We start from the raw sequence: 72,089 nt of genomic DNA, 5'->3' as shown, positions 1-72,089 counted from the left end.
TGTTACTTAGTGGAGGGGTGGTGGTACTGTGTTACTCAGTGGAGGGGTGGTGGTACTATGTTACTAAGTGGAGGGGTGGTGGTACTATGTTACTATATGGAGGAGTGGTGGTTCCTAGTTACTATGTGGAGGGGTGGTGGTACTGTTTTACTATGTGGAGGGGTAGTGGTACCTAGTTACTATGTGGAGGGGTAGTGGTACTGTGTTACTAAGTGGAGGGGTGGTGGTACTGTGTTACTAAGTGGAGGGGTGGTGGTACTATGTTACTAAGTGGAGGGGTGGTGGTACTATGTTAATATGTGGAGGGGTGGTGGTACCTAGTTACAATGTGGAGGAGAATTGGTACTATGTTACTAAGTGGAGGGGTGGTGGTACTATGTTACTAAGTGGAGTGGTGGTTGTACTGTGTTACTAAGTTGAGGGGTGGTGCTACTGTGTTACTATGTGGAGGGGTGGTGGTACCTAGTTACTATGTGGAGGGGTAGTGGTACTATGTTACTATGTGGAGGGGTGGTGGTACTATGTTACTATGTGGAGGGGTGGTTGTACTGTGTTAATATGTGGAGGGGTGGTGGTACTGTGTTACTAAGTGGAGGGGTGGTGGTACTATGTTACTATGTGGAGGGGTGGTGGTACCTAGTTACAATGTGGAGGGGTGGTGGTACTGTGTTACTATGTGGAGGGGTGGTGGTACTATGTTACTAAGTGGAGTGGTGGTGGTACTGAATTACTAAGTGGAGGGGTGGTTGTACTATGTTACTAAGTTGAGGGGTGGTGCTACTGTGTTACTATGTGGAGGGGTGGTGGTACCTAGTTACTATGTGGAGGGGTAGTGGTACTGTGTTAATAAGTGGAGGGGTGGTGGTACTGTGTTACTAAGTGGAGGGGTGGTGGTACTATGTTACTATGTGGAGGGGTGGTGGTACCTAGTTACAATGTGGAGGGGTGGTGGTACTGTGTTACTATGTGGAGGGGTGTTGGTACTATGTTACTAAGTGGAGTGGTGGTGGTACTGAATTACTAAGTGGAGGGGTGGTTGTACTGCGTTACTAAGTTGAAGGGTGGTGCTACTATGTTACTATGTGGAGGGGTGGTGGTACCTATTTACTATGTGGAGGGGTGGTGGTACTGTGTTACTATGTGGAGGGGTGGTGGTACTATGTTACTAAGTGGAGTGGTGGTGGTACTGAATTACTAAGTGGAGGGGTATTTGTACTATGTTACTAAGTTGAGGGGTGGTGCTACTGTGTTACTATGTGGAGGGGTGGTGGTACCTAGTTACTATGTGGAGGGGTAGTGGTACTGTGTTACTAAGTGGAGGGGTGGTGGTACTGTGTTATTATGTGGAGGGGTGGTGGTACTGTGTTACTAAGTGGAGGGGTGGTGGTACTATGTTACTAAGTGGAGTGGTGGTGGTACTATGTTCCTATGTGGAGGGGTAGTGGTACCTATTTACTATGTGGAGGGGTGGTGGTACTGTGTTACTATGTGGAGGGGTGGTGGTACTGTGTTACTAAGTGGAGGGGTGGTGGTACTATGTTACTAAGTGGAGGGGTGGTGGTACTATGTTAATATGTGGAGGGGTGGTGGTACCTAGTTACTATGTGGAGGTATAGTGGTACTATGTTACTATGTGGAGTGGTGGTGGTACCTAGTTACTATGTGGAGGGGTAGTGGTACTGTGCTACTATGTGGAGGGGTGGTGGTACTGTGTTACTAAGTGGAGGGGTGGTGGTACTATGTTACTATGTGGAGGGGTGGTGGTACCTAGTTACTATGTGGAGGGGGGGTGGTAGTGTGTTACTATGTGGAGGGGTAGTGGTACCTATTTACTATGTGGAGGGGTGGTGGTACTGTGTTACTATGTGGAGGGGTGGTGGTACTGTGTTACTAAGTGGAGGGGTGGTGGTACTATGTTACTAAGTGAAGGGGTGGTGGTACTATGTTACTATGTGGAGGGGTGGTGGTACTATGTTACTATGTGGAGGGGTGGTGGTACTATGTTACTAAGTGGAGGGGTAGTGGTACTGTGTTACTTAGTGGAGGGGTGGTGGTACTGTGTTACTCAGTGGAGGGGTGGTGGTACTATGTTACTAAGTGGAGGGGTGGTGGTACTGTGTTACTAAGTGGAGGGGTGGTGGTACTATGTTACTAAGTGGAGTGGTGGTGGTACTATGTTCCTATGTGGAGGGGTAGTGGTACCTATTTACTATGTGGAGGGGTGGTGGTACTGTGTTACTATGTGGAGGGGTGGTGGTACTGTGTTACTAAGTGGAGGGGTGGTGGTACTATGTTACTAAGTGGAGGGGTGGTGGTACTATGTTAATATGTGGAGGGGTGGTGGTACCTAGTTACTATGTGGAGGTATAGTGGTACTATGTTACTATGTGGAGTGGTGGTGGTACCTAGTTACTATGTGGAGGGGTAGTGGTACTGTGCTACTATGTGGAGGGGTGGTGGTACTGTGTTACTAAGTGGAGGGGTGGTGGTACTATGTTACTATGTGGAGGGGTGGTGGTACCTAGTTACTATGTGGAGGGGGGGTGGTAGTGTGTTACTATGTGGAGGGGTAGTGGTACCTATTTACTATGTGGAGGGGTGGTGGTACTGTGTTACTATGTGGAGGGGTGGTGGTACTGTGTTACTAAGTGGAGGGGTGGTGGTACTATGTTACTAAGTGAAGGGGTGGTGGTACTATGTTACTATGTGGAGGGGTGGTGGTACTATGTTACTATGTGGAGGGGTGGTGGTACTATGTTACTAAGTGGAGGGGTAGTGGTACTGTGTTACTTAGTGGAGGGGTGGTGGTACTGTGTTACTCAGTGGAGGGGTGGTGGTACTATGTTACTAAGTGGAGGGGTGGTGGTACTATGTTACTATATGGAGGAGTGGTGGTTCCTAGTTACTATGTGGAGGGGTGGTGGTACTGTTTTACTATGTGGAGGGGTAGTGGTACCTAGTTACTATGTGGAGGGGTAGTGGTACTGTGTTACTAAGTGGAGGGGTGGTGGTACTGTGTTACTAAGTGGAGGGGTGGTGGTACTATGTTACTAAGTGGAGGGGTGGTGGTACTATGTTAATATGTGGAGGGGTGGTGGTACCTAGTTACAATGTGGAGGAGAATTGGTACTATGTTACTAAGTGGAGGGGTGGTGGTACTGTGTTACTAAGTGGAGTGGTGGTTGTACTGTGTTACTAAGTTGAGGGGTGGTGCTACTGTGTTACTATGTGGAGGGGTGGTGGTACCTAGTTACTATGTGGAGGGGTAGTGGTACTATGTTACTATGTGGAGGGGTGGTGGTACTATGTTACTATGTGGAGGAGTGGTGGTACTATGTTACTATATGGAGGGGTGGTGGTACCTAGTTACTATCTGGAGGGGTGGTGGTAATGTGTTACTATGTGGAGGGTAGTGGTACCTAGTTACTATGTGGAGGGGTGGTTGTACCTAGTTACTATGTGGAGGGGTAGTGGTACTGTGTTAATAAGTGGAGGGGTGGTGGTACTGTGTTACTAAGTGGAGGGGTGGTGGTACTATGTTACTATGTGGAGGGGTGGTGGTACCTAGTTACAATGTGGAGGGGTGGTGGTACTGTGTTACTATGTGGAGGGGTGTTGGTACTATGTTACTAAGTGGAGTGGTGGTGGTACTGAATTACTAAGTGGAGGGGTGGTTGTACTGCGTTACTAAGTTGAAGGGTGGTGCTACTATGTTACTATGTGGAGGGGTGGTGGTACCTATTTACTATGTGGAGGGGTGGTGGTCTTACTGTGTTACTATGTGGAGGGGTGGTGGTACTATGTTACTAAGTGGAGTGGTGGTGGTACTGAATTACTAAGTGGAGGGGTATTTGTACTATGTTACTAAGTTGAGGGGTGGTGCTTCTGTGTTACTATGTGGAGGGGTGGTGGTACCTAGTTACTATGTGGAGGGGTAGTGGTACTGTGTTACTAAGTGGAGGGGTGGTGGTACTGTGTTATTATGTGGAGGGGTGGTGGTACTGTGTTACTAAGTGGAGGGGTGGTGGTACTATGTTACTAAGTGGAGTGGTGGTGGTACTATGTTCCTATGTGGAGGAGTAGTGGTACCTATTTACTATGTGGAGGGGTGGTGGTACTGTGTTACTATGTGGAGGGGTGGTGGTACTGTGTTACTAAGTGGAGGGGTGGTGGTACTATGTTACTAAGTGGAGGGGTGGTGGTACTATGTTAATATGTGGAGGGGTGGTGGTACCTAGTTACTATGTGGAGGTATAGTGGTACTATGTTACTATGTGGAGTGGTGGTGGTACCTAGTTACTATGTGGAGGGGTAGTGGTACTGTGCTACTATGTGGAGGGGTGGTGGTACTGTGTTACTAAGTGGAGGGGTGGTGGTACTATGTTACTATGTGGAGGGGTGGTGGTACCTAGTTACTATGTGGAGGGGGGGTGGTAGTGTGTTACTATGTGGAGGGGTAGTGGTACCTATTTACTATGTGGAGGGGTGGTGGTACTGTGTTACTATGTGGAGGGGTGGTGGTACTGTGTTACTAAGTGGAGGGGTGGTGGTACTATGTTACTAAGTGAAGGGGTGGTGGTACTATGTTACTATGTGGAGGGGTGGTGGTACTATGTTACTATGTGGAGGGGTGGTGGTACTATGTTACTAAGTGGAGGGGTAGTGGTACTGTGTTACTTAGTGGAGGGGTGGTGGTACTGTGTTACTCAGTGGAGGGGTGGTGGTACTATGTTACTAAGTGGAGGGGTGGTGGTACTATGTTACTATATGGAGGAGTGGTGGTTCCTAGTTACTATGTGGAGGGGTGGTGGTACTGTTTTACTATGTGGAGGGGTAGTGGTACCTAGTTACTATGTGGAGGGGTAGTGGTACTGTGTTACTAAGTGGAGGGGTGGTGGTACTGTGTTACTAAGTGGAGGGGTGGTGGTACTATGTTACTAAGTGGAGGGGTGGTGGTACTATGTTAATATGTGGAGGGGTGGTGGTACCTAGTTACAATGTGGAGGAGAATTGGTACTATGTTACTAAGTGGAGGGGTGGTGGTACTATGTTACTAAGTGGAGTGGTGGTTGTACTGTGTTACTAAGTTGAGGGGTGGTGCTACTGTGTTACTATGTGGAGGGGTGGTGGTACCTAGTTACTATGTGGAGGGGTAGTGGTACTATGTTACTATGTGGAGGGGTGGTGGTACTATGTTACTATGTGGAGGAGTGGTGGTACTATGTTACTATATGGAGGGGTGGTGGTACCTAGTTACTATCTGGAGGGGTGGTGGTAATGTGTTACTATGTGGAGGGTAGTGGTACCTAGTTACTATGTGGAGGGGTGGTTGTACTGTGTTAATATGTGGAGGGGTGGTGGTACTGTGTTACTAAGTGGAGGGGTGGTGGTACTATGTTACTATGTGGAGGGGTGGTGGTACCTAGTTACAATGTGGAGGGGTGGTGGTACTGTGTTACTATGTGGAGGGGTGGTGGTACTATGTTACTAAGTGGAGTGGTGGTGGTACTGAATTACTAAGTGGAGGGGTGGTTGTACTGTGTTACTAAGTTGAGGGGTGGTGCTACTATGTTACTATGTGGAGGGGTGGTGGTACCTATTTACTATGTGGAGGGGTGGTGGTACTGTGTTACTATGTGGAGGGGTGGTGGTACTATGTTACTAAGTGGAGTGGTGGTGGTACTGAATTACTAAGTGGAGGGGTGGTTGTACTATGTTACTAAGTTGAGGGGTGGTGCTACTGTGTTACTATGTGGAGGGGTGGTGGTACCTAGTTACTATGTGGAGGGGTAGTGGTACTGTGTTAATAAGTGGAGGGGTGGTGGTACTGTGTTATTATGTGGAGGGGTGGTGGTACTGTGTTACTAAGTGGAGGGGTAGTGGTACTATGTTACTATGTGGAGGGGTAGTGGGACTATGTTACTATGTGGAGGGGTAGTGGTACTATGTTACTAAGTGGAGGGGTGGTGGTACTATGTTACTAAGTGGAGGGGTGGTGGTACTATGTTACTATGTGTAGGGGTGGTGGTATTATGTTACTATGTGGAGGGGTGGTGGTACTATGTTACTAAGTGGAGGGGTAGTGGTACTGTGTTACTTAGTGGAGGGGTGGTGGTACTGTGTTACTCAGTGGAGGGGTGGTGGTACTATGTTACTAAGTGGAGGGGTAGTGGTACTGTGTTACTTAGTGGAGGGGTGGTGGTACTGTGTTACTCAGTGGAGGGGTGGTGGTACTATGTTACTAAGTGGAGGGGTGGTGGTACTATGTTACTATGTGGAGGGGTAGTGGTACCTAGTTACTATGTGGAGGGGTGGTGGTACTGTGTTAATATGTGGAGGGGTGGTGGTACAGTGTTACTAAGTGGAGGGGTGGTGGTACTATGTTACTATGTGGAGGGGTGGTGGTACCTAGTTACAATGTGGAGGGGTGGTGGTACTGTGTTACTATGTGGAGGGGTGGTGGTACTATGTTACTAAGTGGAGAGGTGGTGGTACTGAATTACTAAGTGGAGGGGTGGTTGTACTGTGTTACTAAGTTGAGGGGTGGTGCTACTATGTTACTATGTGGAGGGGTGGTGGTACCTATTTACTATGTGGAGGGGTGGTGGTACTGTGTTACTATGTGGAGGGGTGGTGGTACTATGTTACTAAGTGGAGTGGTGGTGGTACTGAATTACTAAGTGGAGGGGTGGTTGTACTATGTTACTAAGTTGAGGGGTGGTGCTACTGTGTTACTATGTGGAGGGGTGGTGGTACCTAGTTACTATGTGGAGGGGTAGTGGTACTATGTTACTATGTGGAGGGGTGGTGGTACTATGTTACTATGTGGAGGAGTGGTGGTACTATGTTACTATATGGAGGGGTGGTGGTACCTAGTTACTATCTGGAGGGGTGGTGGTAATGTGTTACTATGTGGAGGGGTAGTGGTACCTAGTTACTATGTGGAGGGGTGGTTGTACTGTGTTAATATGTGGAGGGGTGGTGGTACTGTGTTACTAAGTGGAGGGGTGGTGGTACTGTGTTACTATGTGGAGGGGTGGTGGTACTATGTTACTAAGTGGAGTGGTGGTGGTACTGAATTACTAAGTGGAGGGGTGGTTGTACTGTGTTACTAAGTTGAGGGGTGGTGCTACTATGTTACTATGTGGAGGGGTGGTGGTACCTATTTACTATGTGGAGGGGTGGTGGTACTGTGGAGGGGTGGTGGTACTATGTTACTAAGTGGAGTGGTGGTGGTACTGAATTACTAAGTGGAGGGGTGGTTGTACTATGTTACTATGTGGAGGGGTAGTGGTACTGTGTTAATAAGTGGAGGGGTGGTGGTACTGTGTTATTATGTGGAGGGGTGGTGGTACTGTGTTACTAAGTGGAGGGGTAGTGGTACTATGTTACTATGTGGAGGGGTAGTGGGACTATGTTACTATGTGGAGGGGTAGTGGTACTATGTTACTAAGTGGAGGGGTGGTGGTACTATGTTACTAAGTGGAGGGGTGGTGGTACTATGTTACTATGTGTAGGGGTGGTGGTATTATGTTACTATGTGGAGGGGTGGTGGTACTATGTTACTAAGTGGAGGGGTAGTGGTACTGTGTTACTTAGTGGAGGGGTGGTGGTACTGTGTTACTCAGTGGAGGGGTGGTGGTACTATGTTACTAAGTGGAGGGGTGGTGGTACTATGTTACTATGTGGAGGGGTAGTGGTACCTAGTTACTATGTGGAGGGGTGGTGGTACTGTGTTAATATGTGGAGGGGTGGTGGTACTGTGTTACTAAGTGGAGGGGTGGTGGTACTATGTTACTATGTGGAGGGGTGGTGGTACCTAGTTACAATGTGGAGGGGTGGTGGTACTGTGTTACTATGTGGAGGGGTGGTGGTACTATGTTACTAAGTGGAGTGGTGGTGGTACTGAATTACTAAGTGGAGGGGTGGTTGTACTGTGTTACTAAGTTGAGGGGTGGTGCTACTATGTTACTATGTGGAGGGGTGGTGGTACCTATTTACTATGTGGAGGGGTGGTGGTACTGTGTTACTATGTGGAGGGGTGGTGGTACTATGTTACTAAGTGGAGTGGTGGTGGTACTGAATTACTAAGTGGAGGGGTGGTTGTACTATGTTACTAAGTTGAGGGGTGGTGCTACTGTGTTACTATGTGGAGGGGTGGTGGTACCTAGTTACTATGTGGAGGGGTAGTGGTACTGTGTTACTAAGTGGAGGGGTGGTGGTACTGTGTTATTATGTGGAGGGGTGGTGGTACTATGTTACTATGTGGAGGGGTAGTGGTACTATGTTACTAAGTGGAGGGGTGGTGGCACTATGTTACTAAGTGGAGTGGTAGTGGTACCTAGTTACTATGTGGAGGGGTGGTGGTACTGTGTTAATATGTGGAGGGGTGGTGGTACTGTGTTACTAAGTGGAGGGGTGGTGGTACTATGTTACTATGTGGAGGGGTGGTGGTACCTAGTTACAATGTGGAGGGGTGGTGGTACTGTGTTACTATGTGGAGGGGTGGTGGTACTGAATTACTAAGTGGAGGGGTGGTTGTACTGTGTTACTAAGTTGAGGGGTGGTGCTACTATGTTAATATGTGGAGGGGTGGTGGTACTGTGTTACTATGTGGAGGGGTAGTGGTACCTAGTTACTATGTGGAGGGGTGGTGGTACTATGTTACTATGTGGAAGGGTAGTGGTACTGTGTTACTAAGTGGAGGGGTGGTGGTACTATGTTAATATGTGGAGGGGTGGTGGTACTGTGTTACTATGTGGAGGGGTAGTGGTACCTAGTCACTATTTGGAGGGGTGGTGGTAATGTGTTACTATGTGGAGGGGTAGTGGTACTGTGTTACTAAGTGGAAGGGTGGTGGTACTGTGTTACTATGTGGAGGGGTGTTGGTACTGTGTTACTAAGTGGAGGGGTGGTGGTACTATGTTACTAAGTGGAAGGGTGGTGGTACTATGTTACTATGTGGAGGGGTGGTGGTACCTAGTTACTATCTGGAGGGGTGGTGGTACTCTGTTACTATGTGGAGGGGTAGTGGTACCTAGTTACTATGTGGAGGGGTGGTGGTACTGTGTTACTATGTGGAGGGGTGGTGGTACTGTGTTACTATGTGGAGGGGTTGTGGTACTATGTTACTAAGTGGATGGGAAGTGGTACTATGTTACTATGTGGAGGGGTGGTGGTACTGTGTTACTAAGTGGAGGGGTGGTGGTACTGTGTTACTAAGTGGAGGGGTGGTGGTACTATGTTACTAAGAGGAGGGGTGGTGGTACTATGTTAATATGTGGAGGGGTGGTGGTACTGTGTTACTATGTGGAGGGGTAGTGGTACCTAGTTACTATGTGGAGGGGTGGTGGTACTATGTTACTATGTGGAAGGGTAGTGGTACTGTGTTACTAAGTGGAGGGGTGGTGGTACTGTGTTACTATGTGGAGGGGTGGTGGTACTGTGTTACTAAGTGGAGGGGTGGTGGTACTATGTTACTAAGTGGAGGGGTGGTGGTACTATGTTACTATGTGGAGGGGTAGTGGTACCTAGTTACTATGTGGAGGGGTGGTGGTACTGTGTTACTATGTGGAGGGATGGTGGTACTGTGTTACTAAGTGGAGGGGTGGTGGTACTATGTTACTAGGTGGAGGGGTGGTGGTACCTAGTTACTATGTGGAGGGGTGGTGGTACTGTGTTACTATGTGGAGGGGTGGTGGTACTGTGTTACTAAGTGGAGGGGTGGTGGTACTATGTTACTAAGTGGAGGGGTGGTGGTACTATGTTACTATGTGGAGGGGTGGTGGTACCTAGTTACTATGTGGAGGGGGGTGGTACTGTTTTACTATGTGGAGGGGTAGTGTTACCTATTTACTATGTGGAGGGGTGGTGGTACTGTGTTACTATGTGGAGGGATGGTGGTACTGTGTTACTAAGTGGAGGGGTGGTGGTACTATGTTACTAAGTGGAGGGGTGGTGGTACTATGTTAATATGTGGAGGGGTGGTGGTACCTAGTTACTATGTGGAGGAGTAGTGGCACTATGTTACTAAGTAGAGGGGTGGTGGTACTATGTTACTAAGTGGAGTGGTGGTGGTACTGATTTTCTAAATGGAGGGGTGGTTGTACTGTGTTACTAAGTTGAGGGGTGGTGCTACTGTGTTACTATGTGGAGGGGTGGTGGTACCTAGTTACTATGTGGAGGGGTAGTGGTACTGTGTTACTATGTGGAGGGGTGGTGGTACTATGTTACTATCTGGAGGAGTGGTCGTACTATGTTACTATATGGAGGGGTGGTGGTACCTAGTTACTATGTGGAGGGGTGGTGGTACTGTGTTAGTATGTGGAGGGGTGGTGGTACTGTGTTACTAAGTGGAGGGGTGGTGGTACTATGTTACTATGTGGAGGGGTGGTGGTACCTAGTTACAATGTGGAGGGGTGGTGGTACTGTGTTACTATGTGGAGGGGTGTTGGTACTATGTTACTAAGTGGAGTGGTGGTGGTACTGAATTACTAAGTGGAGGGGTGGTTGTACTGCGTTACTAAGTTGAAGGGTGGTGCTACTATGTTACTATGTGGAGGGGTGGTGGTACCTATTTACTATGTGGAGGGGTGGTGGTACTGTGTTACTATGTGGAGGGGTGGTGGTACTATGTTACTAAGTGGAGTGGTGGTGGTACTGAATTACTAAGTGGAGAGGTATTTGTACTATGTTACTAAGTTGAGGGGTGGTGCTACTGTGTTACTATGTGGAGGGGTGGTGGTACCTAGTTACTATGTGGAGGGGTAGTGGTACTGTGTTACTAAGTGGAGGGGTGGTGGTACTGTGTTATTATGTGGAGGGGTGGTGGTACTGTGTTACTAAGTGGAGGGGTGGTGGTACTATGTTACTAAGTGGAGTGGTGGTGGTACTATGTTCCTATGTGGAGGGGTAGTGGTACCTATTTACTATGTGGAGGGGTGGTGGTACTGTGTTACTATGTGGAGGGGTGGTGGTACTGTGTTACTAAGTGGAGGGGTGGTGGTACTATGTTACTAAGTGGAGGGGTGGTGGTACTATGTTAATATGTGGAGGGGTGGTGGTACCTAGTTACTATGTGGAGGTATAGTGGTACTATGTTAATATGTGGAGTGGTGGTGGTACCTAGTTACTATGTGGAGGGGTAGTGGTACTGTGCTACTATGTGGAGGGGTGGTGGTACTGTGTTACTAAGTGGAGGGGTGGTGGTACTATGTTACTATGTGGAGGGGTGGTGGTACCTAGTTACTATGTGGAGGGGGGGTGGTAGTGTGTTACTAAGTGGAGGGGTGGTGGTACTATGTTACTAAGTGGAGTGGTGGTGGTACTATGTTCCTATGTGGAGGGGTAGTGGTACCTATTTACTATGTGGAGGGGTGGTGGTACTGTGTTACTATGTGGAGGGGTGGTGGTACTGTGTTACTAAGTGGAGGGGTGGTGGTACTATGTTACTAAGTGGAGGGGTGGTGGTACTATGTTAATATGTGGAGGGGTGGTGGTACCTAGTTACTATGTGGAGGTATAGTGGTACTATGTTAATATGTGGAGTGGTGGTGGTACCTAGTTACTATGTGGAGGGGTAGTGGTACTGTGCTACTATGTGGAGGGGTGGTGGTACTGTGTTACTAAGTGGAGGGGTGGTGGTACTATGTTACTATGTGGAGGGGTGGTGGTACCTAGTTACTATGTGGAGGGGGGGTGGTAGTGTGTTACTATGTGGAGGGGTAGTGGTACCTATTTACTATGTGGAGGGGTGGTGGTACTGTGTTACTATGTGGAGGGGTGGTGGTACTGTGTTACTAAGTGGAGGGGTGGTGGTACTATGTTACTAAGTGAAGGGGTGGTGGTACTATGTTACTATGTGGAGGGGTGGTGGTACTATGTTACTATGTGGAGGGGTGGTGGTACTATGTTACTAAGTGGAGGGGTAGTGGTACTGTGTTACTTAGTGGAGGGGTGGTGGTACTGTGTTACTCAGTGGAGGGGTGGTGGTACTATGTTACTAAGTGGAGGGGTGGTGGTACTATGTTACTATATGGAGGAGTGGTGGTTCCTAGTTACTATGTGGAGGGGTGGTGGTACTGTTTTACTATGTGGAGGGGTAGTGGTACCTAGTTACTATGTGGAGGGGTAGTGGTACTGTGTTACTAAGTGGAGGGGTGGTGGTACTGTGTTACTAAGTGGAGGGGTGGTGGTACTATGTTACTAAGTGGAGGGGTGGTGGTACTATGTTAATATGTGGAGGGGTGGTGGTACCTAGTTACAATGTGGAGGAGAATTGGTACTATGTTACTAAGTGGAGGGGTGGTGGTACTATGTTACTAAGTGGAGTGGTGGTTGTACTGTGTTACTAAGTTGAGGGGTGGTGCTACTGTGTTACTATGTGGAGGGGTGGTGGTACCTAGTTACTATGTGGAGGGGTAGTGGTACTATGTTACTATGTGGAGGGGTGGTGGTACTATGTTACTATGTGGAGGAGTGGTGGTACTATGTTACTATATGGAGGGGTGGTGGTACCTAGTTACTATCTGGAGGGGTGGTGGTAATGTGTTACTATGTGGAGGGGTAGTGGTACCTAGTTACTATGTGGAGGGGTGGTTGTACTGTGTTAATATGTGGAGGGGTGGTGGTACTGTGTTACTAAGTGGAGGGGTGGTGGTACTATGTTACTATGTGGAGGGGTGGTGGTACCTAGTTACAATGTGGAGGGGTGGTGGTACTGTGTTACTATGTGGAGGGGTGGTGGTACTATGTTACTAAGTGGAGTGGTGGTGGTACTGAATTACTAAGTGGAGGGGTGGTTGTACTGTGTTACTAAGTTGAAGGGTGGTGCTACTATGTTACTATGTGGAGGGGTGGTGGTACCTATTTACTATGTGGAGGGGTGGTGGTACTGTGTTACTATGTGGAGGGGTGGTGGTACTATGTTACTAAGTGGAGTGGTGGTGGTACTGAATTACTAAGTGGAGGGGTGGTTGTACTATGTTACTAAGTTGAGGGGTGGTGCTACTGTGTTACTATGTGGAGGGGTGGTGGTACCTAGTTACTATGTGGAGGGGTAGTGGTACTGTGTTAATAAGTGGAGGGGTGGTGGTACTGTGTTATTATGTGGAGGGGTGGTGGTACTGTGTTACTAAGTGGAGGGGTAGTGGTACTATGTTACTATGTGGAGGGGTAGTGGGACTATGTTACTATGTGGAGGGGTAGTGGTACTATGTTACTAAGTGGAGGGGTGGTGGTACTATGTTACTAAGTGGAGGGGTGGTGGTACTATGTTACTATGTGTAGGGGTGGTGGTATTATGTTACTATGTGGAGGGGTGGTGGTACTATGTTACTAAGTGGAGGGGTAGTGGTACTGTGTTACTTAGTGGAGGGGTGGTGGTACTGTGTTACTCAGTGGAGGGGTGGTGGTACTATGTTACTAAGTGGAGGGGTGGTGGTACTATGTTACTATGTGGAGGGGTAGTGGTACCTAGTTACTATGTGGAGGGGTGGTGGTACTGTGTTAATATGTGGAGGGGTGGTGGTACTGTGTTACTAAGTGGAGGGGTGGTGGTACTATGTTACTATGTGGAGGGGTGGTGGTACCTAGTTACAATGTGGAGGGGTGGTGGTACTGTGTTACTATGTGGAGGGGTGGTGGTACTATGTTACTAAGTGGAGTGGTGGTGGTACTGAATTACTAAGTGGAGGGGTGGTTGTACTGTGTTACTAAGTTGAGGGGTGGTGCTACTATGTTACTATGTGGAGGGGTGGTGGTACCTATTTACTATGTGGAGGGGTGGTGGTACTGTGTTACTATGTGGAGGGGTGGTGGTACTATGTTACTAAGTGGAGTGGTGGTGGTACTGAATTACTAAGTGGAGGGGTGGTTGTACTATGTTACTAAGTTGAGGGGTGGTGCTACTGTGTTACTATGTGGAGGGGTGGTGGTACCTAGTTACTATGTGGAGGGGTAGTGGTACTGTGTTACTAAGTGGAGGGGTGGTGGTACTGTGTTATTATGTGGAGGGGTGGTGGTACTGTGTTACTAAGTGGAGGGGTAGTGGTACTATGTTACTATGTGGAGGGGTAGTGGTACTATGTTACTAAGTGGAGGGGTGGTGGCACTATGTTACTAAGTGGAGTGGTAGTGGTACCTAGTTACTATGTGGAGGGGTGGTGGTACTGTGTTAATATGTGGAGGGGTGGTGGTACTGTGTTACTAAGTGGAGGGGTGGTGGTACTATGTTACTATGTGGAGGGGTGGTGGTACCTAGTTACAATGTGGAGGGGTGGTGGTACTGTTTTACTATGTGGAGGGGTAGTGGTACCTAGTTACTATGTGGAGGGGTAGTGGTACTGTGTTACTAAGTGGAGGGGTGGTGGTACTGTGTTACTAAGTGGAGGGGTGGTGGTACTATGTTACTAAGTGGAGGGGTGGTGGTACTATGTTAATATGTGGAGGGGTGGTGGTACCTAGTTACAATGTGGAGGAGAATTGGTACTATGTTACTAAGTGGAGGGGTGGTGGTACTATGTTACTAAGTGGAGTGGTGGTTGTACTGTGTTACTAAGTTGAGGGGTGGTGCTACTGTGTTACTATGTGGAGGGGTGGTGGTACCTAGTTACTATGTGGAGGGGTAGTGGTACTATGTTACTATGTGGAGGGGTGGTGGTACTGAATTACTAAGTGGAGGGGTGTGTAACGGCTTTCTACTATCTCCTCTTCTGATGAAGAGGTAGAACAAGGATCGGACCAAAATGCAGCGTGTAGATTGCGATCCATGTTTTAATGAACAAATGTAAAACACGAATCAATACAAATACTACAAAATAAAGAACGTAATGAACGTAACGAAAACCTAAACAGCCTATCTGGTGAAAACACATAGACAGGAACAATCACCCACAAACACACAGTGAAACCCAGGCTACCTAAATATGGTTCCCAATCAGAGACAATGACGAACACCTGCCTCTGATTGAGAACCATATCAGGCCGAACATAGAACTGGACAAACTAGACATGTAACATAGAATGCCCACTCAGATCACACCCTGACCAACCAAAACATAGAAAATACAAAGTAAACTATGGTCAGGGCGTGACAGTACCCCCCCCCCAAGGTGCGGACTCCGGCCGCAAAACCTGAACCTATAGGGGAGGGTCTGGGTGGGCATCTGTCCGCGGTGGCGGCTCTGGCGCTGGACGTGGACCCCACTCCATGACAGTTTTAATCCCCCTCCTAAACGTCCCTAAATAGGTTACCCACCACAATGATAACATGGGACAGAGGGACAGCTCGGGACAGAGGTAACTCGGGACAGATGGGTAGCTCAGCACTGAGAGGAAGCTCAGCACTGAGAAGAAGCTCAGCACTGAGAGGAAGCCCAGGCAGGTAGTAGAAACTACCAGAACCTGGCTGGCTGGCGGTTTCAGCAGATCCTGGTCGACTGGCGGTTTCAGCAGATCCTGGTCGACTGGCGGATCTGGGAGAATCTGGTCGACTGGCGGATCTGGGAGAATCTGGTCGACTGGCGGATCTGGGAGAATCTGGTCGACTGGCGGATCTGGGAGAATCTGGTCGACTGGCGGATCTGAGAGAGTCTGGACGACTGGCAGATCTGAGAGAGTCTGGACGACTGGCAGATCTGGAAGAGTCTGGTCGACTGGCAGATCTGGAAGAGTCTGGTCGACTGGCAGATCTGGAAGAGTCTGGTCGACTGGCAGATCTGGAAGAGTCTGGTCGACTGGCAGATCTGGAAGAGTCTGGTCGACTGGCAGATCTGGAAGAGTCTGGACGACTGGCAGATCTGGAAGAGTCTGGACGACTGGCAGATCTGGAAGAGTCTGGACGACTGGCAGATCTGGAAGAGTCTGGACGACTGGCAGATCTGGAAGAGTCTGGTCGACTGGCAGATCTGGAAGAGTCTGGTCGACTGGCAGATCTGGAAGAGTCTGGTCGACTGGCAGATCTGGAAGAGTCTGGACGACTGGCAGATCTGGAAGAGTCTGGACGACTGGCAGATCTGGAAGAGTCTGGTCGACTGGCAGCTCTGGCTGCTCCATGCTGACTGGCTGCTCCATGATGACTGGTAGCTCTGGCTGCTCCATGCTGACTGGCTGCTCCATGCTGACTGGCAGCTCTGGCTGCTCCATGCTGACTGACTGCTCCATGCTGACTGGCAGCTCTGGCTGCTCCATGCTGACTGGCTGCTCTGGCTGCTCCATGCTGACTGGCTGCTCCATGCTGACTGGCTGCTCCATGCTGACTGGCGGCCCTGGCTGCTCCATGCTGACTGGCGGCCCTGGCTGCTCCATGCTGACTGGCGGCCCTGGCTGCTCCATGCTGACTGGCGGCCCTGGCTGCTCCATGCTAACTGGCAGCTCTGGCGGCTCCTTGCAGACTGGCAGCTCTGGCGGCTCCTTGCAGACTGGCAGCTTTGGCGGCATCCTGCAGACAGGCAGCTCTGGCGGCTCCTTGCAGACTGGCAGCTCCATGCAGACTGGCAGCTCTTTGCAGACTGGCAGCTCCTTGCAGACTGGCAGCTCCTTGCAGACTGGCAGCTCCTTGCAGACTGGCAGCTCCTTGCTAACTGGCAGCTCTATGCTAACTGGCAGCTCTATGCTAACTGGCAGCTCTATGCTAACTGGCAGCTCTATGTTAACTGGCAGTTCTGAGCAGGCGGGAGACTCCGGCAGCGCTGTAGAGAAGGAAGGCTCTAACAGCGCTAAACAGGCGGGAGACTCCGACAGCGCTGGAGAGGAGGAAGGCTCTGCCAGCGCTGGACAGGCGAGGCGCACTGTAGGCCTGATGCGTGGTACTGGCACTGGTGGTACTGGGCCAAGGACACGCACAGGAAGCCTGGTGCGGGGAGCTGCTACCGGAGGGCTGGGGTGTGGAGGTGGTACTGGAAAAACCGGACCGTGCAGGCGCACTGGAGCTCTTGAGCACCGAGCCTGCCCAACCTTACCTGGTTGAATGCTCACGGTCGCCCTGCCAGTGCGGCGAGGTGGAATAGCCCGCACTGGGCTATGCAGGCGAACCGGAGACACCGAGCGCAAGGCTGGTGCCATGTAAGCCGGCCCAAGGAGACGCACTGGGGACCAGCTGCGTAGAGCCGGCTTTATGGCATTAGGCTCGACGCTCAATCTAGCCCGGCAGACACGCGGAGCTGGAATATACCGCACCGGGCTATGCACCCGCACTGGAGACACCGTGCGCACCACTGCATAACACGGTGCCTGTCCGGTCTCTCTAGCCCCCCGGTAAGCACAGGGAGTCTGCTCAGGTCTCCTACCTGGCATAGCCCTACTCCCTGTTAGCCCCCCCCCAAGAAATTTTTGGGGCTGCCTCTCAGGCTTCCATCCGCGTCGCCGTGCTGCCTTCTCATACCAGCGCCTCTCTGCTTTCACCGCCTCCATTCTACGGTAACCCTCCTCGCACTGCTCCAGCGAATCCCAGGCGGGCTCCGGCACTCTCCCTGGGTCGGCCGCCCACCTGTCGATCTCCTCCCAAGTAGTATACTCCATACTGTACTCCTCCTTGGGCTGTTCCTGTTGTTTCTTCTCCCGCTGCACCTTAGTGCGGTTACACTCCCCTGGTTTAGCCCAGGGTCCTCTCCCGTCGAGGATTTCCTCCCATGTCCAGAAATCCTTATTGCGCTTCTCCTCGCGCTGCTCCTGCCTGTTGACACGCTGCTTGGTCCGTTGGTGGTGGGTGATTCTGTAACGGCTTTCTACTATCTCCTCTTCTGATGAAGAGGTAGAACAAGGATCGGACCAAAATGCAGCGTGTAGATTGCGATCCATGTTTTAATGAACAAATGTAAAACACGAATCAATACAAATACTACAAAATAAAGAACGTAATGAACGTAACGAAAACCTAAACAGCCTATCTGGTGAAAACACATAGACAGGAACAATCACCCACAAACACACAGTGAAACCCAGGCTACCTAAATATGGTTCCCAATCAGAGACAATGACGAACACCTGCCTCTGATTGAGAACCATATCAGGCCGAACATAGAACTGGACAAACTAGACATGTAACATAGAATGCCCACTCAGATCACACCCTGACCAACCAAAACATAGAAAATACAAAGTAAACTATGGTCAGGGCGTGACAGGGTGGTTGTACTGTGTTACTAAGTTGAGGGGTGGTGCTACTATGTTACTATGTGGAGGGGTGGTGGTACCTATTTACTATGTGGAGGGGTGGTGGTACTGTGTTACTATGTGGAGAGGTGGTGGTACTATGTTACTAAGTGGAGTGGTGGTGGTACTGAATTACTAAGTGGAGGGGTGGTTGTACTATGTTACTAAGTTGAGGGGTGGTGCTACTGTGTTACTATGTGGAGGGGTGGTGGTACCTAGTTACTATGTGGAGGGGTAGTGGTACTGTGTTACTAAGTGGAGGGGTGGTGGTACTGTGTTATTATGTGGAGGGGTGGTGGTACTGTGTTACTAAGTGGAGGGGTAGTGGTACTATGTTACTATGTGGAGGGGTAGTGGTACTATGTTACTAAGTGGAGGGGTGGTGGCACTATGTTACTAAGTGGAGTGGTAGTGGTACCTAGTTACTATGTGGAGGGGTGGTGGTACTGTGTTAATATGTGGAGGGGTGGTGGTACTGTGTTACTAAGTGGAGGGGTGGTTGTACTATGTTACTATGTGGAGGGGTGGTGGTACCTAGTTACAATGTGGAGGGGTGGTGGTACTGTTTTACTATGTGGAGGGGTAGTGGTACCTAGTTACTATGTGGAGGGGTAGTGGTACTGTGTTACTAAGTGGAGGGGTGGTGGTACTGTGTTACTAAGTGGAGGGGTGGTGGTACTATGTTACTAAGTGGAGGGGTGGTGGTACTATGTTAATATGTGGAGGGGTGGTGGTACCTAGTTACAATGTGGAGGAGAATTGGTACTATGTTACTAAGTGGAGGGGTGGTGGTACTATGTTACTAAGTGGAGTGGTGGTTGTACTGTGTTACTAAGTTGAGGGGTGGTGCTACTGTGTTACTATGTGGAGGGGTGGTGGTACCTAGTTACTATGTGGAGGGGTAGTGGTACTATGTTACTATGTGGAGGGGTGGTGGTACTATGTTACTATGTGGAGGAGTGGTGGTACTATGTTACTATATGGAGGGGTGGTGGTACCTAGTTACTATCTGGAGGGGTGGTGGTAATGTGTTACTATGTGGAGGGGTAGTGGTACCTAGTTACTATGTGGAGGGGTGGTTGTACTGTGTTAATATGTGGAGGGGTGGTGGTACTGTGTTACTAAGTGGAGGGGTGGTGGTACTATGTTACTATGTGGAGGGGTGGTGGTACCTAGTTACAATGTGGAGGGGTGGTGGTACTGTGTTACTATGTGGAGGGGTGGTGGTACTATGTTACTAAGTGGAGTGGTGGTGGTACTGAATTACTAAGTGGAGGGGTGGTTGTACTGTGTTACTAAGTTGAGGGGTGGTGCTACTATGTTACTATGTGGAGGGGTGGTGGTACCTATTTACTATGTGGAGGGGTGGTGGTACTGTGTTACTATGTGGAGGGGTGGTGGTACTATGTTACTAAGTGGAGTGGTGGTGGTACTGAATTACTAAGTGGAGGGGTGGTTGTACTATGTTACTAAGTTGAGGGGTGGTGCTACTGTGTTACTATGTGGAGGGGTGGTGGTACCTAGTTACTATGTGGAGGGGTAGTGGTACTGTGTTAATAAGTGGAGGGGTGGTGGTACTGTGTTATTATGTGGAGGGGTGGTGGTACTGTGTTACTAAGTGGAGGGGTAGTGGTACTATGTTACTATGTGGAGGGGTAGTGGGACTATGTTACTATGTGGAGGGGTAGTGGTACTATGTTACTAAGTGGAGGGGTGGTGGTACTATGTTACTAAGTGGAGGGGTGGTGGTACTATGTTACTATGTGTAGGGGTGGTGGTATTATGTTACTATGTGGAGGGGTGGTGGTACTATGTTACTAAGTGGAGGGGTAGTGGTACTGTGTTACTTAGTGGAGGGGTGGTGGTACTGTGTTACTCAGTGGAGGGGTGGTGGTACTATGTTACTAAGTGGAGGGGTGGTGGTACTATGTTACTATGTGGAGGGGTAGTGGTACCTAGTTACTATGTGGAGGGGTGGTGGTACTGTGTTAATATGTGGTGGGGTGGTGGTACTGTGTTATTATGTGGAGGGGTGGTGGTACTGTGTTACTAAGTGGAGGGGTAGTGGTACTATGTTACTATGTGGAGGGGTAGTGGGACTATGTTACTATGTGGAGGGGTGGTGATACTATGTTACTATGTGGAGGGGTGGTGGTACCTAGTTACAATGTGGAGGGGTGGTGGTACTGTGTTACTATGTGGAGGGGTGGTGGTACTATGTTACTAAGTGGAGTGGTGGTGGTACTGAATTACTAAGTGGAGGGGTGGTTGTACTGTGTTACTAAGTTGAGGGGTGGTGCTACTATGTTACTATGTGGAGGGGTGGTGGTACCTATTTACTATGTGGAGGGGTGGTGGTACTGTGTTACTATGTGGAGGGGTGGTGGTACTATGTTACTAAGTGGAGTGGTGGTGGTACTGAATTACTAAGTGGAGGGGTGGTTGTACTATGTTACTAAGTTGAGGGGTGGTGCTACTGTGTTACTATGTGGAGGGGTGGTGGTACCTAGTTACTATGTGGAGGGGTAGTGGTACTGTGTTACTAAGTGGAGGGGTGGTGGTACTGTGTTATTATGTGGAGGGGTGGTGGTACTGTGTTACTAAGTGGAGGGGTAGTGGTACTATGTTACTATGTGGAGGGGTAGTGGTACTATGTTACTAAGTGGAGGGGTGGTGGCACTATGTTACTAAGTGGAGTGGTAGTGGTACCTAGTTACTATGTGGAGGGGTGGTGGTACTGTGTTAATATGTGGAGGGGTGGTGGTACTGTGTTACTAAGTGGAGGGGTGGTGGTACTATGTTACTATGTGGAGGGGTGGTGGTACCTAGTTACAATGTGGAGGGGTGGTGGTACTGTGTTACTATGTGGAGGGGTGGTGGTACTATGTTACTAAGTGGAGTGGTGGTGGCACTGAATTACTAAGTGGAGGGGTGGTTGTACTATGTTACTAAGTTGAGGGGTGGTGCTACTGTGTTACTATGTGGAGTGGTGGTGGTACCTAGTTACTATGTGGAGGGGTAGTGGTACTGTGTTACTAAGTGGAGGGGTGGTGGTACTGTGTTATTATGTGGAGGGGTGGTGGTACTGTGTTACTAAGTGGAGGGGTAGTGGTACTATGTTACTATGTGGAGGGGTAGTGGTACCTATTTACTATGTGGAGAGGTGGTGGTACTGTGTTACTATGTGGAGGGGTGGTGGTACTGTGTTACTAAGTGGAGGGGTGGTGGTACTATGTTACTAAGTGGAGGGGTGGTGGCACTATGTTACTAAGTGGAGTGGTGGTGGTACTATGTTACTATGTGGAGGGGTGGTGGTACTATGTTACTATGTGGAGGGGTGGTGGTATTATGTTACTAAGTGGAGGGGTGGTGGTACTGTGTTACTTAGTGGAGGGGTGGTGGTACTGTGTTACTCAGTGGAGGGGTAGTGGTACCTATTTACTATGTGGAGAGGTGGTGGTACTGTGTTACTATGTGGAGGGGTGGTGGTACTGTGTTACTAAGTGGAGGGGTGGTGGTACTATGTTACTAAGTGGAGGGGTGGTGGTACTATGTTAATATGTGGAGGGGTGGTGGTACCTAGTTACTATGTGGAGGTATAGTGGTACTATGTTACTATGTGGAGGGGTGGTGGTACCTAGTTACTATGTGGAGGGGTAGTGGTACTGTGCTACTATGTGGAGGGGTGGTGGTACTGTGTTACTAAGTGGAGGGGTGGTGGTACTATGTTACTAAGTGGAGGGGTTGTGGTACCTAGTTACTATGTGGAGGGGGGGTGGTACTGTGTTACTATGTGGAGGGGTAGTGGTACCTATTTACTATGTGGAGGGGTGGTGGTACTGTGTTACTATGTGGAGGGGTGGTGGTACCTAGTTACTATGTGGAGGGGTAGTGGTACTGTGTTACTAAGTGGAGGGGTGGTGGTACTGTGTTATTATGTGGAGGGGTGGTGGTACTGTGTTATTATGTGGAGGGGTGGTGGTACTGTGTTACTATGTGGAGGGGTAGTGGTACTATGTTACTAAGTGGAGGGGTGGTGGTACTATGTTACTAAGTGGAGGGGTGGTGGTACTATGTTACTATGTGGAGGGGTGGTGGTACTATGTTACTATGTGTAGGGGTGGTGGTATTATGTTACTATGTGGAGGGGTGGTGGTACTATGTTACTAAGTGGAGGGGTAGTGGTACTGTGTTACTTAGTGGAGGGGTGGTGGTACTGTGTTACTCAGTGGAGGGGTGGTGGTACTATGTTACTAAGTGGAGGGGTGGTGGTACTATGTTACTATGTGGAGGGGTAGTGGTACCTAGTTACTATGTGGAGGGGTGGTGGTACTGTGTTAATATGTGGTGGGGTGGTGGTACTGTGTTATTATGTGGAGGGGTGGTGGTACTGTGTTACTAAGTGGAGGGGTAGTGGTACTATGTTACTATGTGGAGGGGTAGTGGGACTATGTTACTATGTGGAGGGGTGGTGTTACTATGTTACTATGTGGAGGGGTGGTGGTACCTAGTTACAATGTGGAGGGGTGGTGGTACTGTGTTACTATGTGGAGGGGTGGTGGTACTATGTTACTAAGTGGAGTGGTGGTGGTACTGAATTACTAAGTGGAGGGGTGGTTGTACTGTGTTACTAAGTTGAGGGGTGGTGCTACTATGTTACTATGTGGAGGGGTGGTGGTACCTATTTACTATGTGGAGGGGTGGTGGTACTGTGTTACTATGTGGAGGGGTGGTGGTACTATGTTACTAAGTGGAGTGGTGGTGGTACTGAATTACTAAGTGGAGGGGTGGTTGTACTATGTTACTAAGTTGAGGGGTGGTGCTACTGTGTTACTATGTGGAGGGGTGGTGGTACCTAGTTACTATGTGGAGGGGTAGTGGTACTGTGTTACTAAGTGGAGGGGTGGTGGTACTGTGTTATTATGTGGAGGGGTGGTGGTACTGTGTTACTAAGTGGAGGGGTAGTGGTACTATGTTACTATGTGGAGGGGTAGTGGTACTATGTTACTAAGTGGAGGGGTGGTGGCACTATGTTACTAAGTGGAGTGGTAGTGGTACCTAGTTACTATGTGGAGGGGTGGTGGTACTGTGTTAATATGTGGAGGGGTGGTGGTACTGTGTTACTAAGTGGAGGGGTGGTGGTACTGTGTTATTATGTGGAGGGGTGGTGGTACTGTGTTATTATGTGGAGGGGTGGTGGTACTGTGTTACTATGTGGAGGGGTAGTGGTACTATGTTACTATGTGGAGGGGTAGTGGTACTATGTTACTAAGTGGAGGGGTGGTGGTACTATGTTACTAAGTGGAGGGGTGGTGGTACTATGTTACTATGTGGAGGGGTGGTGGTACTATGTTACTATGTGGAGGGGTGGTGGTACTATGTTACTAAGTGGAGGGGTAGTGGTACTGTGTTACTTAGTGGAGGCGTGGTGGTACTGTGTTACTCAGTGGAGGGGTGGTGGTACTATGTTACTAAGTGGAGGGGTGGTGGTACTATGTTACTATGTGGAGGAGTGGTGGTACCTAGTTACTATGTGGAGGGGTGGTGGTATTGTGTTAATATGTGGAGGGGTAGTGGTACTGTGTTACTAAGTGGAGGGGTGGTGGTACTATGTTACTATGTGGAGGGGTGGTGGTACTATGTTACTAAGTGGAGGGGTGGTGGTTCTGTGTTACTATGTGGAGGGGTGGTGGTATTGTGTTACTATGTGGAGAGGTAGTGGTACCTGGTTACTATGTGGAGGGGGGGTGGTACTGTGTTACTATGTGGAGGGGTAGTGGTACCTATTTACTATGGGGAGGGGTGGTGGTACTGTGTTACTATGTGGAGGGGTGGTGGTACTGTGTTACTAAGTGGAGGGGTAGTGGTACTATGTTAATATGTGGAGGGGTGGTGGTACCTAGTTACTATGTGGAGGAGTAGTGGTACTATGTTACAATGTGGAGGGGTGGTGGTACTATGTTACTAAGTGGAGTGGTGGTGGTACTGATTTACTAAGTGGAGGGGTGGTTGTACTGTGTTACTAAGTTGAGGGGTGGTGCTACTGTGTTACTAAGTGGAGGGGTGGTGGTACTGATTTACTAAGTGGAGGGGTGGTTGTACTTTGTTACTAAGTTGAGGGGTGGTGCTACTGTGTTACTATGTGGAGTGGTGGTGGTACCTAGTTACTATGTGGAGGGGTAGTGGTACTGTGTTACTAAGTGGAGGGGTGGTGGTACTGTGTTATTATGTGGAGGGGTGGTGGTACTGTGTTATTATGTGGAGGGGTGGTGGTACTGTGTTACTATGTGGAGGGGTAGTGGTACTATGTTACTATGTGGAGGGGTAGTGGTACTATGTTACTAATTGGAGGGGTGGTGGTACTATGTTACTAAGTGGAGGGGTGGTGGTACTATGTTACTATGTGGAGGGGTGGTGGTACTATGTTACTATGTGGAGGGGTGGTGGTACTATGTTACTAAGTGGAGGGGTAGTGGTACTGTGTTACTTAGTGGAGGGGTGGTGGTACTGTGTTACTCAGTGGAGGGGTGGTGGTACTATGTTACTAAGTGGAGGGGTGGTGGTACTATGTTACTATATGGAGGAATGGTGGTTCCTAGTTACTATGTGGAGGGGTGGTGGTACTGTTTTACTATGTGGAGGGGTAGTGGTACCTAGTTACTATGTGGAGGGGTAGTGGTACTGTGTTACTAAGTGGAGGGGTGGTGGTACTGTGTTACTAAGTGAAGGGGTGGTGGTACTGTGTTACTAAGTGGAGGGGTGGTGGTACTATGTTACTAAGTGGAGGGGTGGTGGTACTATGTTACTATGTGGAGGGGTGGTGGTATTGTGTTACTATGTGGAGAGGTAGTGGTACCTAGTTACTATGTGGAGGGGGGGTGGTACTGTGTTACTATGTGGAGGGGTAGTGGTACCTATTTACTAAGTGGAGGGGTGGTGGTACTGTGTTACTAAGTGGAGGGGTGGTGGTACTGTGTTACTAAGTGGAGGGGTGGTGGTACTATGTTACTAAGTGGAGGGGTGGTGGTACTATGTTACTAAGTGGAGGGGTGGTAGTACTGTGTTACTATGTGGAGGGGTGGTGGTATTGTGTTACTATGTGGAGAGGTAGTGGTACCTAGTTACTATGTGGAGGGGGGGTGGTACTGTGTTACTATGTGGAGGGGTAGTGGTACCTATTTACTATGTGGAGGGGTGGTGGTACTGTGTTATTATGTGGAGGGGTGGTGGTACTGTGTTATTATGTGGAGGGGTGGTGGTACTGTGTTACTAAGTGGAGGGGTGGTTTTACTGTGTTACTAAGTTGAGGGGTGGTGCTACTGTGTTACTATGTGGAGTGGTGGTGGTACCTAGTTAATATGTGGAGGGGTAGTGGTACTGTGTTACTAAGTGGAGGGGTGGTGGTACTGTGTTATTATGTGGAGGGGTGGTGGTACTGTGTTATTATGTGGAGGGGTGGTTGTACTGTGTTACTATGTGGAGGGGTAGTGGTACTATGTTACTATGTGGAGGGGTAGTGGTACTATGTTACTAAGTGGAGGGGTGGTGGTACTATGTTACTAAGTGGAGGGGTGGTGGTACTATGTTACTATGTGCAGGGGTGGTGGTACTATGTTACTATGTGGAGGGGTGGTGGTACTATGTTACTATGTGGAGGGGTGGTGGCACAATGTTACTAAGTGGAGGGGTGGTGGTTCTGTGTTACTATGTGGAGGGGTGGTGGTATTGTGTTACTATGTGGAGAGGTAGTGGTACCTAGTTACTATGTGGAGGGGGGGGGTACTGTGTTACTATGTGGAGGGGTGGTGGTACTATGTTACTAAGTGGAGGGGTGGTGGTACTATGTTACTAAGTGGAGGGGTGGTGGTACTATGTTACTAAGTGGAGGGGTGGTGGTACTATGTTAATATGTGGAGGGGTGGTGGTACCTAGTTACTATGTGGAGGAGTAGTGGTACCATGTTACTAAGTGGAGTGGTGGTGGTACTGATTTACTAAGTGGAGGGGTGGTTGTACTGTGTTACTAAGTTGAGGGGTGGTGCTACTGTGTTACTATGTGGAGTGGTGGTGGTACCTAGTTACTAGGTGGAGGGGTAGTGGTACTGTGTTACTAAGTGGAGGGGTGGTGGTACTGTGTTATTATGTGGAGGGGTGGTGGTACTGTGTTACTATGTGGAGGGGATGTGGTACTGTGTTACTAAGTGGAGGGGTAGTGGTACTATGTTACTATGTGGAGGGGTAGTGGTACTATGTTACTAAGTGGAGGGGTGGTGGTACTATGTTACTAAGTGGAGGGGTGGTGGTACTATGTTGCTATGTGGAGGGGTGGTGGTACTATGTTACTATGTGGAGGGGTGGTGGTACTATGTTACTAAGTGGAGGGGTAGTGGTACTGTGTTACTTTGTGGAGGGGTGGTGGTACTGTGTTACTCAGTGGAGGGGTGGTGGTACTATGTTACTAAGTGGAGGGGTGGTGGTACTATGTTACTATATGGAGGAGTGGTGGTTCCTAGTTACTATGTGGAGGGGTGGTGGTACTGTTTTACTATGTGGAGGGGTAGTGGTACCTAGTTACTATGTGGAGGGGTAGTGGTACTGTGTTACTAAGTGGAGGGGTGGTGGTACTGTGTTACTAAGTGGAGGGGTGGTGGTACTGTGTTACTAAGTGGAGGGGTGGTGGTACTATGTTACTAAGTGGAGGGGTGGTGGTACTATGTTACTATGTGGAGGGGTGGTGGTATTGTGTTACTATGTGGAGAGGTAGTGGTACCTAGTTACTATGTGGAGGGGGGGTGGTACTGTGTTACTATGTGGAGGGGTAGTGGTACCTATTTACTAAGTGGAGGGGTGGTGGTACTGTGTTACTAAGTGGAGGGGTGGTGGTACTGTGTTACTAAGTGGAGGGGTGGTGGTACTATGTTACTAAGTGGAGGGGTGGTGGTACTATGTTACTAAGTGGAGGGGTGGTAGTACTGTGTTACTATGTGGAGGGGTGGTGGTATTGTGTTACTATGTGGAGAGGTAGTGGTACCTAGTTACTATGTGGAGGGGGGGTGGTACTGTGTTACTATGTGGAGGGGTAGTGGTACCTATTTACTATGTGGAGGGGTGGTGGTACTGTGTTATTATGTGGAGGGGTGGTGGTACTGTGTTATTATGTGGAGGGGTGGTGGTACTGTGTTACTAAGTGGAAGGGTGGTTTTACTGTGTTACTAAGTTGAGGGGTGGTGCTACTGTGTTACTATGTGGAGTGGTGGTGGTACCTAGTTACTATGTGGAGGGGTAGTGGTACTGTGTTACTAAGTGGAGGGGTGGTGGTACTGTGTTATTATGTGGAGGGGTGGTGGTACTGTGTTATTATGTGGAGGGGTGGTGGTACTGTGTTACTATGTGGAGGGGTAGTGGTACCATGTTACTATGTGGAGGGGTAGTGGTACTATGTTACTAAGTGGAGGGTTGGTGGTACTATGTTACTAAGTGGAGGGGTGGTAGTACTATGTTACTATGTGCAGGGGTGGTGGTACTATGTTACTATGTGGAGGGGTGGTGGTACTATGTTACTATGTGGAGGGGTGGTGGCACAATGTTACTAAGTGGAGGGGTGGTGGTTCTGTGTTACTATGTGGAGGGGTGGTGGTATTGTGTTACTATGTGGAGAGGTAGTGGTACCTAGTTACTATGTGGAGGGGGGGGTGGTACTGTGTTACTATGTGGAGGGGTAGTGGTACCTATTTACTATGTGGAGGGGTGGTGGTACTGTGTTACTATGTGGAGGGGTGGTGGTACTGTGTTACTAAGTGGAGGGGTAGTGGTACTATGTTACTAAGTGGAGGGGTGGTGGTACTATGTTAATATGTGGAGGGGTGGTGGTACCTATTTACTATGTGGAGGAGTAGCGGTACTATGTTACAATGTGGAGGGGTGGTGGTACTATGTTACTATGTGGAGTGGTGGTGGTACTGATTTACTAAGTGGAGGGGTGGTTGTACTGTGTTACTAAGTTGAGGGGTGGTGGTACTATGTTACTAAGTGGAGTGGTGGTGGTACTGTGTTATTATGTGGAGTGGTGGTGGTACTGTGTTACTAAGTGGAGGGGTGGTTGTACTGTGTTACTAAGTTGAGGGGTGGTGCTACTGTGTTACTATGTGGAGTGGTGGTGGTACCTATTAACTATGTGGAGGGGTAGTGGTACTGTGTTACTAAGTGGAGGGGTGGTGGTACTGTGTTATTATGTGGAGGGGTGGTGGTACTGTGTTATTATGTGGAGGGGTGGTGGTACTGTGTTACTATGTGGAGGGGTAGTGGTACTATGTTACTATGTGGAGGGGTAGTGGTACTATGTTACTAAGTGGAGGGGTGGTGGTACTATGTTACTAAGTGGAGGGGTGGTGGTACTATGTTACTATGTGGAGGGGTGGTGGTACTATGTTACTATGTGGAGGGGTGGTGGTACTATGTTACTAAGTGGAGGGGTAGTGGTACTGTGTTACTTAGTGGAGGGGTGGTGGTACTGTGTTACTCAGTGGAGGGGTGGTGGTACTATGTTACTAAGTGGAGGGGTGGTGGTACTATGTTACTATGTGGAGGAGTGGTGGTACCTAGTTACTATGTGGAGGGGTGGTGGTACTGTGTTACTATGTGGAGGGGTGGTGGTTCTGTGTTACTATGTGGAGGGGTGGTGGTATTGTGTTACTATGTGGAGAGGTAGTGGTACCTAGTTACTATGTGGAGGGGGGGTGGTACTGTGTTACTATGTGGAGGGGTAGTGGTACCTATTTACTATGTGGAGGGGTGGTGGTACTGTGTTACTATGTGGAGGGGTGGTGGTACTGTGTTACTAAGTGGAGGGGTAGTGGTACTATGTTACTAAGTGGAGGGGTGGTGGTACTGTGTTAATATGTGGAGGGGTGGTGGTACCTAGTTACTATGTGGAGGAGTAGTTGTACTATGTTACAATGTGGAGGGGTGGTGGTACTATGTTACTAAGTGGAGTGGTGGTGGTACTGATTTACTAAGTGGACGGGTGGTTGTACTGTGTTACTAAGTTGAGGGGTGGTGCTACTGTGTTACTATGTGGAGTGGTGGTGGTACCTAGTTACTATGTGGAGGGGTAGTGGTACTGTGTTACTAAGTGGAGGGGTGGTGGTACTGTGTTATTATGTGGAGGGGTGGTGGTACTGTGTTATTATGTGGAGGGGTGGTGGTACTGTGTTACTATGTGGAGGGGTAGTGGTACTATGTTACTATGTGGAGGGGTAGTGGTACTATGTTACTAAGTGGAGGGGTGGTGATCCTATGTTACTAAGTGGAGGGGTAGTGGTACTGTGTTACTTAGTGGAGGGGTGGTGGTACTGTGTTACTCAGTGGAGGGGTGGTGGTACTGTGTTACTATGTGGAGGGGTAGTGGTACTATGTTACTATGTGGAGGGGTAGTGGTACTGTGTTACTAAGTGGAGGGGTGGTGGTACTATGTTACTAAGTGGAGGGGTAGTGGTACTGTGTTACTTAGTGGAGGGGTGGTGGTACTGTGTAACTCAGTGGAGGGGTGGTGGTACTGTGTTACTAAGTGGAGGGGTAGTGGTACTATGTTACTAAGTGGAGGGGTGGTGGTACTATGTTAATATGTGGAGGGGTGGTGGTACCTAGTTACTATGTGGAGGAGTAGTGGTACTATGTTACAATGTGGAGGGGTGGTGGTACTATGTTACTAAGTGGAGTGGTGGTGGTACTGATTTACTAAGTGGAGGGGTGGTTGTACTGTGTTACTAAGTTGAGGGGTGGTGCTACTGTGTTACTATGTGGAGTGGTGGTGGTACCTAGTTACTATGTGGAGGGGTAGTGGTACTGTGTTACCAAGTGGAGGGGTGGTGGTACTGTGTTATTATGTGGAGGGGTGGTGGTACTGTGTTATTATGTGGAGGGGTGGTGGTACTGTGTTACTATGTGGAGGGGTAGTGGTACTATGTTACTATGTGGAGGGGTGGTGGTACTATGTTACTAAGTGGAGGGGTAGTGGTACTGTGTTACTTAGTGGAGGGGTGGTGGTACTGTGTTACTCAGTGGAGGGGTGGTGGTACTGTGTTACTAAGTGGAGTGGTGGTGGTACTATGTTACTATGTGGAGGAGTGGTGGTATCTAGTTACTATGTGGAGGGGTGGTGGTACTGTGTTACTATGTGGAGGGGTAGTGGTACCTGGTTACCATGTGGAGGGGTGATGGTACTGTTTTACTATGTGGAGGGGTAGTGGTACCTAGTTACTATGTGGAGGGGTGGTGGTACTATGTTACTATGTGGAGGGGTAGTGGTACTGTGTTACTCAGTGGAGGGGTGGTGGTACTGTGTTACTAAGTGGAGGGGTGGTGGTACTGTGTTACTAAGTGGAGGGGTGGTGGTACTATGTTACTAAGTGGAGGGGTGGTGGTACTGTGTTACTATGTGGAGGGGTGGTGGTATTGTGTTACTATGTGGAGAGGTAGTGGTATTGTGTTACTATGTGGAGGGGTGGTGGTACTATGTTACTAAGTGGAGGGGTGGTGGTACTATGTTACTAAGTGGAGGGGTGGTGGTACTGTGTTACTATGTGGAGGGGTGGTTGTACTGTGTTACTAAGTTGAGGGGTGGTGCTACTGTGTTACTATGTGGAGTGGTGGTGGTACCTATTTACTATGTGGAGGGGTAGTGGTACTGTGTTACTAAGTGGAGGGGTGGTGGTACTGTGTTATTATGTGGAGGGGTGGTGGTACTGTGTTATTATGTGGAGGGGTGGTGGTACTGTGTTACTATGTGGAGGGGTAGTGGTACTATGTTACTAAGTGGAGGGGTGGTGGTACTATGTTACTAAGTGGAGGGGTGGTGGTACTATGTTACTATGTGGAGGGGTGGTGGTACTATGTTACTATGTGGAGGGGTGGTGGTACTATGTTACTAAGTGGAGGGGTAGTGGTACTGTGTTACTTAGTGGAGGTGTGGTGGTACTGTGTTACTCAGTGGAGGGGTGGTGGTACTATGTTACTAAGTGGAGGGGTGGTGGTACTATGTTACTATGTGGAGGAGTGGTGGTACCTAGTTACTATGTGGAGGGGTGGTGGTACTGTGTGACTATGTGGAGGGGTAGTGGTACCTGGTTACCATGTGGAGGGGTGGTGGTACTGTTTTACTATGTGGAGGGGTAGTGGTACCTAGTTACTATGTGAAGGGGTGGTGGTACTATGTTACTATGTGGAGGGGTAGTGGTACTGTGTTACTAAGTGGAGGGGTGGTGGTACTGTGTTACTAAGTGGAGGGGTGGTGGTACTGTGTTACTAAGTGGTGGGGTGGTGGTACTATGTTACTAAGTGGAGGGGTGGTGGTACTATGTTACTAAGTGGAGGGGTGGTGGTACTGTGTTACTATGTGGAGGGGTGGTGGTATTGTGTTACTATGTGGAGAGGTAGTGGTACCTATTTACTATGTGGAGGGGGGGTGGTACTGTGTTACTATGTGGAGGGGTAGTGGTACCTATTTACTATGTGGAGGGGTGGTGGTACTGTGTTACAATGTGGAGGGGTGGTGGTACTGTGTTACTAAGTGGAGGGGTGGTGGTACTATGTTACTAAGTGGAGGGGTGGTGGTACTATGTTACTAAGTGGAGGGGTGGTGGTACTGTGTTACTATGTGGAGGGGTGGTGGTAATGTGTTACTATGTGGAGAGGTAGTGGTACCTATTTACTATGTGGAGGGGGGGTGGTACTGTGTTACTATGTGGAGGGGTAGTGGTACCTATTTACTATGTGGAGGGGTGGTGGTACTGTGTTACAATGTGGAGGGGTGGTGGTACTGTGTTACTAAGTGGAGGGGTGGTGGTACCATGTTACTAAGTGGAGGGGTGGTGGTACTATGTTAATATGTGGAGGGGTGGTGGTACCTAGTTACTATGTGGAGGAGTAGTGGTACTATGTTACTAAGTGGAGTGGTGGTGGTACTGATTTATTAAGTGGAGGGGTGGTTGTACTGTGTTACTAAGTTGAGGGGTGGTGCTACTGTGTTACTATGTGGAGTGGTGGTGGTACCTAGTTACTATGTGGAGGGGTAGTGGTACTGTGTTACTAAGTGGAGGGGTGGTGGTACTGTGTTATTATGTGGAGGGGTGGTGGTACTGTGTTACTATGTGGAGGGGATGTGGTACTGTGTTACTAAGTGGAGGGGTAGTGGTACTATGTTACTATGTGGAGGGGTAGTGGTACTATGTTACTAAGTGGAGGGGTGGTGGTACTATGTTACTATGTGGAGGGTGGTGGTACTATGTTACTATGTGGAGGGGTGGTGGTACTATGTTACTAAGTGGAGGGGTAGTGGTACTGTGTTACTTAGTGGAGGGGTGGTTGTACTGTGTTACTCAGTGGAGGGGTGGTGGTACTATGTTACTAAGTGGAGGGGTGGTGGTACTATGTTACTATGTGGAGGAGTGGTGGTACCTAGTTACTATGTGGAGGGGTGGTGGTACTGTGTTACTATGTGTAGGGGTAGTGGTACCTGGTTACCATGTGGAGGGGTGATGGTACTGTTTTACCATGTGGAGGGGTAGTGGTACTGTGTTACTATGTGGAGGGGTAGTGGTACTGTGTTACTAAGTGGAGGGGTGGTGGTACTGTGTTACTAAGTGGAGGGGTGGTGGTACTGTGTTACTAAGTGGAGGGGTGGTGGTACTGTGTTACTATGTGGAGGGGTGGTGGTATTGTGTTACTATGTGGAGAGGTAGTGGTATTGTGTTACTATGTGGAGGGGTGGTGGTACTATGTTACTAAGTGGAGGGGTGGTGGTACTATGTTACTAAGTGGAGGGGTGGTGTTACTGTGTTAGTGGAGGGGTGGTGGTACTGTGTTACTATGTGGAGGGGTGGTGGTATTGTGTTACTATGTGGAGGGGTGGTGGTATTGTGTTACTATGTGGAGAGGTAGTGGTATTGTGTTACTATGTGGAGGGGTGGTGGTACTATGTTACTAAGTGGAGGGGTGGTGGTACTATGTTACTAAGTGGAGGGGTGGTGGTACTGTGTTACTATGTGGAGGGGTGGCAGTGTGCCACTTTCCCGGACAAGGAGGAACGCACCCCACCCCCCTCCCACCCTGCCCTCCGACCAATAGAAACACAGGTTTAAGGTGTCATGCATATATTATGACAACATTTTATGACGTGTTTGTTTATTTTGGGTTTCCGTCTGTGTGTGCCCATCCTGTACATCCTTCCTCTTTCTGGTGCATTGCAGCATCACCAAGTTTGCAGCGTGACAACTGTGAGATAAAGATGGGTCCCTTGCATGCCTTGAACATTCAAACTGTAGATACAACAGGTCTGTAACTGTAGGTACAACAGGTCTGTAACTGTAGGTACAACATGTCTGTGACTGTAGGTACAACAGGTATGTAACTGTAGGTACAACAGGTCTGTAACTGTAGATACAACAGGTTCAACAGGTACCTGCAATATTACTCAAGTACTACAGATAATTAACTGAAGGAGAAGGGTTAACGCTAACCATAACCTTAACTTAAGGGGGTTTCACTATGGTCGAAGGTACATACATTACCTAACATAACATAACATTACATTCCACCTCCAGCTATTCATGTTTTTTTTTATTAAAAAAGAGAAGAATAAAGACTTGTTTTGAATTACGGTTGACTAGATGTATAGTTGTAAGCAGAGATGGGCAGTATTGCTGTTACATTTATTTGAAATACATACTGTATTTAGTAACTTTTTGAATAACTTTTGAGTATTTTGTCATTTGTGTAACACTGGCCTGAACTACAATCCAATGTATTTTGTACCAAGATACTTCCAGACCTGGAATTATATTGTCTAAATACACAATACTGTTCTATACCTTCCTCCTGCATTTGTGTCGGTAGTCTGGTGGTTCTATGGTGTGATAAGAGTGTCTGTTAAATGACCAACATTTACATAATAAAAAATATATAATATTGTTATAAAGGAAATTATAAAAGAAAGGGAAAAAAGGATCCCATGGGTTGATAGAGTTGAAGATGAATGAGAGAGTCAAGGGTTGAATACCCTACAATGAACTTTCTGCGGTTCAGTTTAATGACAGAAATAAACCACCATCATTCAGACCAGGAGGGAGTCACCACCTGGATTCGGTGTTATGTAGCAACATTTGAATATCTGTTTTTACATGGATAAAAGTAGAGACTCCGAACTACAAAATGGTGTATCATACACTACAGTTGAGGAACAATGAGAAAATAATTCTGCTTTGAAAGTAGATCAATTTGTAAACTCCCTTTTGAGAAAACCGCTTTGAAATGTTTTGGTACTACTATTGGAGAGCCCTTCTTTGTCTACACCCATTCAGCATTGTTCACACCCTCTTAAGCCTTGGCACCACCCATCTCTTTAATTGTTGATCCAACAGTTCTGTACTAACTTGCCAGCTACTTAGAGAGAGAGAGAGAGAGAGAGAGAGAGAGAGAGAGAGAGAGAGAGAGAGAGAGAGAGAGAGAGAGAGAGAGAGAGAGAGAGAGAGAGAGAGAGAGAGATAGAGAGAGAGAGAGAGAGAGAGAGAGAGAGAACAGTTCACTGAACATTATTCGCCCTAGTAGAGCTGGTTAGGCTGTTAGGTTATCCAGAACGTTGGTGACTGCTGTCAGATTGTTTGTAAATTCAGAGCGTTTTTGCGTTCAGAGTGCACACTGGACGCTCTGGCCAATAAGTAGGGTTATTCCGAAAGCTCTGACCTCACAACAACAGTCAAGCACCCAAGCTAACTGGATAACATTGGGTAGCTACTTCCAGACACATAATGAGAGAACACCCCACTCTGACCATTTTACTGATCCTAGCAGAGCTGGTTAGACAGTTTTCATGTTATCCAGAGCGTTGGTGACTGTAATTATGCTGCTGACAACTATTGAATTATGCTTTGTTGCCAATGTTTACTGACACCAGACATATTCAACGGGTGTTGAGCGTTCAAAAATTAAACAGTTATTCTGCGCTCTGGCACACTAAGTGTGTTACGAAATGTAGCTAGATAGCTAGCTAGGTAAACAATGAATCCCAACGCATGACGTAACGTTAGTTAGCGAGCCAGACAGCTAACGTTAGCTAACTAGCTAACACTACACTATCTTGAAAGGAAAATGCCATGTCAAAATTAGAGTGGAGTATTTTTTGAAGACATGTAGATAGCTAGCTAAACAATGGATCATAATCACAACTCATGACGTTACGACCCTGCATGAATCTGCAGATAGCTAACCAACCAGGTTCTATGGCTTTAACTAGTCAAGCAAATGTGTCTGAGATATGAAAAATAAGATCATACCTAACGTTAGCTCGCTAACAGTCAACTTGAAATGAAACCACTTTCTGTCAAAATTAGAAACGTGTAAAGAAAATGTAGCTAGCTAGACTATTTTACCAGTATACATCATGGTTGGACACATCTCCTGTCTGATGCCATGCATGGTTGCCCTTAGTTTGACACATAATCCAGACTGATGTTTTCTCCATCTCCTTAGCTATCATACTCGAATTCCACTGATTTCAAAACTCGGTCCCCCAGAAAGTGGAGAACATACACATAACGTTAGCTAGTGAGCCAGCCAGCTAACGTTAACTAGCTAACAGTACACTTTAACTTGACATGAGGTTTATGCAGTTTTACTACACAATAAAAACAAATTTAAAGCAGAGTTTAACACGATTTCCAATACATACTGACCAGCTACAATAGACAAACGCGTGCTATATGGCAGACCAATCCAAACTCATCTCTCGGCATGTCCAGCCCACTCATTATCTCAGCCAATCATGGCTAGCTGGAAGGTTTCTCCCTTTCTCTGTGCCTAAACCAACTAGGGTTGTAATTTAACACTTTTATTTGTATTTACAAATGGCATACAAGTTTGATATTAAGGCACATGAAAGTTCATGTGTTTGAGAAGGCATTTCTGCCCAAAAATGCATTTTGATTAAAAAAATATTTTGTACGTTCAAACAGCTCTCCTGTGAAGCCGTGACTTGCGACATTCGCCTAGTTTCCTGAATCGGGTCACATATGCTATATGGAAATAGGTAAATGCCACAATAGATATTTTTAATTGTTTCTTGTTTTGAGACAAATTACATTGATATCCTACTTTTTGTGTTTCTTTGTGAACTAGCCTGTATATAATTAGATGACAGGTTGTTGTCAATAGACACTACAGAAGGAATGATAGAAGTTGATTTGTCATACAAATAAGGAAGTGGTATTTCCCAAGTTATCAGTTGTCAAGACATGCTTTCCTCTGCATGTCTTGAAGTTGGAACCAAACCAAGACATCCTCCCACAAACCATTACAGCAATACACAACAGACCATTACACACATCATTACAGGACATGACATTTCAAAACCTGCTTCTATGATTAGATTAGTGCAATTATGGTTAGGGGATTCACAAACTGTTCCTTTAAACAAGAGACACAGTGATGCAGTCTGACAGTCATAGAGAGGGTTAGGGTTAGGGTTAGTCAGACAGTCAAAGAGAGGTAGCGTCAGAGTGAAGAGGGGTGTGCCACTAGATATTATTTCACTTATTTCTTCATATCATTTTACTGTTCATTTTGGACCTGTTCTCCAAACCCTCAACCTGCTCCTCCTACTACAATGCCATCCCAACTTGAGAGGCTGGCTCTGTTCCGGGTCTGGTCCATGATGGTCCTGCTCTACACCTCGGACCACAGGAAGGGCTGGAGACATATCCTCCTCCACTTCCTCAGCTGCTTGACCCTGAGCCTGGCCTTGGGAGGGGCCCTCCTACTGGGCCTCTACTTCTCTCTGAACTACAGCCTAGTGGTGTGTGGAGTCACCTCAGGCTGCTGCTCACTCCTGTTGACAGCTGTCCTGTTCTGCTCCAAGAGAGTCCGCTGCTTCTCCTTGCTGTTTCTTATCTCCTGCACTATGAAGCAGGGCAGGAACCTGCTTCTGACGGCAGGCACTGGGCTGGTGATCCTCTGGAATGTCCAGAACACCTTAAGGTGGGTTAGGGTAAGGGGTGCTACGGTTAGGGTACAAATTGTTCCCTTGGGTACGAAAATATCAAAATACTGTACATGTCATGTACATTCAGAGGTCAAATTCAAACAAAATAACATTTTATTTGTCACATGCGCTGAATACATCAGGTATAGACCTAACCATGAAATGCTTACTTACAAGCCCTAAACCAACAAATGCAGTTATAAAGAAAATAGAGTTTTAAAAATATTTACTAAATAAACTAAAGTGAAAAATTCTAGTAACACAATAAAATAACAATAATGAGGCCATATACAGGGGGTACCAGTACATAGTCAATGTTAGGTTAGTCGGGGTAATTTGTACATGTCGGTGGAGGTAAAATGTAGTCAAAGTCATTTTTAAAATCAGCAGATGTCACAAAGTGCTTGTAAAGAAACCCAGCCTAAAACCCCAAAGACCAAGCAATGCAGATGTAGAAACACATCTAAGCTTATTCATCACAAAACCATTTGATGTTGCCAATTATTTTAATGATTATTTCATTGGCAAAGTGGGAAAACTTAGGCAGGAAATGTCCACGACAAACAGTGAGAAATTATATTCATGCATAAAAAAAACAAATAATGAAAGAAAAACAGTGCAAGTTTGAATTTTGTAAAGTTGGTTAGGGAGAGGTGGAAAAATTATTGTTAACTATCAAAAAGGACAAACCTCCTTGCATTGACAACTTTGATGGAAAGCTACTGAGGATGATAGCTGACTCCATAGCCACTCCTATCTGTCATATTTTTTTTTATCTGAGCCTAGTAATTCCGCTTCCCAAGAGTGGTAAAGTGACCTTTACTGGTTCTAACAGCAGACCTATAAACTTGCCTGCAGCTCTTAGCAAACTGTTGGAAAAAATTGTGTTTGACCAAATACAATGCTATTTCTCTGTAAACAAATTAACAACAGACTTTCAGCATGCTTATAGAGAAGGGCACTCAACATGTACTGCACTGACACAAATGACTGATAAAATAAATTGATAATAAGAAGATTGTGGGAGCTGTACTGTTAGATTTTAGTGCAGCCTTTGATATTATTGACCAGAACCTGTTGTTGAAAAAACGTAAGTGCTATCGCTTTTCAACCTCTGCCATACCGTGGATTTAGAGCTATCTATCGAACTCAAAGCGTTTTCTTTAATGGAAGCTTCTTTAATGTCAAACATGTAAAGTGTGGTGTACTGCAGGGCAGCTCTCTAGACCCTCTACTCTTTTCTATTTTTACCAATGACCTGCCACTGTCATTAAACAAAGCTTGTGTGTTCATGAATGCTGATGACTCAACCATATACACATCAGCAATCACAGCTAATGAAGTTACTGAAACCCTTAACAATGAGTTGCAGTCTGTTTTGGAATGGGTGGCCAGTAATAAACTGCTCCTGAACATCTCTAAAACTAAGAGCATTGTATTTGGTACAAATCATTCCTTAAGTGCTAGACCTCAGCTGAATCTGGTAATGAATGGTGTGGCTGTTGAACAAGTTGAGGAGACTAAATTACTTGGCGTTACCTTAGATTGTAAACTGTCATGGTCAAACATATAGATTCAATGGTTGCAAAGATGAGGAGAGGTCTGGCCGTAATAAAGAGATGCTTTGCTTTTTTGACACCACTCTCCAAAAAGCCAATTCTGCAGGCTCTAGTTGTGTAATCTTGATTATTGTCCAGTCGTGTGGGTCAGTGCTGCAAGGAAAGATCTAGTTAAGCTGCGTTTGCTCTTAATTGTAATCAGAGGGCTGATATAAATACTATGCATGCCAGTCTTTCTTGGCCAAGAGTTGAGGAGAGACTTACTGCATCACTTCTTTTGATAAAATCCCAAATTGTTTGCATAGTCAACTTACACACAGCTCTGACACACACACTTATCCCACCAGATATGCCACCAGTGGTCTTTTCATAGTCCCCAAATCCAGAACAAATTCAAGAAAACATACAGTATTATATAAAGCCCTTATTGCATGGAACTTCCTTCCATCTCATATTGCTCAAATAAACAGCAAACCTGGTTTCAAAAAACAGATAAAGCAACACCTAACAGCACAACTCTCCCCTATTTGATCCATATAGTTTTTGTGTATGCATTGACATGTAGGCTGTGTGCCTTTTTAAAAATCTATGTAGTTCTGTCCTTGAGCTGTTCTCGTCTGATGATGTTCTGTATTTTTTTCATTCTGTATTATGTTTCATGTTTTGTGTGGACCCCAGGAAAAGTAGCTGCTGCTTTTGCAACAGCTAATGGAGATCCTAATAAAATACCAATTGTAAATAAGAATTTGTTCTTAACTGATTACCTAGTGAAAGGAAGGTTAAACTAAAAACAACTTAGTGGCGTTCTTTGTTGTAGAGCTATGAAAGTTATTTATTTAGATCCACATGGTTAAGACGAGTCGAGTTAAACATCACAACTCACAAATATTTTCAAAAATATCTATCAAATAATTTGCATTCAGGGAAATCTGGTCACAAACAGCGCAAGGATAAGAAACATTTTAATACCATCTGTAATTATTTTTTTATCCATTTAGTAATCAATTTATTCATCCATTCCTTCATCAGAAACCTCAGAGAAGTGTCCAGCAGTCTGGTGTGTAACCTGGAGAAGAAGAGAGTGTTGTTGGACGTCAGTCCAATAAATAACTATGTCAATCTGCTGAGGTGGGTGGGCGAGAAGCTCAACAAGTTCATAGACTTTGGAGTTGTCAAGTACGAGTCATCATTCACCGTCGGACACAGCGTTGAGTCCAACGATCTGACGGTGAAACTTCAGGATGCTGTCCGGACACTGAACACAACAGCGAAGAGCGCTGAGGTGTGCATCGACCTGGTGATGGCTGTGTTCCAGAGAGGAGTCCCGGTACTAGGGGTCACCCTGGTCATCATCACCACTACCCTGTTCCTCAGAAAATACTTCTTCAACCTCAAGTACCAGAACACTTTCATCACCAGCAGGTTTATTAGATACGATGATCAACAGAGAGCTGAGGGGAAGCCCTACCTCCTCCCTCTAAGCCCAGAGGAGGCAGATCAATTCCGCTCCATCCCATCCGCCCGCTTCACACGGAGAGAGGGCTACACCATGCTCTGGTTCCTGGTTCCAGTGCTCACCCACCTCCCAACCTGGCTCTTATTCATCTCCCTGGACGCACTGCTCTACTGGCTTATTCTGATTATCAACAAACACCTTCTGGAACTGAAACCATTCAGCATTAACCTAAAGATGAACCTAAACGTGAGTTGAACTGGAACCATTCAGCATTAACCTAAAGATAAACCTAAATGTTAGTTGCCATGCTCGGAGGTTCAGAAAACCATACAATGTCATGTCGGTACCAGTACCCCTGGTATATAGCCTCATTATTGTTATTTCACTGTGTTACTTTATATATATATTTATTTACTTTAGTTTATTAATTAAATATTTTCTTAACTATATTTTCTTAAAACTGCATGGTTGGTTGAGTGAAATGTGACAAATACAATTGTATTACATTTTATTTGAAATGTTTGATTTTAATAGGATGATAGAACATCTTGGTAACACTTTAATGAGATACTCCTCCAGAGAAAATCTAACATAATTCCAGCTCCAACCCTAACGCTAATGCTAGCTAGGTTAGGTCAAAGGCTGGCATCAATCTCTTTTTCTCTTTCCCATTCATCAGGAAGACAACAGCATCGTGTTTATCCCTCTCCCAGGGGGAGCCATCATGAAGGATTTCTCCTACACCTTCACCCTCTTTCAGGAGGATTGCCTTCCCCAGCCCTCCCTGCTCCTCTCCAGGTCTGTGTTCGGCCTGCCTGTTATCTACGTGTCCTAGACCGATGGCGCCCGAGTGGTGCAGCGGTCTAAGGCACTGAATCTCAGTGCATCTCAGTGCAAGAGGCATCACTACAGTCCCTGGTTCAATTCCAGGCTGTATCACAACCAGCCGTGATTGGGAGTCCCATAGGGAGGCACACAATTGGCCTAGCTTCGTCCAGGTTAGGGTTTGGCTGAGGTAGGCCTTCATTGTAAATAAAAATGTGTTCTTAACTGATTTGCCTAGTTAAACAAATAAAAAAAAATAACATTGTATACATGTTCAATTAATAAATTACAATTATTAATAATGTAATAGATGTTTGCTTTCATTAAGATGCTACATATTTTTCTTACCAAATTAAGTTTATGTAATATAGACTGTATCTGTCTCAGAAATACACAAACTACTTTAAAAGCACTGCAAATTACCTAGACCCATGTTGGCATATAAAACATCAATTTGGGACTGTTCAAGTTCAGTTTGGGACAGTTGAAATTGCACTTCAGGACGGTACCTGTACGGTGACAAAAGAAGGTAATTGCGAGTCCTGTCTCCAGGTCTGTGGTCGACCTGTCTGTTATATACTGGTCCTAGACCTGCAAACCCTAACCCCAACCCTCCCTGTTCGTCTCCAGGTCTCTGGTCCCACTGTCAGTTATCCTGGTTGTTCTACTGGTCCTAGACCTGCTGTCTGCCAAGATGGGTCAGCTCAAACTACTGGTCTCAGAACAGTTCTACAACGACAACGCAGACCAGAGGGTGCAGCAACTTCATGCTAAGATCAGCCACAAAAGAGCCAAGACAAGGCCTCCAACGAAGAGGACTGCTCTGCTGAGACTGCTAAAACAAGTACGGGTTCTATCATATTAGCTTCCTATAGTCCTTAAACGAGTTCATCTGACTCTGGACCAAAATCCCAACATATCCATTTCGTATAACTTAATATCATATTAGCTTCATGTAACATCTTATATTAGCTTCATATAACTTAAATGGATACGTTGGGATTTTGGAAGATTAGTCCAAGAGATCCAAATCAAATCAAAAATCAAATCAACTCGCGGGTAGCATTTTTATGTCTCTGCATGCAGTTTGAATTAAGTTGCTATCTAGCGTTAAAACAATGACTGGACGTCCATAGTCAAATCAAATCAAATTTGATTTGTCACATGTGCTGAATACAACAGGTGAACAACAGTGAAATGCTTACTTACAAGTCCTTAAACCAACAATGCAGTTTAAAGAAAATACCTAAAAAGAAAAGGAAAAAAATACAAAAAAATAAATGAAAATTACAATAATAAAAACAAATAAAAAATAAAATACTGAAAATAAATAACTAAATAAAAAAGTAAGAGATAAGAATAACAAATAGTAAAAGAGCAGCAGTACATAGCAATAGTGAGGCCATATACAGGGGGTACTGGTACAAATAAGTAGACCTTACAGTCAAATGCTTACTTACAGGCTCTAACCAACAGTGCAATTGTTAAGTTAAAAAAAGGCATTAGGTGAACAATAGATAAGTAAAGACATAAAAACAACAGTAAAAAAGACTTTGGAAAATAACAGTAGCGAGGCTATATACAGTAGCGAGTTTATATACAGTAGCGAGGCTATATACAGTAAGTAGCGAGGCTATAACAGTAGCAAGGCTATATACAGGCACCGGTTAGTCAGGCTGATTGAGGTAGTATGTACATGAAGGTATGGTTAAAGTGACTATGCATATATGATGAACAGAGAGTAGCAGTAGCGTGAAAGAGGGGTTGGTGGGTGGGTGGCTGGTGGCGGGACACAACGCAGACAGTCCAGGTAGCCAATGTGTGGGGGCACCGGTTAGTCGGGCTGATTGAGGTAGTATGTACATGAATGTATAGTTAAAGTGACTATGCATATATGATAAACAGAGAGTAGCAGCTGCGTAAAAAAGAGGGGTTGGGGGGCACACAATGCAAATAGTCCGGGTAGCCATTTGATTTCCTGTTCAGGAGTCTTATGGCTTGGTGGGTAAAAACTGTTGAGAAGCCTTTTGGTCCTAGACTTGGCCCTCCGGTACCGCTTGCCATGTGGTAGTAGAGAGAATAGCCTATGACTGGTGTGGCTGGGATCATTGACAATTTTTAGGGCCTTCGTCTGACACCGCCTGGTGTAGAGGTCCTGGATGGCAGGCAGCTTAGCCCCAGTGATGTACTGGGCCATACGCACTACCCTCTGTAGGCCGAGCAGTTGCCGTACCAGGCAGTGCAAATAGTCTGGGTAGACATTTGATTACCAGGAGTCTTATGGCTTGGGGGGTAAAAACTGTTGAGAAGCCTTTTTGTCCTTTTTGTCCTAGACTTGGCACTCCGGTATCGCTTGCCATGCGGTAGTAGAGAGAACAATCTATGACAATCTATGACTGGGGTGGCTGGGGCCTTCCTCTGACACCGCCTTGTGTAGAGGTCCTGGATGGCAGGCAGCTAAGCCCCTGTGATGTACTGGGCCGTACACACTACCCTCTGTAGTGCCTTGAGGTCAGAGGCCGAGCAATTGCCGTACCAGGCAGTGATGCAACCAGTCAGGATGCTCTCGATGTTACAGCTGTAGAACCTTTTAAGGATCTCAGGACCAATGCCACATCTTTTTAGTTTCCTGAGGTGGAATAGGCTTTGTCGTGCCCTCTTCATGATTGTCTTGGTGTGTTTTGGTTTCTAAGCTGGTCATGCTCAGTACTGTGCAGCCGTCTTTCGACTCTGTCAATCACCGCATTCTTATCGTCAGACTCAACAGCCCTGGTTTTTCTAATGACTGTCTTGCCTGGTCCACCAACTACTTCTCAGATAGAGTTCAGTGTGTTAAATCGGAGGGCCTGTTGTCCGGATCTCTGGCAGTCTCTATGGGGTGCCACAGAGTTCAATTCTCGGGCCGACTCTTTTCTCTGTATATATCAATGATGTCGCTCTTACTGCTGGTGATTCTCTGATTCACCTCTACGCAGACAACACCATTCTGTATACTTCTTTTCCTTCATTGGACACTGTGTTAACAAACCTCCAGATGAGCTTCAATGTCATACAACACTCTGTTGGTTCCACTTTTATGGGCTCCGTTATTTACTTAACAAGTAAGGAACACTCAAAATGTGCACTTATAAATCATAAAAATTTTATCCATATACAGCTGTAGACAGAAATCAAATATCAAACATTAGACATACAACTGATCTCTCTCCTGTGTTCTGCCCCCAACAAAAGAGAGACAGGATCTGATCGCACAAGGTGCAATCTCCAAGATTGCACCTTGTGGTGTGATTTCCTCTGTCAACCCTGCATGTGTAGCTAAAAGAACAAGTTATTCTTAACACAAGGTTTCTGAGAACCTGTCTCAGCGGTATGCAAATCTGCCCTTATTTCAGAGAAAAACAGACATAGTCTCTCTGTGTCTCGCTATCACCCTCAGTCCCTTTTCTCACCTTTTCTCACAGATGCGGGGCTGCGGGTTTTGGCAGAGAGCTAGACACAGAGAGGCCTCAATGTTCAGCTATACAGTGAGCATAAGTACAATGGCACATAAGCAAATTAATAACAACATAATCAATGGTGGGGGTCTTTAGAAAAATGTTAATCCTTCAACTCCTTCCGTGGCCTCCAAATGCTCTTAAATGCTAGTAAAACAAAAACTAAATGCATGCTCTTCAACCGATCACTGCCCACACCTGCCCTCCCATCTAGCATCACTACTCTGGACGGTTCTGACTTAGAATATGTGGACAACTATAAATACCTAGGTGTATGGTTAGACTGTAAATTCTCCTCAAGAGTCACATTAAGCATCTCCAATCCAAAATTAAATCTAGAATCGGCTTCCTGTTTCGCAACAAAGCCTCTTTCACTTAAGCTGCTAAACATACCCTCGTAAAACTGACTCTCGTACCGATCCTCGACTTCAGCGATGTCATTTACAAAATAGCCTCCAACACTCTACTCAACAAATTGGATGCAGTCTATCACAGTGCCATCCGTTTTGTCACCAAGCCCCATATACTAACCACCACTGCGACATGTATGCTCTCGTTGGCTGGCCCTCGCCTCATATTCGTCGCCAAACCTACTGGCTCCAGGTCATCTATAAGTCTTTGCTAGGTAAAGCCACGCCTTATCTCAGCTCACTGGTCCCTATAGCAACACCAACCCATAGCACGCTTTCCAGCAGGTATATCTCACTGGTCATCCCCAAAGCCAACTCCTCCTTTGGCCGCCTTTCCTTCCAGTTCTCTGCTGCCAATGACTGGAAGGAATTGCAAAAATCACTGAAGCTGGAGACTAATATCTCCCTCACTAGCTTTAAGCATCAGCTGTCAGAGCAGCTTACCGATCATTGCACCTGTGCACAGCCCATATATAAATAGCTCTAACCCAACTACCTCATCCCCAGTATTGTTATTTATTTTGCACCCCAGTATCTCTACTTGCACATCATCATCTACACATTATCACTCCAGCGTTAATTCAAAATTGTCATTTATTTCGCCACTATGGCCTATTTATTGCCTTAACTCCCTTATCTTACTGTGTTGTTAGTGTCGCACTGCTTTGCTTTATCTTGGCCAGGTCGCAGTTTTAAATGAGAACTTGTTCAACTGGCCTACCTGGTTAAAAAAAAGGTGGGGAAAAAAATATATATTTTTATAGCGTCATCATTTTAGCTTCATATAACTTCATATCATACGTGAATCACCACCTAGATTCAGTCCCAACATTTTAACATCTGTTTTTTACATGGATAAAAGTAGACTCAGATCTACAAAATGGCATATCAAACATTGCATTTGAGGAAACAATGGGAAAGTAATTCTGCTTTGAAAGTTGGTGAACTTGTATACTCACTTTTGAGAAAACCGTCTTTCAAAGTTTTGGTACTACTATTGGAGAGCCCTTCTTTGTTTACACCCATTCAGCATTGTTCACACTCTCTTAAGCCTTAGCCCCACCCATCTCTTTAAGGGTTGATCTGTGCTTTCTGTACTAACTTGCCAGCTACTTCCAGACATTTAAGAGAGAGAGAACATCTCACTGAACATTACTCGCCCTATCAGAGCTGGTTAAGCTGTTATGTTATCCAGAGCATTGGTGACTGCAACTGTGCTGTCAGATTGTCCGTTACTAAATGCAGAGTGTTTCGCATTCAGAGCGCACACTCGACACTCTGGCCAATAAGTAGGGTTGATTTGTTGCCAACGTTTACTGACACTGGACATATTCAACGGGTGTTGAGCATTCAAAAAATGCATCAGTTATTCTGCTCTCTGCCACACTAAGACGAGAGTCTTTTGTTAAGAAATGTAGCTAGATAGCTAGCTAGGTAAACAATGAAACCCAACGCATGACGTAACGGTAGTTAGCGAGCCAGACAGCTAACGTTAGCTAGCTAGCTAACAGTACACTTTAACTTGAAATGAAAATACTTTGTCAAATTCATATATCTTCTTCATGTAACGTCACATCATATTAGAATCATAACGTAATATCATATTTGTATTTATTATGGATCCCCAAGGGAGCAGCTACTCTTCCTGGGGTCCAGGAAGAGTTATTACAGAATTCACAACACACTAAGTGTGCGCCTTCAGGCCCATACTCCACTACAACATATCTACAACATAAAATCCATGTGTATGTGTGTGTACAGTACGTGTGTTATCATGTGTGTATGCATATGTCTGTGCCTATATTTGTGTTACTTCACAGTCCCCGCTGTTCCATAAGGTGTATTTCTACCTGCTTTTTAAATCTGATTCTACTGCTTCTACTACATCAGTTACCAGATGTGGAATATAGTTCCATGTAGTCATGGCTCTGTGTAGTACTGTGCACCTCCCACAGTCTGTTTTGGACTTGGGGACTGTAACAAGACCTCTGGTGGCATGTCTTGTGGGGTATGCATGGGTGTCCGAGCTGTTTGCTAGTATTTTAAACAGACAGCTCAGTACCTTCAGCTTGGCAATATTGACTCAAGATGGGGGTTGCTTTCCTCTATCCGTAGCCATTTGATATGTCTGCCATATATAACCATGCTTGAGAAAGCCTCAGGTAGTTTACGACAGGTGCATTAGGGAATGTTATTCTCAGTTACAATTAAATACTAAAACTGTACTTAAGAAGCCTCTTAAGATACTACAATGTCAATCTCTCTTCCACTTTGAGCCATGAGAAATTGACATGCCAAATTCAAATAAATTACTATAAAAATCAAACTTTCATTAAATCACACATGCAAGATAGCAAAATAAAGCTACACTTGTTGTGAATCCAGCCAATATGTCAGATTTCAAAAAGGCTTTTAGGCGAAAGCAAACAATGCTATTATTTGAGGATAGCACCTCCGTAAACAAAGAGAGAAACCATTTTTCAACCAGTGTTTTTCTGGATCAAACGCGCCAAATATATTGACATTTTGGATATATATATCAATGGAATTAATCGAACAAAAAGGACCAATTGTGATGTTTATGGGACATATTGGAGTGCCAACAAAAGAAGCTCGTCAAAGGTAATGCATGTTTTATATTTTATTTCTGCGTTTTGTGTAGCGTCTGCAGGGTTGAAATATGCTACCCTCTTTGTTTACTATTGTGCTATCATCAGATAATAGCTTCTTATGCTTTTGCCGAAAAGCCTTTTTAAAATCTGACATGTTGGCTGGATTCACAACGAGTGTAGCTTTAATTTAGTATTTTACGTGTGATTTAATGAAAGTTAGATTTTTATATCATTTTATTTGAATTTGCAGTGCTGCATTTTCCCTGGCTTTTTGCCAAGTGAGACGCTAGCGTCCCCTATCCTAGAGAGGTTAAGTGTTGCAGTAATTTCAGTCGTTGTAGAAGCTGACGTGTATAGTGTTGAGTCATCTGCATACATAAACACACTGGCTTTACTCAAAGCCAGTAACATGTCATTTGTAAAGATTGAAAAAAACAAGAGGCCTAAACAGCTATCCTGGGGAATACCTGCATCTACCTGTCGGCGCCGGCGCCAACAGAGATGGTCGCCTCGCTTCGCGGTCCTAGCAAACTATGCAGTATTTTTTTTTTTTTACATTGGTACCCCAGGTAATCTTAGGTTTTATTACATACAGTCGGGAGGAACTACTGGATTTAAGAGCAACGTCAACTCACCATCATTACAACCAGGAATACGACTTTCTCGAAGCGGATCCTGTGTTTTGCCCACCACCCAGGACAATGGATCGGATCCCAGCCGGCGAACCAAAACAACGTTGCCGTGAAAGGGGCAGATGAAGCGGTCTTCTGGTCAGGCTCCGGAGACGGGCACATTGCGCACTGCTCCAGAGCATACTACTCGCTAATGTCCAGTCTCTTGACAACAAGGTTGATGAAATCCGAGCAAGGGTAGTATTCCAGAGAGACATAAGAGACTGTAACGTTCTTTGCTTCACGGAAACACGGCTCACTCGAGACACGCTATCGGAGTCGGTACAGCCAGCTGGTTTCTTCACGCATCGCGCTGACAGAAACAAGCATCTTTCTGGTAAGAAGAGGGGTGGGGGGGGTAATGCCTTATGATTAACGAGACGTGGTGTGATCATAACAACATACAGGAACTCAAGTCCTTCTGTTCTCCTGACTTACCTCACAATACCTCACAATCAAATGTCGACCGCATTATCTACCAAGAGAATTATCTTCGATTATAATCACAGCCACATATATTCACCCCCAAGCAGACACATCGACGGCCCTGAACGAACTTTATTTGACTCTATTTAAACTGGAAACCACATATCCTAGGCTGCATTCATAGCTGGGGAATTTAACAAGGCTAATCTGAAAACAAGACTCCCTAAATTCTATCAGTATATTGATTGTGCTACCAGGGCTGGTAAAACCCTGGATCATTGTTATTCTAACTTCCACGACGCATATAAGGCCCTCCCCCGCCCTCCTTTTGGAAAAGCTGACGACGACTCCATTTTGTTGCTCCCACCCTATAGACAGAGACTAAAACCGGAAGCTCCCGCGCTCAGGTCTGTTGAATGCTGGTCCGACCAATCTGATTCCACGTCTCAAGATTGCTTCGATCACGTGGAGTGGGATAAGTTTCGCACTGCGTCAAACAACAACATTGACGAATACGCTGATTCGGTGAGCGAGTTTATTAGCAAGTGCATCAGCGATGTCGTACCCACAGCAACCATTAAAACATTCCCAAACCAGAAACCGTGGATTTATGACAGCATTCGGGCGAAACTTAAAGTGCGAACACCTGCTTTTAATCAGGGCAAGGAGACCGGAAACATGACCGAATACAAACAGTGTAGCTATTCCCTCCGCAAGGCAATCAAACAAGCTAAGCTTCAGTATAGAGACATAGTAGAGTCGCAATTCAACGGCTCAGACACAAGAGGTATGTGGCAGGGTCTACAGTCAATCACGGATTACAAAAAGAAAACCAGCCCCGTCGCGGACCAGGATGTCTTGCTCCCAGACAGACTAAAGAACTTCTTTGCTCGCTTTGAGGACAATACAGTGCCACTGACACGGCGCGCTACCAAAACCTGTGGACTCTCCTTCACTGCAGCCAACGTGAGTAAAACATTTAAACGTGTTAACCCTCGCAAGGCTGCAGGCCCTGATGGCATCCCCAGCCGCGCCTCAGAGCATGCGCAGACCAGCTGGCTGGTGTGTTTACGGACATATTCAATCAATCCTTATCCCAGTCTGCTGTTCCCACATGCTTCAAGAGGGCCACCATTGTTCCTGTCCCCAAGAAAGCTGTTCCCAAGGTAACTGAGCTAAACGACTACCGCCCCATAGCACTCACTTCCGTCATCATGAAGTGCTTTGAAAGACTTGTCAAGGACCAAATCATCTCCACCCTACCTGACACCCTAGACCCACTCCAATAGGTTCACAGACGACGCAATCACAACCACACTGCACACTGCCCTAACCCATCTGGACAAGAGGAATACCTATGTGAGAATGCTGTTCATCGACTACAGCTCAGCAATTAACACCATAGTACCCTCCAAACTAATCATCAACTCATCATCAAGACCCTAGGTCTCGACCCCACCCTGTGCAACTGGGTACTGGACTTCCTGACGGGCCGCCCCCAGGTGGTGAGGGTAGGTAACAACATCTCCACCCCGCTGATCCTTAACACTGGGGCCCCACAAGGGTGCGTTCTGAGCCCTCTCCTGTACTCCCTGTTCACCCATGACTGCGTGGCCATGCTCGCCTCCAACTCAATCATAAAGTTTGCAGATGAAACTACAGTGGTAGGCTTGATTACCAACAACGACGAGACGGCCTACAGGGAGGAGGTGAGGGCCCTCGGAGTGGGGTGTCAGGAAATTAACCTCACACTCAACGTCAACAAAACAAAGGAGATGATCGTGGACTTCAGGAAACAGCAAAGGGAGCACCCCCCTGTCCACATCGACGGGACAGTAGTGGAGAGGGTAGTAAGTTCCTCGGCATACACATCACGGAAAAACTGAATTGGTCCACCCACACAGACAGCATGGTGAAGAAGGCGCAGCAGCGCCTCTTCAACCTCAGGAGGCTGAAGAAATTTGTCTTGTCACCAAAAGCACTCACAAACTTACATGATTTCTTAATTTGCAGTTCGTTTGCCAATCAGTTGGGCTGCCATATTTATTTGCCAAACCTTTTGCCTCATCCCTCACAACCATAAAAAAAATCAATTCCTCGTCAATCAAAGGGGATTTAACAGTTTTTATAGTCATTTTCTTAATGGGTGCATGCTTGAATAAGCAATTTCATAAATGTGTCAAGTGCAGTGTCTGGTGACTCCTCACTACACACCACAGACCAGCTAATATTCTTTACATCTTTAACATATGAATCACTACAAAACTTATTGTATGACCTCTTATACACAATATTAGGCCCAGCCTTTGGAACTTTGGTTTTCCTAGATATATCTATTATATTGTGATCACTACATCCTATGGATTTGGATACTGCTTTAAAGCAAATGACTGCAGCATTAGTAAAGATGTGATCAATACATGTTGATGTATGTTAGTTTCATAATGTATTGTTGCCTTCATATAAAATCATAACATTTTAGCTTCATATAGCATCATATCATATTAGCTTCATACAACATCATATTGGCTTCATATAACGTCATATCATAATCATTTCATAAAACGTCATATCATATACATTTCATATAACGTCATATAATATCATATTACCTTTATATAACTTAATGTCATATTAGCTTCACTTATCAGTTGTTGTTAGCTTCTTTAATATGATATCTACTAAATATAACGTATTATATTAGCTTCATATAACTTCATAAAACATATCACATTACCTTTATATAGTGTAATTTCATCAGCTTTAAATGACTCCATAAAACATCATATAATATTAGGTTGAAGTAACATATTATATTAGCTGCATATACTGTAACTTAATATCTACTTCATAAAACATAACATCACCTTCACATGAGATTTACTTTATATAACTCCTTATCATTTAATTATATATAATGTCACATCATATGAGCATCGTATATCCACATATCATAAGCTTCATATAACTTCAAGTCATATTCACTTCACATAATATCTTATGTCAGCTTCATATACATAAATATAACCTCTACTTCATATAACATATTATATTAGCTTCATAATGTCATATCATATTAGCTCCATAACTTAATATCATATCTATTTCATTTAACGTATTTTATTATATTAAAATAATGTCATAACCTCATAAAACATCATATCATATTACCTTCATATATCTATTAACTTCCCACATCACATCATAATTTTAGCTTCATATATCGTCATATCATATCGATGTCATGTAACATCATGTCATATTAGTTTCAAATAACTTAATATTATGTCAACTTCATATAACGGCATATCATATTAGCTTGAAATAACAACATTATGTAGTATAATGGCGCCGGAGGGGTTGCAGTTTTACGGGTTCCTAACCAACTGTGCAATTTTTTTATTATTTTTTTGCATTGTTTGTAACTTATTTTGTACATAAAGATGCTGCTATCGTCTCTTATGACCAAAGAGATCATCTGGACATCAGAACAGAAATTACTCACCTTGAACTGGACAAAGATTTTTCTTAATGAGACCAGGCCCAAATACCCGTCATTTGCGTGAAGAAAAGGCGGAGATACAGAGGGAGAAGGTTGGGGTGCCTTGTGAGGATTCGGAGGCGAGTGAGTAAGTCACCATTACCATCGGTTCTATTGGCTAACGTGCAATCACTGGAAAACAAATTGGATGCGCTACGGTCGAGACTATCCTACCAATGGGACATTCAAAACTGTTATATCTTATGTTTCACAGAGTCGTGGCTGAACGACGACAAAACTAATATAGAGCTGGCTGGGTTTTCCGTGCATCGGCAGGACAGAGCAGCTACGTCTGGTAAGACGAGGGGTGGGGGTGTGTGTATTTGTCAATCACTGCTGTTGCGTGATGTCTAATATTAAAGAAGTCTCGAGATATTGCCCGCCTGAGGTAGAATACCTCATGATAAACTGTAGGCCACACTACCTACCAAGACAGTTCTCATCGATATTATTTGTCACCATCTATTTAGCTAAATAGAAAGCCGATTCTAGATTTGATTTTGGATTGGAGATGTTTGATATGAGTCTGGAAGGAGAGTTTACAGTCTAGCCAGACACCTAGGTACTTATAGATCTCCACATATTCTAGGTCGGAATAGGCAGCAAACGGTTGAAAAGCATGCATTTGGTTTTACTAGAGTTTAAGAGCAGTTGGAGGCCACGGAAGGAGTGTTGTATGGCATGGAAGCTCGTTTGGAGGTTAGTTAGCACAGTGTCCAAGGAAGGGCCAGAAGTATACAGAATGGTGTCGTCTGTGTAGAGGTGGATCAGGGAATCGCCCGCAGCAAGAGCAACATCATTGATATATACAGAGAAAAGAGTCGGCCTGAGAATTGAACCCTGTGGCACCCCCATAGAGACCGCCAGAGGACCGGACAACATGCCCTCCAATTTGACACACTGAACTCTGTCTGCAAAGTAGTTGGTGAACCAGGCAAGGCAGTCATTAGAAAAACAGAGGCTACTGAGTCTGCCGATAAGAATATGGTGATTGACAGAGTCGAAAGCCTTGGCCAGGTCGATGAAGACAGTGCACAGTGCACAGTGCTGTCTTTTATTGATGGCGGTTATGATATCGTTTAGTACCTTGAGCGTGGCTGAGGTGCACCCGTGACCGGCTCGGAAACCATATTGCACAGCGGAGAAGGTACGGTGGGATTCAGGATGGTCAGTGATCTGTTTGTTGACTTGGCTTTCGGAGACCTTAGATAGGCAGGGCAGGATGGATATAGGTCTGTAACAGTTTGGGTCCAGGGTGTCTCCCCCTTTGAAGAGGGGGATGACCGCGGCAGCTTTTCAGTCCTTGGGGATCTCAGACGATATGAAAGAGAGGTTGAACAGGCTGGTAATATGGGTTGCGACAATGGCGGCGGATAGTTTCAGAAATAGAGGGTCCAGATTGTCAAGCCCAGCTGATTTGTACGGGTCCAGGTTTTGCAGCTCTTTCAGAACATCTGCTATCTGGATTTGGGTAAAGGAGAAGCTGGGGAGGCTTGGGCGAGTAGCTGCGGGTCGGGGCGGAGCTGTTGGCCGAGGTTGGAGTAGCCAGGAGGAAGGCATGGCCAGCTGTTGAGAAATGCTTGTTGAAGTTTTCGATTATCATGGATTTATCGGTGGTGACCGTGTTACCTAGCCTCAGTGCAGTGGGTAGCATGGAGGAGGTGCTCTTGTTCTCCATGGACTTTACAGTGTCCCAGAACTTTTTGGAGTTAGAGCTGCAGGATGCAAATTTCTGCTTGAAAAAGCTGGCCTTTGCTTTCCTGACTGACTGCGTGTATTGGTTCCTGACTTTCCTGAACAGTTGCATATCGCGGGGACTATTCGATGCTATTGCAGAACGCCACAGGATGTTTTTGTGCTGGTCAAGGGCAGTCAGGTCTGGGGTGAACCAAGGACTATATCTGTTCTTAGTTCTGCATTTTTTGAACGGAGCATGCTTATCTAAGATGGTGAGGAAGTTACTTTTAAAGAATGACCAGGCATCCTCAACTGACGGGATGAGGTCAATATCCTTCCAGGATACCCGGGCCAGGTCGATTAGAAAGGCCTGCTTGCAGAAGTGTTTTAGGGAGCATTTGACAGTGATTAGGGGTGGTCGTTTGACTGCAGACCCGTAGCGGATACAGGCAATGAGGCAGTGATCGCTGAGATCCTGATTGAAGACAGTGGAGGTGTGTTTGGAGGGCCAGTTGGTCAGGATAACGTCTATGAGGGTGCCATTGTTTACAGATTTAGGGTTGTTCCCTGGTGGTTCCTTTATGATTTGTGTGAGATTGAGGGCATCTATCTTAGATTGTAGGACTGCCGGGGTGTTAAGCATATCCCAGTTTAGGTCACTTAGCAGAACAAACTCTGAAGCTAGATGGGGGGGCGATCAATTCACAAATGGTGTCCATGGTACAGCTGGGAGCTGAGGGGAGTCGGTAGCAGGCGGCAACAGTGAGAGACTTATTTCTGGAGAGATACATTTTTTAAATTAGAAGTTTGAACGGTTTGGGTATGGACCTGGAAAGTATGACAATACTTTGCAGGCTATCTCTGCAGTAGACTGCAACTCCTCCCCCTTTGGCATTCCTATCTTGACGGAAAATGTTATAGTTGGGTATGGAAATCTCAGAATTTTTGGTGGCCTTCCTAAGCCAGGATTCAGACACAGCAAGGACATCGGGGTTGGCAGAATGTGCTAAAGCAGTGAGTAAAACAAACTTAGGGAGGAGGCTTCTGATGTTGACATGCATGAAACCAAGGCTTTTTCGATCACAGAAGTCAACAAATGAGGGTGCCTGGGGACATCCATAATTATCCAGAAGCGGCGCCCCTAGTGGCCTTTAATGAAGGCAAACTTAAATCCTGAAGACCTAATTCCTACCAGCATGTCACAAGTGCAACCAGAGGAAAAAAAAATTCTAGACCACCTTTACTCCACACACAAAGCTCTCCCTCGCCCTCCATTTGGTAGATCTGACCATAATTCTATCCTCCTGATTCCTGCAAAAACTAAAGCAGAAAGTACCAGTAACTCGTTCAATATAGAAGTGGTCAGATGATGCGGATGCTACGCTACAGGACTATTTTGCTAGCACAGACTGGAATATGTTCCGTGATTCATCCAATGGCATTGAGGAGTATACCATCTCAGTCACCGGCTTCATCAATAAATGCATAGACGTCATCCCGGCATTGACCATACGTACATATCCCAACCAGAAGCCATGGATTACAGGCAACATCCGCACTGAGCTAAAGGCTAGAGATGCCGCTTTCAATGGGCGTGACATTAATCCGGACGCTTATACGAAACCCTGCTATTTCCACAGACAAAACATTAAACAGGCAAAGCGTTAATACAGGACTAAGATTGAATCCTACTACACTGGCTCTGATGCTCGTAGGACGTGGCAGGGCTTGCAAACTATTAGAAACTACAAAGGGAAACCCAGCCGTGAGCTGCCCAGTGACGCAAGCCTACCAGACGAGCTAAGTGCCTTTTATGCCCGCTTCGAGGCAAGCAACACTGAAACATGCTTGAGAGCACCAGCTATTCTGGATGACTGTGTGATCACGCTCTCCGTAGCCGATGTGAGCAAGACCTTTAAACAGGTCAACATTCACAAGGTCGTGGGGCCAGACAGATTACCAGAGTGTGTACTCAGAGCATGCGCGGAACAACTGGCAAGTGTCATCACTGACACTTTCATTCTATGTAGTCTGTAATACCAACATGTATCAAGCAGACCATCATAGTCCCTGTGCCCAAGAATGCTAGAATAACCTGCCTAAATGATTGCCGCCCAGTAGCACTCACATCGGTAGCCATGAAGTGCTTTGAAAGGCTGGTCATGGCTCACATCCATACCATCATCCCAGAAACCCTAGACCCACTCCAATTCGCATACCAACCCAACAGATCCACAGATGAAGCAATCTGAATCACACTCCACACAGCCTTTCCCCCCTGGACAAAAGGATCACCTATGTGAGAATGCTGTTCATTGACTACAGCTCAGCATTCAACACCATAGTGCCCACATAGCTCATCACTAGACTAAACACCTTCCTCTGCGACTGGATCCTGGATTTCCTGATGGGCCGCCCACAAGTGGTAAGGGTAGGCAACAACACATCTGCCACGCTGATCCTCAACACGGGGGCCGCTAAGGGGTGTGTGCTTAGTCCCCTCCTGTACTCCCTTGTTCACCCACGACTGCATGGCCAGGCATGACTTCAACACCATTAAGTTTGCTGATGAAACAGTGGTAGGCCTGATTACAGACAATGATAAGACAGTCTATAGGGATGAGGTCAGAGACCTGGCAGTGTGGTGCCAGGACAACAAAGTAGATAATCGTGGACTACAGGAATAGGAGTGGAGCGGGTTGAGAGTTTCAAGTTCCTTGGTGTCCACATCACCAACGAACTATCATGGTCCAAAAACACCAAGACAGTCATTTAGAGGGCACGACAAAACCTATTCCCCCTCAGGAGAGTGAAAAGATTTGACATGGGTCCCCAGATCCTCAAAATGTTATACAGATGGACAATCGAGAGCATCCTGACCGGTTGCATCACCGCCTGGTAAGGCAACTGTTAGGCATCCGACCATAAGGCGCTACAAATGGTAGTGCGTACGACCCAGTACATCACTGGGGCCAAGCTTCCTACCATCCAGGACCTCTATACTAGGCAGTGTCAAAGGAGGGCCCAAACAATTGTCAAAGACTCCAGTCACCCAAGTCATAGCATAATTACTTCATATAATGTATTATATTAGCTTCATATAACATTAACTTCTTATACAGTAACAGTCAAAAGTTTGGACACACCAACTCATTCAAGGGTTTTTCTTTATTTCTACATTGTAGAATAATAATGAAGACATCAAAACTATGAAATAACACATATGGAATCATGTAGTAAACAAGAAAAGTGTTCAACAAATCAAAATATATTTGAGATTATTCAAAGTAGCCACCCTTTGCTTTTATGACAGCTTTGCTCACTCTTGGCATTCTCTCAACCAAGCTTCATGAGGTAGTCACCTGGAATGCATTTCAATTAACAGGTGTGGCCCGTAAAAAGTTAATTTGTGTAATTTCTTTCCTTCCCATTGCGTTTCAGCCTATCAATTGTGTTGCAACAAGGTAGGGGTGGTATTTAGACGATAGCCCTATTTGGTGAAAGACCAAGTCCATATTAATGGCAAGAACAGCTCAAATAAGCAAAGAGAAACGACAGTCCATCATTACTTTAAGACATGAAGGTCAGTCAATTTGGACATTTCAAGAACTTTGAAAGTTTCTTCAAGTGCAGTTGCAAAAACCATCAAGAGCTATGATGAAACTGGCTCTCATGAGGACCGCCACAGGAATGGAAGATGTGATGGTTGGCATTCAGGCCAAAGAGTCCAACTTGGTTTCATCAGACCAGAGAATCTTGTTTCTCATGGTCTGAGAGTCTTTAGGTGCCTTTTGGTAAACTCCAAGAGGGCTGTCATGTGCCTTTTATTGAGGAGTGGCTTCCGTTATGCCACTCTACCATAAAGGCCAGATTGTTGGAGTGCTGCAGAGATGGTTGTCCTTCTGGAAAGTTCTCCCATCTCCACAAAGGAACTCTAGAGCTCTGTCAGAGTGACCATTGGGTTCTTGGTCATCTCCCTGACCAAGGCCCTCCTCCCTTGATTGCTTAGCTCTAGGAAGAGCCTTGACGATTCCAAACTTCTTCCATTTAAGAATGATGTTGTCCACTGTGTTCTTGGGGACCTTCAATGCTGCATTTTTTTGTACCTTTCCCCAGATCTGTGCCTCGACATAATCCTGTCTCGAACCTTTTACGGACAGTTTTACGGCCATCCTCATGGCTTGGTTTTTGCTCTGACATGCACTGTCAACTGTGGGACCTTATATAGACAAGTGTGTGCCTTTCTAAACCATGTCCAATCAATAGAATTTACCACAGGTGGACTCCAATCAATTTGAAGAAACATCTCAAGGATGATCAATGGAATCAGGATGCACCTGTGCTCAATTCTGAGTCTTAGCAAAGGGTCTGAATTCTTATGTAAATAAGGTATTTCGGTTTTTCATTTGCAATAAATGTGCCAACATTTCTATAAACCAGTTTTTGCTTTGTCATCATGGGGTATTGTGTGTAGATTGCTTAAGAAAATGTTTTATTTAATCCATTTTAGAATAAGGTTGTAACGTAACATAATGTGGAAAAAGTCAAGGGGTCTGAATACTTTCCGAAGGCACTGTATCATATCACACTAGCTTCATATAATGTCATATCATATCAACTTCATATAAATGTATCATATCAACTTCATATAACATTTTAGCTTCAGAAAACTTAATTTACTAGCTACTTCATGAAACTTCCTATAACATTACCTCCATATAACATCATATCATATTAACTACGTATAACTCCAAAACGTCATATCGTACTACCTTCATATATAAGTTCATACCATATTATCTTCATATAATGTCATATCATATCAATTTCATATAATGTCATATCAACTTGAAATAACATCATATCATATTAGCTTCATGAAATGTCTTATATTAACTTCATATAACTTAACATCAAATCAACTTTCTTTAGCTCTGAAGTTGCATTCTAGTCATTCATTGAAATGATTACATAATGTGAAGAAGTGATGTCTTATTCTTATTCTTTATTTTATTGCAGAAAAGCTTCTGGTTTCCACTGTTCTTCCACACTGCAAAGGAGAATGATATGCGTCTCACCTGAAGAAATCCAAAACAGTGATCATCTGGGAAATTGATTTTTGCTTTGTCATGCATTCAGGCAATCACCTGTAGAATTACTTAGACCTAGGACTAGATTCAATTTTGTTTTGAATTGCATTGCTATGTTGTGTAAATGTTGCGCAAAGATCAACAGTTTATTGTAATCGCGGTAAATATGTCTTGTATTATAAACCAATTTCTATAGTTAGTGTGTGAATAAGTTTGTTGTACAAAGGATTGGGCTCCAAAACTATCAAAAATATGGCTTTGACTTCATTAAAGTAAATCTCAGAGTAATCTTCTCTTCTTTGCTTTGATGTTGTCTTTATGAATAAGATACAGTTGAAGTCGCAAGTTTACATACACCTTAGCCAAATACATTTAAACTCCGTTTTTACCCATTCCTGACATTTAATCCTAATAAAAATTCCCTGTCTTAAGTCAGTTAGAATAATAGTAGAGAGAATTATTTATCTCAGCTTTTATTTCTTTCATCACGATGGTCATTATGGCCAAATAGTTATATTTTTGTTTCATCAGACCAGAGGACATTTCTCCAAAGAGTACGATCTTTGTCCCCATGTGCAGTTGCAAACCATAGTCTGGCTTTTTATGGCTGTTTTGAAGCAGTGGCTTCTTCCTTGCTGAGCGGCCTTTCAGGTTATGTCGATATAGGACTTGTTTTACTGTGGATATAGATACTTTGTACCTGTTTCCTCCAGCATTTCCACAAGGTCCTTTTCTGTTGTTCTGGGATTGATTTGAACTTTTCGCACCAAAGTACATTCATCTCTAGGAGACAGAATGCGTCTCCTTCCTGAGCGGTATGACGGCTGTGTGGTCCATGGTGTTTATACTTGCGTACTATTGTTTGTACAGATGAACGTGGTACCTCCAGGCGTTTGGAAATTGCTCCCAAGGATGAACCAGACGTGGAGATCTACACATTTTTTTTCTGAGGTCTTGGGTGATTTATTTTGATTTCCCCATGATGTCAAGCAAAGAGGAACTGAGTTTGAAGGTAGGGCTAGAAATACATACACAGGTACACCTCCAATTGACTCAAATGATGTCAATTAGCCTATCAGAAGCTTCGAAAGCCATTACATAATTTTCTGGAATTTTCCAAGATGTTTAAAGGCACAGTCAACTTAGTGTATGTTAACTTCTGACCCACTGGAATTGTGAAAAGTGAAATAATCTGTCTGTAAACAATTGTTGGAAAAATGACTTGTGTCATGCACAAAGTAGATGTCCTAACGACTTGCCAAAACTATAGTTTGTTAACAAGAAATGTGTGGAGTGGTTGAATTAATGACTCCAACATAAGTGTTTGTAAACTTCCGACTTCAACTGTACATGCATTTAAATTGTGCTCTAACGCTCATAAATATGCCTTTGATTTCATTAAAGTAAACCTCAAACATAAAGCAATCTTCTCTTTTTTTATTGTCTTTATATGCATTACAATGGCAACGGCAATGTCTTCCAACTGCAAGAAGTCCTCTAGCAATGTCTGATCTTTTACTTATGTGTTTTGTTAGACAACTTTTTAGGCTTTCAAGGTGTTGGTCTGATGGGAATCTGTGACGTCATCTTGTTTGAGGAACAATAAATAACAAAAGAGGATAGCCCCAACTGTGCCATGTCGTGATTTACCTGGACCACCTGTTGAGATGTGCCTCTTGTTAAGTAGCCTACCTGGTTAAATAAAGGTGAAATATATATATATATTTTTTTAAGTAAGTGCCATTTTACTAAAATAAGGGTCTAAAAAGCAATATATTTACATTCACCAGACACAAAACAACTATCTAGGTTTGTTGCATCAGAAATTAATAAATAGGTGTTAAAAAAATTATATTTTATGTTGTTATCATCAGATGTAGATTTGATTGACTTTATATACATATTTTATATAAATATATATGTGAGTCAGCCTTTGGTCCATATATATTTATATATATATATATATATATATTTATATATATATATATATATATATATATATAAAGGAAGATGTATTGATGGGGTTCTGAAGGAGGTTTACAACACCTGTGGTATATGTGTGGCAATGGCGGAATAACAATAAAACTTGTTAACTATGATCGATGGTGTTGGTTGTTCTTGCTCACAGTTACTAACAAATCTGCACATTTCATCAACAAGCAATGTAAATTCACAAATATCAATGAATCTGTTTTCAAATGGTCAATCATGAACATATTGAAACAAACCCCAACAACTCAATGACTCAGTCTTTGGTCCATTCAAAATAGTAAATAGTGAACATGTCGAAACAACCCCCAACAACTCACTGAGTCAGTCTTTGGTCCATTAAACATCCCCACTGAATGTTCAATCTTTCTAGAGGCCTGCTGGCCCTCTCAGACCTGTGCAGTGTCTGAGGCACTATGTCCGAAGCTTCTGTCACACTCATAGTATCTTCTGTCACATCCCCATTTGTTCTCGTTTTTTTCCATTGTGTGTCCAGTAGCAGTATGCCGGTGTCCTGAGTGTCCTCAAACGTCTCCTGAGTTCTCAAAAGATTTTGTCCATTGCGCCGATACACAGCCCCATTTTCTTTCCTGACTGTATACGACCAAGGCGCAACCTCCTTTAATCCTATAGCCTTTCTATCCCATGAATCTGGACCCCGAATTCGAACCACATCCTGAGTTGCCAACGGTAACAACTGTTGGAGAATAATCAGAATTAGTTGGTAACATAGGTAAGATGTTTTATATTCATCATATGTTTGTAAGTCACTTCTCATCAGAATGTTATTTTTGTATAAAACTGTGGCGGGGTTGCAGTATCTGGTCTCTGTCAAGACTAAGTTGCTTGGGCCGGAGAGAGGGGAGAGGTCAAGCGTGTATCTCTTGGCTCCACAATGTCTGTGTGCCAGTCAATGTCTGTGTGCCAGGATTTTATATATGGCTGTTGATATGGAGGATTTGCTGGGTTCTGAGTTTGAGAAAAGAGCATAGTTTAGGAGACAAAGCTGAACGATAAATTATGCCTAATGCTGTCTGGGTATGTCTGTCTTTGCTATAAAGGATCTCAGTTGCAATGTGTAAGGAACTCTCAGAGAATTCATTGATAGACACTGAATTCATCTGAGAGTCACAGGGTTGTGATGGAGCTCATATAATTAAAGATGGACTTTGTGATAACTAACTCTGACTTGTGTGTGGTTTGCTCTCATGATTTGGTAAATACAGAAAATTTCCACGACACAACACTCTAGCAGTTTTGTCGTAGTAGAATTTTTGTCTTGACCTCAGCTGTAGGGCCCTATCCTTCACTAGTAATGGGCAGTCATTCAGACAGAAACTAGGCAACCTGGAACGCAACTTGCGCCCCATTAAGATTTCTGCAGGTGACCAGCCAAATTCCAAGCGAGCTGCTCTGTAAGACAATAAAGCCAAGTACGGATCAGTCCCACTGTGCTGCCTTTTTTCTCTTCACAATTTGCACACCTTTTTCAGCCTTTCCATTACTTCTAGGATATAGCAGACTAGAGAATATATGTCTGAACTCATAATGCTCTGCAAACATCTTAAACTCACTGCAAGCAAACTGAGGTGCATTATCAGAAACCACAACTAGGGGAATCCCATGCCTAGCAAAAAATTATTTCAAGTGCAAAATGAAAGTCTTTGCTGTTGTGCTGGACAAGACTGCAATTTCAGGGTAATTTGACAAGTAGTCGAGAGTCAACAAACAGTCCTTACCATTGCAGTGAAACAAGTCGACTCCAACCTTCTCCCAGGCTGTGGTGGGTACCTCTCCCTTACCCATGGGCTCCTTGGGCAGTCTATAATGAAATTTGAGACATGTGCCACAATTTCCCACCATTTGCTAAATGTCAGAATGTATATTGGCCAATAAAGGGACTCTTTGGCCCTTCGCTTACATTTCTCAGCTCCCAGATGTCCTTCGTGTACTATCTTTAGCATCTCCTGACACATTGAAGTAGGTATCACCATTCTGTTATTCTTCAACAGCACACCATTTACCCCTGACAGCTCTGTGCTTAGTGGGAAATACTGCTTACAAGAGCCTTTTTGCCAGCCATTTTCCAGATTATGGATCACCTTGGAAAGATTGGGATCTGTTGTGATCTCTTCAGCTATTCTCCTTAGTTGCTGCTCAGAAACAGGAAGTGACTCCATGACCATATCCACATGCAAGGCAAGCTCCTCCAGAGACTCCTGACGGAGGCTGATTTGGGCCACCACTGGTGGAGCTCTTGAGAGTGCATCTGCTACCACCAAAGATGACCGAGGCACATAGGTTAGAACAAAATCATAACGTTGCAATCTCATCATCATCCTTTGAAGACGAGGAGGCATGTCATTCAGATTTTTTAGAGAGATTGGAATAAAGGGTTTATGATCTGTTTCTACAATCACCTTTGGTAAGCCATAAATCTAACAGTGAAACTTTTCATAACCAACGACCAACCCTAGGCACTCCTTTTCTATTTGACCATAACACTTCTCAGCATCAGTCAAAGAACGTGCCACATTAGCCACATGCTTCCACATTCCTTGCTGCTCCTGAAGCAGCACTGCTCCAATGTCATCTTTGGAGGTGTCCGTGGACACCTTGGTAAGACTGTCAGGTTAAAAAAAAGTTTGCACTGGCTCCTCAGCCAAAATGTTCTTTACATTGTTTCACTGTTCCACGAGAACTCTGTCTTGTCCTGAAGTTCACTGTTTTAGCTGACAGACTTGGTACAAACGTCCCCAAATAATTGACCATACCCAAAACACGTTGAATGCCTTTCCTATTTGTGGGATTAGCCATCTCCCTCACAGCTTTGACCTTTGCATGATCAGGCTGCACACCCTCTGAGGATAGCTTATCCCCAATAAATGTGATCTCCTTCACACAGAACTGACATTTAGGCTGATTTGGCTTCAAAACATGCTTCTGACCCCTCTACAGTCTTTTTAACCAATCCCAACAACTCACATGCTATATCCCCCAAAAGAAAACCATGCCCCTCTGGCACACCTAAATCAAATTGAATTAGTCACATGTGCTGAATACAACAACTGTAGACCTTACAGTGAAATACTTACGAGCCCCTAACCAACACAGCAGTTTTTTTAAAACGGATAGTCTGCATGGACCCCAATGTAATTAAAGAGCAGTGGTAAAATAACAATAGCGAGATTATAGCGAGATTATATAAGCGGGTAACCTCTTCAAACTAGGGGGCACTATTTTCATTTTTGGAAAAATAACGTTCCCAAAGTAAACAGGCTATTTTTCAGGACCAGATAATAGAATATGCATATAGTTGACTGCTTAGGATAGAAAACACTCTAAAGTTTCCAAAACTGTAAAAATATTGTCTGTGAGTATAACAGAACTGATATTGCAGGCGAAAGCCTGAGAATAATCCAATCAGGAAGTGACTCTTATTTAGAAACCTCTGCGTTCCTATGCGTCCCTATTGAGCAGTGAAAGGGATATCAACCAGATTCATTTTTCTATGGCTTCCCTAATGTGTCTAGTGTCACAAGACATAGTTTCAGGCTTTTATTTTGAAAAATTAGCGTGAGCGACAATTGCGTCAGTGGTCAGCTGGTGGCTCTCAGAGTGATATGTGCGTAATAGACAAATGCGGCCATTGTTTCTCTCGCTCCTACTAAGAAGCCAACTGACCCGGTTGATATATTATCGAATAGATATTTGAAAAACACCTTGAGGATGGATTATAAAAACGTTTGCCATGTTTCTGTCGATATTGTGGATCTAATTTGGAATATTTTTCGGCGTTGTCGTGACCACAATTTGCGGTCGATTTCTCAGCCAAATGTGAAGAACAAATGGAGCTATTTCGGCTACAAAAATAATCTTTATGGAAAAAATAACATTTGCTATCTAACTGGGAGTCTCGTGAATGAAAACATCCGAAGCTCATCAAAGGTAAACAATTTAATTTGATTGCTTTTCTGATTTTCGTGACCAAGCTGCCTGCTGCTAGCTATGCATAATGCTATGCTAGGCTATCGATACACTTACACAAATGCTTGTCTTGCTTTGGTTGTAAAGCATAATTTCAAATTCTGAGATGACAGGGTGATTAACAAAAGGCTAAGTTGTGTTTGAATATATTTCACTTGTGATTTCATGAATATGAATATTTTCTAGTAATATTTTTTGTCCGTTGCGTTTTGCTAATTAGTGTCAGTTGATTACAATTCTCCCGGATCCGGGAGTTCCAAGAGGTTAAACAGGTTTTAAATATGGCGCCGACAGAGATGGTCGTCTCGCTTCGAGTTCTTAGGAAACTTTGCAGTATTTAGTTTTTTTATGTATTATTTCTCACATTGTTACCCCAGGAAATCTTAAGTCTTATTACCTACACCTGGGAAAAACTATTGGATATAAGAGCAATGTCAACTTACCTACATTACGACCAAGAATACGACTTTCCCGAAGCGGATCCTCTGATGGACCACCAGCCAGGACAATGGATCTAATTCCAGTAGTCGACCCAAAACAACTTGGTCGGGCTTCATAGATGTGCACATCGCCCACAGATCCTGAGAATACTACTAGCCAATGTCCAGTCTCTTGACAACAAGGTAGATGAAATTTAAGCAAGGGTTGCCTTCCATGGCTCTCTTGGGATATGTTGTCAGAATCGGTTCAGCCACCGGGCTTCACCATGCATCACGATGACAGAGACAAACACCTCTCTGGGAAGAGGAAGGGAGGGGGTGTATGCTTCATGATTAATGACTCATGGTGTAATCGTAACCACATACAGGAACTCAAGTCCTTCTACACGTCCGGCCCATGAATTCCTTACAATCGCCAGCCATTTTACCTACCATGAGAATTGTCGTCAGTTATTGTCACAGCTGTGTACATTCCCCCTCAAGCAGACATCAAGAAGGCCATCAAGGAGCTTCACTGGACTATATGCAAACTGAAACCATATATCCTGAGGCTGCATTTATAGTAGCTGGGGATTTAAAAAAAAGCTAATTTGAGAACAAGGCTACCTAAATTCCACCAGCATATTGATTTCACTACGCGCATGGGCAAGACCCTCGACCACTGCTACTCTAACTTCCGCGATGCATACAAATTCATCCCCCGCTCTCCCTTCGGCAAATCCGACCACAACGTCATCTTGCGCCTACTGTCCTATAGGCAGAAACTCAAACAGGATGCACCAGTTACGAGAACCATTCAATGCTGATTCGACCAATTGGAAGCCATGCTTCAAGATTGTTTTGATCATGCGGACTGGAATATGTTCCAGTCAGCCTCAGAGAACAACATCGACCTATACGCTGACTCTGTGAGTGCGTTTATAAAGAAGTGCATTGGAGATATTGTAACCACTGTGACTATTAATACCTACCCTAACCAGAAACCGTGGATGGATGGCGGCATTCGCACAAAACTAAAAGTGCGATCCCATCCGTAGAAAGAGGTCTGGGAATATGACTGAATATAAACAGTGTAGTTATTCCCTCCACAAGGCAATCAAACAAGCGAAATGTCAGCACAGGGACAAGGTGCAGTCGCAATTCAACAGCTCAGACACGAAACGTACAGTGGGGAGAACAAGTATTTGATACACTGCCGATTTTGCAGGTTTTCCTACTTACAAAGCATGTAGAGGTCTGTAATTTTTATCATAGGTACACCTCAACTGTGAGAGACTGAATCTAAAAATCCAAAAATCCAGAAAATCACATTGTATGATTTTTAACTTCTTGATTCTACTTGAGACGCATATGTCTCAAGTAGGCACCTGGAAATGCAAATGCGCTACGCTAAATGCTAAATGTACTCGTTAAAACTCAAACCTTGATCAAAATTCACAAGCAGGGTATTGAATTAAAGCTACACTCGTTGTGAATCTAGCCAACAAGTCAGATTTTTAAAATGCTTTTCGGCGAAAGCATGAGAAGGTATTATCTGATAGCATGCACCACCTCAAAATGCCTGAATGCGACGTAAACAAAGACTCTGCTTATCCGACGCAGCACAAAACGTAGAAATAAAATATAAAACACTCATTACCTTTGACGAGCTTCTTTCTTGGCACTCCTATATGCCCCATAAACATCACTATTGGGTCTTTTTTTCGTTTAAATCGGTCCATATATACCCAAAATAGCTTTCTATGGAAGCTGTGTCATTCAGAAAAAAACATCGTTTTTAAACGCTGCGTCATTTTTTTTAAATTAAAAAAGTCGACGATAAACTTTCACAAAACACTTCGAAATCCTTTTGTAATCCAACTTTAGGTATTAGTTAATGTTTATAATCTATCAAAATGATTACAGGGCGATGTATATTCAATAGCTCCTCGTCTGCAAATCAATGGCTGCCATTGTCCACATTTACAGCGTCCTGGTGGAGACTGGAAGAAACGGAAGCCAGATACTTGGATTTTCCAACAAAAAATTCAATTGAAAATGACGACAATGGCGACATCGTGTGGAATTTGTATGAATTGCATGCAGGTCGATATTAAATTTTGTCCTCTTTTAACAACCCATGAAAGTGACTTATGGAAATTATTTTTAGCTTTCAGAGAGCAGTTTTTCTTGCGTTTTTCAATGAAACACACGATCTGTTATAGTCACAGCCGTGATTTAACCAGTTTTAGAAACTTCAGAGTGTTTTCTATCCACACATACTAATCATATGCATATACTATATTCCTGGCATGAGTAGCAGGACGCTGAAAAGTTGCGCGATTTTTAGCAGAATGTTCGAAAAAGGAGGGGGTAGAAGTAAGAGGTTTTAATTAAGTAATTAACTTGCATTTTATTGCATGACATCAGAAAATCAGAACCTAATATTTGGTACAGAAACCTTTGTTTGCAATTACAGAGATCATAAGTTTCCTGTAGTTCTTGACCAGGTTTGCACACACTGCAGCAGGGATTTTGGCTCACTCCTCCATACAGACCTTCTCCAGATCCTTCAGGTTTTGGGGCTGTCGCTGGGAAATACGGACTTTCAGCTCCCTACAAATATTTTCTATTGGGTTCAGGTCTGGAGACTGGCAAGGCCACTCCAGGACCTTGAGATGCTTCTTACGGAGCCACTCCTTAGTTGCCCTGGCTGTGTGTTTCGGGTCGTTGTCATGCTGGAAGACCCAGCCACGACCCATCTTCAATGCTCTTACTGAGGGAAGGAGGTTGTTGGCCAAGATCTTGCGATACATGGCCCCATCCATCCTCCCCTCAATACGGTGTAGTCGTCCTGTCCCCTTTGCAGAAAAGCATCCCCAAAGAATGATGTTTCCACCTCCATGCTTCACGGTTGGGATGGTGTTCTTGGGGTTGTACTCATCCTTCTTCTTCCTCCAAACACAGCGAGTGGAGTTTATACCAGAAAGCTCTATTTTTGTCTCATCAGACCACATGACCTTCTCCCATTCCTCCTCTGGATCATCCAGATGGTCATTGGCAAACTTCAGACAGACCTGGACATGCGCTGGCTTGAGCAGGGGGACCTCACGTGTGCTGCAGGATTTTAACCATGACGTCATAGTGTGTTACTAATGGTTTTCTTTGAGACTGTGGTCCCAGCTCTCTTCAGGTCATTGAGCAGTTCCTGTCGTGTAGTTCTAGGCTGATCCCTCACCTTCCTCATGATCATTGATGCCCCACGAGGCGAGATCTTGCATGGAGCCCCAGACCGAGGGTGATTGACCGTCATCATGAACTTCATCCACATTCTAATAATTGCGCCAGCAGTTGTTGCCTTTCCACCAAGCTGCTTGCTTATTGTCCTGTAGCCCATCCCAGCCTTGTGCAGGTCTACAATTGCATCCCTGATGTCCTTACACAGCTCTATGGTCCTGGCCATCTTGGAGAGGTTGGAGTCTGTTTGATTGAGTGTGTGGACAGGTGTCTTTATACAGGTAATGAGTGGAGAACAGGAGGGCTTCTTTAAGAAAAACTAACAGGTATGTGAAAGCCGGAATTCTTACTGGTTGGTAGGTGATCAAATACTTATGTCATGCAATAAAATGCAAATCAATTACTTAAAAATCAAACACTGTGATTTTCTGAAATTTTGTTTTAGATTCTGTCTCTTACAGTTGAAGTGTACCTATGATAAAAAAAATGACAGACCTCTACATGCTTTGTAAGTAGGAAAACCTGCAAAATCGGCAGTGTTTCAAATACTTTTTCTCCCCACTGTATGTGGCAGGGTCTACAGGAAATCACGGACTACAAAAAGAAAACCAGCCCCGTCACGGACACCAACGTCACGCTTCCAGACAAACTAAACACCTTCTCTGCCCGTTTTGTCGATAACACAGTGCCACCATCGCGGCAAGCAAACAAGGACTGCGCCACCCCCTCGCTTTCTCTGTGTCTGACGTGAGTAAAACATTTACACGTGATAACCCTCGCAAGGCTGCTTGCCCAGACGACATCCCTAGCCGAGTTCTCAGAGCATGCGCAGACCAGCTGACTGGTGTGTTTACAGATATATTCAATCGCTCCCTATCTCAGTCTGTTGTCCCCACATGCTTCAAGAGGGCTACCATTGTTCCTGTACCCAAGAAGACAAAGGTAACTGAACTAAATGACTACCGCCCATAGTACTCACCTCTGTCATCATGAAGTGCTTTGAGACACTAGTCATGGATCATATCACCTCCACCTTACCGGCCACCCAAGACCCACATCAGTTTGCATACCGCCCCAACAGGTCCACAGACGATGTAATCGCCATCATACTGCACACTGCCCTATCCCATCTGGACAAAAGGAATACCTATGTAAGAATGCTGTTCATTGACTACAGCTCAGTATTCAACATCATAGTACCCTCCAATCTCATCATCAAGCTGGAGGCCCTGGGTCTCAACCCTGCCCTGTGAAATTGGGTCCTGGACTTCCTGACGGGCCGCCCCCAGGGGGTGAAGGAAGGAAACAACATCTCCACTCGCTGACCCTCAACACTGGGGCCCCACAAAGGTGCGTGCTCTGCCCCCTCCTGTGCTCCCTGTTCACCCATGACTGCGTGGCCATGCCCGCCTCCAACTCAATCATCAAGTTTGCAGACAACACAATAGTAGCGGGCTTGATTACAAACAACGACGAGACGGCCTACAGGGAGGAGGTGAGGGTCCTCGGAGTGTGGTGTCAGGAAATTCACTCAACGTCAACAAAACAGAGGAGATGATCGTGGACTTCAGGAAACAGCAGTGGGAGCACCCCCCTATCCACATCAAAAGGACAGCAGTGGAGAAGGTGGAAAGTTTTAAGTTCCTAGGAGTACACATCACAGACAAACTGAAATGGTCCACCCTACAGACACTGTGGTGAAGAATGCGCAACAGCGCCTCTTCAACCTCAGGAGCCTGAAGAAATGTGGCTTGTCACCCAAAACCCTGACAAAGTGTTACAGATGCACAATCGAGAGCATCCTGTCGGGCTGTATCACAGCCCGGTACGGCAACTGCACTGCCCTCAACCGCAAGCCTATCCAGAGGGTTGTGCGGTCTGCAAAATGCATTACAGAGGGCAAACTACCTGCCCTCCATGACACCTACAGCACCCGATGTCACAGGAAGGCCAAAAAGATCATGAAGGACAACAACCACCTGAGCCATTGCCTCTTCACCTCGCTACCATCCAGAAGGCGAGGTCAGTACAGGTGCATCAAAGCTGGGACCGAGAGACTGAAAAACAGCTTCTATCTCAAGGCCATCAGACTGCTAAACAGCAAAAAAGAGGCTGCTGCCTACATTGAGACCCGATCGATCACTAGTCACTTTATACAATGCTACTCTAAATAATGCCACTTTAATAATGGTTACATATCTTCCCATTACTCATATCACATGTATATACTGTTATTTATACCATCTATTGCGCCTTACCTATGCCGCTCGGCCATCGCTCATCCATATGAACACATACATATTCTCATTCACCCCTTTAGACTTGTGTGTATTAGGTTGAGGTTGGGAAATTGTTAGATTACTTGTTAGATATTACTGCACTGTCGGAACTAAAAGCACAAGCACTTCGCATTACTCGCATTAACATCTGCTAACCATGTGTATGTGACAAATAACATTTGATTTGATATATAGGGGTGTACCGGTACAGAGTCAATGGGCAGGGACACCGGTTAATTGAGGTAATATGTACATGTATGTAGAGTTATTAAAGTAACTATGCATAAATGATAACAACAGGGAGTAGCAGCGGTGTAAAAGGGGGGGTCAATGCAAATAGTCTGGGCAGCCATTTGATTAGATGTTCAGGAGTCTTATGGCTTGGGGGTAGAAGCTGTTTAGAAGCTTCTTGGAACTAGACTTGGTGCTGCGGTACCTCTTGCCGTGCAGTAGCAGAGAGAACAGTCTATGACTAGGGTGGCTGGAGTCTTTGACAATTTTTAGGGCCTTCCTCTGACACCACCTGGTATAGAGGTCCTGGATGGCAGGAAGCTTGGCTCCAGTGATGTACTGGGCCATTCGCATTGCCCTCTGTAGTGCCTTGCGGTCGGAGGCTGAGCAGTTGCCATACCAGGCAGTAAATCAACTGGTCAGGATGGTGCAGCTGTGGAACCTTTTAAGGATCTGAGGACCCATGCCAAATCTTTTCAGTCTCCTGAGGGAGAATAGGTTTTGTCGTGCCCTCTTTACGACTGTCTTGGTGTGCTTGGACCATGATAGTTTGTTGGTGATGTGGAGACCAAGGAACTTGAAGTTCTCAACCTGCTCCACATCAGCCCAATCGATGAGAATGGGGGCGTGCTCGGTCCTCTTTTTCCTGTTGTCCACAATCATTTCCTTTGTCTTGATCACGTTGAGGGAGAGGTTGTTGTCCTGGCACCACATGGCCAGGTCTCTGACCTCCTCCCTATAGGCTGTCTCGTCGTTGATCAGGCCTACCACTGCTGTGTCATCGGCAAATGTAATGATGGTGTTTGAGTCTTGCCTGGCCATGCAGTCACGAGTGATCAAGGAGTACAAAAGGGGGCTGAGCACGCACCCCTGATGGGCCCCTGTGTTGAGATTCTGTGGCGGATGTATTTTTTACCTTCCCTTACCACCTGGGGGCAGGAAGTCCAGGATGCAGTTGCAGAGGGAGGTGTTTAGTCCCACGGTCCTTTGCTTATTGATGAGCTTTG

General features: G+C 45.3%; 1 protein-coding gene across 1 annotated transcript; it reads left to right on the top strand.

Moving 5' to 3' along the window:
* The first annotated feature begins 36,529 nt into the window (after positions 1–36,529).
* On the top strand, positions 36,530–60,361 carry LOC139372791 (dendritic cell-specific transmembrane protein-like). The gene is made up of 5 exons (XM_071112594.1): positions 36,530–37,175; positions 39,768–40,440; positions 40,874–40,992; positions 41,650–41,863; positions 58,870–60,361. The coding sequence occupies exons 1-5, from the start codon at positions 36,805–36,807 to the stop codon at positions 58,930–58,932; spliced, it is 1,440 nt and encodes a 479-aa protein (XP_070968695.1). The 5' UTR covers positions 36,530–36,804; the 3' UTR covers positions 58,933–60,361.
* Positions 60,362–72,089: the final 11,728 nt, after the last annotated feature.

This window comes from Oncorhynchus clarkii, chromosome 18 (assembly GCF_045791955.1).
Source record: "Oncorhynchus clarkii lewisi isolate Uvic-CL-2024 chromosome 18, UVic_Ocla_1.0, whole genome shotgun sequence".
NCBI lineage: Eukaryota > Metazoa > Chordata > Actinopteri > Salmoniformes > Salmonidae > Oncorhynchus > Oncorhynchus clarkii.
Note: the sequence above shows the minus strand (reverse complement) of the source record. Positions and strands in the feature narration are given on the sequence as shown.

What these genes read in the sequence shown, in the direction of transcription:
- LOC139372791 (XM_071112594.1), top strand. Translation starts at nt 36,805, where the DNA reads ATGCCATCCCAACTTGAGAGGCTGGCTCTGTTCCGGGTCTGGTCCATG. An exon ending in AATGTCCAGAACACCTTAAG is followed by an intron (nt 37,176 to 39,767) that starts GTGGGTTAGGGT and finishes TTCCTTCATCAG; the next exon opens with AAACCTCAGAGAAGTGTCCA. An exon ending in CCCTCCCTGCTCCTCTCCAG is followed by an intron (nt 40,993 to 41,649) that starts GTCTGTGTTCGG and finishes GTTCGTCTCCAG; the next exon opens with GTCTCTGGTCCCACTGTCAG.